This window comes from Galendromus occidentalis, unplaced genomic scaffold, assembly GCF_000255335.2.
Source record: "Galendromus occidentalis unplaced genomic scaffold, Mocc_1.1 scf7180000077527, whole genome shotgun sequence".
NCBI lineage: Eukaryota > Metazoa > Arthropoda > Arachnida > Mesostigmata > Phytoseiidae > Galendromus > Galendromus occidentalis.
In genome coordinates, this window is record NW_003805515.1 from 142,087 (window position 1) to 208,911 (window position 66,825).

General features: G+C 51.7%; 11 protein-coding genes across 11 annotated transcripts; 5 read left to right on the forward strand and 6 right to left on the reverse strand.

The window, feature by feature from the left end:
* Positions 1 to 4,841: 4,841 nt before the first annotated feature.
* Positions 4,842 to 5,784, forward strand: mRpL47 (mitochondrial ribosomal protein L47). Its single transcript, XM_003747988.2, has one exon. It carries the CDS (start codon positions 4,959 to 4,961, stop codon positions 5,745 to 5,747), a length of 789 nt encoding a protein of 262 aa, XP_003748036.1. The 5' UTR covers positions 4,842 to 4,958; the 3' UTR covers positions 5,748 to 5,784.
* A 3,131-nt stretch (positions 5,785 to 8,915) lies between these two features.
* LOC100903006 (extensin-like) lies at positions 8,916 to 10,040 on the forward strand. The gene has a single exon (XM_003748050.2). It carries the CDS (start codon positions 8,916 to 8,918, stop codon positions 10,038 to 10,040), a length of 1,125 nt encoding a protein of 374 aa, XP_003748098.1.
* Positions 10,041 to 10,470: 430 nt separating this feature from the next.
* LOC100903144 (lysosomal Pro-X carboxypeptidase-like) lies at positions 10,471 to 12,599 on the reverse strand. The gene is made up of 8 exons (XM_003748051.1): positions 12,360 to 12,599; positions 12,182 to 12,283; positions 11,865 to 12,046; positions 11,624 to 11,781; positions 11,356 to 11,525; positions 11,114 to 11,269; positions 10,828 to 11,018; positions 10,471 to 10,678 (listed from the first exon to the last, which is right to left on the reverse strand). Exons 1-8 carry the CDS (start codon positions 12,597 to 12,599, stop codon positions 10,471 to 10,473), a joined length of 1,407 nt encoding a protein of 468 aa, XP_003748099.1.
* A 1,958-nt stretch (positions 12,600 to 14,557) lies between these two features.
* Positions 14,558 to 17,493, reverse strand: LOC100903290 (uncharacterized). The gene is made up of 9 exons (XM_003748052.2): positions 17,431 to 17,493; positions 17,166 to 17,316; positions 16,856 to 17,032; positions 16,478 to 16,629; positions 16,133 to 16,385; positions 15,555 to 15,797; positions 15,311 to 15,462; positions 15,121 to 15,212; positions 14,558 to 14,992 (listed from the first exon to the last, which is right to left on the reverse strand). The coding sequence occupies exons 1-9, from the start codon at positions 17,491 to 17,493 to the stop codon at positions 14,920 to 14,922; spliced, it is 1,356 nt and encodes a 451-aa protein (XP_003748100.1). The 3' UTR covers positions 14,558 to 14,919.
* Positions 17,494 to 21,331: 3,838 nt separating this feature from the next.
* LOC100905552 (uncharacterized) lies at positions 21,332 to 23,679 on the forward strand. Its single transcript, XM_003747990.2, has 6 exons — positions 21,332 to 21,452; positions 21,554 to 21,786; positions 21,898 to 22,333; positions 22,443 to 23,076; positions 23,222 to 23,443; positions 23,528 to 23,679. The coding sequence occupies exons 1-6, from the start codon at positions 21,332 to 21,334 to the stop codon at positions 23,595 to 23,597; spliced, it is 1,716 nt and encodes a 571-aa protein (XP_003748038.2). The 3' UTR covers positions 23,598 to 23,679.
* Positions 23,680 to 24,296: 617 nt separating this feature from the next.
* LOC100905697 (uncharacterized) lies at positions 24,297 to 24,952 on the reverse strand. Its single transcript, XM_003747991.1, has 2 exons — positions 24,693 to 24,952; positions 24,297 to 24,489 (listed from the first exon to the last, which is right to left on the reverse strand). Exons 1-2 carry the CDS (start codon positions 24,889 to 24,891, stop codon positions 24,332 to 24,334), a joined length of 357 nt encoding a protein of 118 aa, XP_003748039.1. The 5' UTR covers positions 24,892 to 24,952; the 3' UTR covers positions 24,297 to 24,331.
* Positions 24,953 to 25,959: 1,007 nt separating this feature from the next.
* Positions 25,960 to 26,772, reverse strand: LOC100905842 (uncharacterized). Its single transcript, XM_003747992.2, has 2 exons — positions 26,418 to 26,772; positions 25,960 to 26,167 (listed from the first exon to the last, which is right to left on the reverse strand). The coding sequence occupies exons 1-2, from the start codon at positions 26,722 to 26,724 to the stop codon at positions 26,010 to 26,012; spliced, it is 465 nt and encodes a 154-aa protein (XP_003748040.1). The 5' UTR covers positions 26,725 to 26,772; the 3' UTR covers positions 25,960 to 26,009.
* A 3,475-nt stretch (positions 26,773 to 30,247) lies between these two features.
* LOC108864870 (nuclear pore complex protein Nup153-like) lies at positions 30,248 to 36,530 on the reverse strand. The gene is made up of 8 exons (XM_029112770.1): positions 36,474 to 36,530; positions 34,993 to 35,191; positions 34,849 to 34,857; positions 34,591 to 34,731; positions 31,769 to 34,144; positions 31,228 to 31,677; positions 30,448 to 31,132; positions 30,248 to 30,332 (listed from the first exon to the last, which is right to left on the reverse strand). The coding sequence occupies exons 1-8, from the start codon at positions 36,528 to 36,530 to the stop codon at positions 30,248 to 30,250; spliced, it is 4,002 nt and encodes a 1,333-aa protein (XP_028968603.1).
* Positions 36,531 to 38,643: 2,113 nt separating this feature from the next.
* Srp54k (signal recognition particle 54k) lies at positions 38,644 to 41,606 on the reverse strand. The gene is made up of 7 exons (XM_018641247.1): positions 41,469 to 41,606; positions 40,656 to 40,743; positions 40,412 to 40,535; positions 40,051 to 40,310; positions 39,344 to 39,941; positions 39,107 to 39,260; positions 38,644 to 38,935 (listed from the first exon to the last, which is right to left on the reverse strand). The coding sequence occupies exons 2-7, from the start codon at positions 40,731 to 40,733 to the stop codon at positions 38,644 to 38,646; spliced, it is 1,506 nt and encodes a 501-aa protein (XP_018496763.1). The 5' UTR covers positions 40,734 to 40,743; positions 41,469 to 41,606.
* A 3,863-nt stretch (positions 41,607 to 45,469) lies between these two features.
* LOC100903719 (non-POU domain-containing octamer-binding protein-like) lies at positions 45,470 to 47,761 on the forward strand. The gene is made up of 2 exons (XM_029112771.1): positions 45,470 to 45,649; positions 45,755 to 47,761. Exons 1-2 carry the CDS (start codon positions 45,470 to 45,472, stop codon positions 47,759 to 47,761), a joined length of 2,187 nt encoding a protein of 728 aa, XP_028968604.1.
* Positions 47,762 to 54,216: 6,455 nt separating this feature from the next.
* On the forward strand, positions 54,217 to 65,968 carry Pka-R1 (protein kinase, cAMP-dependent, regulatory subunit type 1). Its single transcript, XM_018641280.1, has 6 exons — positions 54,217 to 54,991; positions 60,101 to 60,265; positions 61,700 to 61,900; positions 62,778 to 62,984; positions 63,186 to 63,402; positions 63,531 to 65,968. Exons 1-6 carry the CDS (start codon positions 54,827 to 54,829, stop codon positions 63,701 to 63,703), a joined length of 1,128 nt encoding a protein of 375 aa, XP_018496796.1. The 5' UTR covers positions 54,217 to 54,826; the 3' UTR covers positions 63,704 to 65,968.
* The last annotated feature ends 857 nt before the right edge of the window (positions 65,969 to 66,825 follow it).

Genomic DNA, 66,825 nt, shown 5'->3' on the forward strand with positions numbered 1-66,825 from the left:
CTTCCTATACTTTATCTGCCCGCTCCAGTGACGTCACGAAAAACCGCCCTGAAGGGAGAGCTCTCACTGAGGCCACGCCTTTGCCCCGCGAGGCGGCAAAGTTCTCACTCGTTCTCCACTCGAATGTAAGCTACTTGGAGATAGATTCCAGGCTCCGATAGTGCAGTTTGTGAGGTGAAACTGCACCTAAAGTTCCTATATCCGATGTATCACTTGAGTCTCTCTTTCACGGGATCGATACGCAGGAGAACCCCAATATCTCCACCGCGACCGGAATGAACTCCCGAGCTCGGGATCTTGCTGTGTCTGGAACTAACTAAAATCTGGGACAGCGATGTCCCTCGAAATCCCGAATCCCGAATCCCGAGACTCCAAATGCTTTAAAGCAGGGGTGTCAGACTTCAATTTTTGGCGAGCCACATTCGAACGCCGCAGGTGCCTGCAGGCCACATTAAAAATTTACTTTCGTATAGAAGGATAATATACCGGGTGGTCCCTCACTCGATTCTTCGCTACTATTCGCGGTATTCTCGGAAGAGCTGAGTTTCGAAGTAAAGGAGGTGGGGACATAATTTTCGAATGTCAAATCGAAAATAAGAATGGGTCCTCCTCCACGTTCTTCTTCTAAACCAAGCCGTTTTCGAGGGAGAGAATCAGGAAAAAAAGGACGCTTCTCCCTTTCCCAGCGAGTTTCCAAAAAATCGAGTTTGAGACTTTTTCTCGTAGGCATCATTCCTGATTTGGTGGGCGAAATGTTTTTTCGATGGGATATCGAAGAGCCAGCGGGAAATCCATCGCATTTTTCCCTCTGAACCTCACTGGTTCCAAGAAAAAATCAAATGACGATTTTGGGACCACCCTGTATGCCTATCGTTCATGGAAGAATGCTTTCCAGCCTACGCGGATCAGGGAAAACTCGTTTGTTCAGTCTTACGGAGGGATTCGTTCCACCGATCTCATTCGATTCCCAAGCACTCATTCGAGATGGTTGACTTCGAGTATGTGGGGGGAATATTTGCGGGCCACGAAGAAATACCTCGTAGGCCACATGTGGCCCGAGGGCCACGGATTTGACACCCCTCGATTACCCCAGCTCAAGTCGGAACAACAGATTTGACGAGCTTTGACATTCAGCAGGAACATCGCTGTCGCCTTCATCTAGGATTCGTATCATTGAGTGGAAAATTTCAACTTGGAGAACCCGCGCGCGAGCACTGCTCAACAAAAAACGAGAAATCAATGATTCTCGATGGCACTTTCAGTTGTGGAATGAATCATCACAATTCAAGCTCCACGGTGGGTCTCCTTGGATCTTTTGCCTAGACGAATTTCTCCTTCTCATCGAACGAAACGTTTATCACGATTCTTTCGACTATCTCTTGACTTCGAGGCGAGTCCAATGCTTTCGCTGGCGTGCTCCGGAAGGTCTTCGAACACTTCAGAACAGTTATGGGTCGTTGCTCGACTTAGAAACGAAATTGACTCAGCCAGGGCCCCTCCAATTCTGGATATCTTTCACCATTAGGTCTCGTTCTTACCCAGTAACAAGATATTATCTCAGCCCGCCGCTCCACTCGAGATGAAGGCCACAGATAAGTCTCGTGTCAGCCGCAGGAACCTTTTCGAAGTACTCTCGAGTATGTAAAACCGCCCAGCTCCAAGTAAATCTAAAGAAAAAATAACGATCGAGTCAACACTCGAGCCAGCGCGGCCAATTCCTCGACAAGTCTTCTACAGCGATTCGGTTCCGCGCTGCAAGATCGTCGTCGACTCCGGAAGGGCCACTCCCAGACCTGTCTGAGAGCACAATCGACTCTGTGGTACAACCTTCGAATAAAATCGCCTCAAGGCCGAAATGAACTCATAACACATGTTCAATGATACGCTCATCTCCGAGGTGATCCGGGTCGAGCCTGAATCGCTTCCGAAAAGAGCTTATGGGGTTCCTCGATGCCAGCGATTCAGCGTCCCATCCAGGTTGGAGATTCAATTTGGACGATCCTTGCCAAAATTCCTATAAGGAGAATCCGTATCCGGAATGACCTCTCATAGAAGCTCTGGATTAGTTATCGGACAGACTATGACAAACCGAGAAACAGACAAATCGAACATCCGCTATTCCTCCGACACAGAGCTCTCGCTTCTTGTTCTGCAAGTGAGATTCTCAGCTTGCGTTCGAGAATGCGAAGCGCCCGCATCTAACTTTATCGTGGGTCAAGCTGGACCTGTCCTCCGACAGCCGGAACGCTCGGGATATTGAAGGCAACTTTCGGTTCGCCGAAGCGGGAGCGTTGAGAATGACCGTCGCTCAGGCGCTGGCCCTTGGGCTCTCATCTCATTTCCTTCATTTGTGTCCATAAAGCGGATGAGGAGGATTATGAAAACTCGAATAAAAACCAGAGGTGTGTTCAATGAAATGGAATGAGTTCCGCAACTTCCCCTTATCAACGAAACTAAGACCGAATTTCATGGGTCTCATCCATCCCTGCTCGTTGAGGCCCTGAGGTGGCGTTTCGAAAGTGAGTCGACAAACGTCGGTCAACCAGAGACTACAGCCTGCCAAGCTGATGACCAGTCCCCTGAATCGCAGACGGAGGCTTCCACAATATGTGGATATGTTTCCACCGATGAAGCGCGGGTTCGAGCTCCAGTTTCCTTGGTATACCACATGACAGTCAGATCCTGGAATCCGGATCACAGGAGAATGACATTCGGGAAGGCGAGATCCTAGCCAGAGCCGTCGGGAGAAGAAATTCCACTCCCGATTCTGTACTCGCCTTCCGTTCTCGATAATGTTTCGTGAAAGTATTTAGTTTATTTTTGGAAGAGAAAATCCCTCAAAAAAGAGAGGAAAGAGCTTGCCTCAATCGTGAAACGTTCGACGATTGGAGTCGTGGGTGAGTCCTCTCATCTAGGCCTTGATTGACCGTGTGACCGATCAGACAGAGGGATTATGACTCGGGGCGAAAGAAATCGAGAACATTTTCGGCAGTCATGCAGTCCGATAGGGCGGCGAAACTAGCTTGGGCGTATATCAGGTACTCGGAAATCAAACTCTGTGACGCTTTGTATGTGGGACAGGAGTGAAATTGAACCGAAAAATCAGTCAATTGTCCAGGTCCGCTGGAGCAATCGAGGCCCATATCGGGTGTGCGACAAAAATCATGCTGCTTTATGAGGGATGCGGATTCCACTGAAGCCGAACTTGAGAACGAATGAAGCAGGGATCTCCCAGAAATCACTCCCTGTCGAGCCAATGCGCCTGAATGATGGCTTCCGAAGCTCTCATCGAGCCAAATGGCTCATTATCCTTCCCACGAGTTCTGGCATTGCGAACTCTTACTTAGAGATACAATTTAATTCTTGCGTTCTGCCAGCTCTTCTGAATAACGCACTCACCCAAAGAGGCATAGCTGGGCTGTAGGTCCTCCTTCCCGAAAGTCTGGAAAGGGAGTCGAAACTCGTTCATCAAGCAACTGGAAGAAGAATCTTTTTTTATTCTTCACGGTGTGACGCCGCGCGATGCTTTCTTCTTTATCGGGAGATTCGCCTGATTATTCAAAGATCTGTGAGGGAGTGCTTATCTGGCTTCCCTCCCGCCCGATACGATAGAGGATTGGCATCAAAGACCGGCTCGCTTCGAGCCGTGCGACTCCCGCCGCAGGGATACGATTCCTCAGATTGAAAGTCATCGAAGAAAACATTCCTGCTTTGGATGTCCGAATATACTGTAAATGCAATCGGAGTCGGCCGTCGTCCCCCAACTTGGTCGACTATCTGAAGGTGGGGATGATTCTAGAAGGATTCGGCGCAACGCTCAGAGTGTCGCGGAGGTTCACGATCAGCACACGGGCGACCGTGACAAACAGTCGCGGGGGAACTTGAAGGACCGGTCGAGCGTGCACGGCGAAGATGGAGAAGGAGTCGAACCGAAGGAGGTAACGTTCTGCCCTGTTAGTAGGCGAGACTGTTGGTCGCTCTTCTGAAAGAAAAAGGATCTCCTCTCGGTCGATACTTCGGAACGATATCGAGCGTGCGGACGCGATCGGAGGAATCCCGGGACCTTGGAAACCACTGCTCCTCGGCGGAGCTTCAAGCGTTATCATCGGAGCAGCGCCCGATTAGCACCGGGCTGCGAGTAGAGATCATCACGATCATTGTCCACGATAGGCGACAGATTTCCTTGAGGCGCCGTGGAACGGGCTTTTCGTATATCGTTCCTTCGTCGCCGCTCTAACGTTGAGGAGAATAACTCCATCCGTCCGGGAACACCGAACTCGAGACGGGGAGGACTCATGCTGTGCTTGGGTTGATGATACCTGTGATTTTCGATAATCACGAATTTCGTGGCTCCTACAGAAGTTTCGCCGCCTGACTGCCTGAGTCTGTAAAACAAAAATGAATGGTTATGCACCGGATAGGCTTGTTTTTCGCGGCCCCGATGCGCTTTCTGTTTTTTTTCCATCTCCAGAGGAGGTTGTGTCCAGTACAGAAGTGATTAGGGTCATTCTAATGACCCCGATGAGTCTCACCTCTTTGCGAGCGCCTGAAGACCGCGCGTATACGGCTCGAGCCTCCTGATCCTCGTCGCACAGGTTCCCACGTCCTAGTAAGTCTCTGCGCCTCTCGAGCGGGAGTCGATGCGCGGGAGGGAGTACTCAGGGCTTTCTTGAGCGTGGAGGGGCGACAAGTGGATAAATCTACTTTGGGAACGGCTTCCGTGAGCTTTGGAACCCCTGCTCCTCGGAGCTCCGAGAGCCATCATCGGAGGAGCGCCCGCCCGAATAGGATTGCGCTGCAAGCAGAGATCATCACGATCATTGTTTTCACTACACACAGGTCTCGAGGTTGTGCGGCGACCGGCCCTCAAGTAATTCGCGCGGAGTGTGAGGACTTTTTTTCGCGGAGAATTCGCGGGAGTTGAGGCGACAGCATCGACTGCGGAAAAGCGAAACGTCATGTCGGCGCTCGTGCGGCGCATGAGTGCCTTGCTCATACAGCCGAAGGGCTCCCTGCTCCGTTTTTCGGCCGTCGCTGAGAAGAGCGACGTGAAGCAAAGTGGCGATGTAGAAAAGAAGAGCGACAAGACGCGGAGAGAGAAACAGAATTTCACTAATGTCGAAGGTCTCAAGCAGTTCTTCGATGAGGATAATTTCTTCGAAGACAGAGTCCGGAGCGGTCGCAGTTGGAATCTCGACGAGCTTCGGATAAAATCGAACTCAGATCTACACAAACTCTGGTATGTTCTTCTGAAGGAGAAAAACATGTTACTGACGCTGCAGGCCGCCGCAAAGGAAGCCGTCGAAGTTATGCCCAACGAGGAACGGATCGATCGCGTGGAGATCTCGATGGAGAATCTGGAGTTGGTCGTTCGAGAAAGAAACAAGGCGTACTTCGACCTGGAGGTCGGGGAGACCGGCGAGCAGCCCGTTTTTGTCCACACCAACTGGATGGGCCTACAGACTTTGCGCGTTGCGACTCCACACTATTTACCGCAGAGATACAACAAGAGTTTCAACGAGAGGCATCCGTTGCCGTTCAACGATCGGAACCAAAGCTGGTTCCTCAATCACTACAGGGAGAAGAGGTCGGCTCTGAAACGCCGAGAATCGAATCGCGCCACGCGTCACGTATGTCGCCTCCTCAGACGAAATCCCAATGCGGACATTGACGCTCTGAGAGAACGCTACCCAACAGTGGATGTCGACGCAGAGAAAGCAAGGTTGCATTACAAGGGGGAAATCTGAACTGTCTACAACATCAAATAAAATAGTTCTCAGTGATCAAGATTCGCTCTGCATCTTCCTTCGTATTTCCAGCTCGGCTCTGCGGAGCGACAGCTCCCACAGCTTCCGCGGCGCTCTGGCGCCGGCTCAAGGGGTTTGAACGTGAGGGAAGGGGGCATCCTCCATGAGGCTGCAAGCTAACCTGAACTAGGGTCATTATGACTTCCACTGCTCCTGCCTGGGTGCGCCGCAGTCCGAGAATACCTGCTCTGTGAAATTAATCCCCCTCGGGGGTGCACGTGTCCCCGAAATCCGTGACGAGCTGAGAGGACTGACTAGAGAAATCGGGAACTATCCTGTGGCTGATATTCGCAGAGGAAGGGTGCCTCTCATATGCCGCACAATAATCGGAACAGATTGCGAGAGATCATGTTTCTGCCGGATGTTTTCGGATGCACGAATTAATTTTCTGGCGTCTGGCGGCGGATGGCGGAGGAATGAAGGAGAACGAGTAACGAAAGCACTCGATCCCAGGCAAGGACCGTCTCTGATAAGGTTAAGGTCGAGCAAGGCTCGATCTCAGACATATGGAATTGGAGTGAACAGAAAGAACAGGACTAGGTGATTGAGGAGGAAGACTCCATTCCGAGGTCTCGCCCTGATTACCGGTAGACAGCGTAGTGGCAGTGAGTTCCCATCTTTCTTAAGACTTCGATGCAGAGTTCCTAATGCGCCCGAAGCATCTCGACACCTCAATGTCTGCAGTGGTACCCGGGAGACCAAATTTTCGATAGAACGCATGGGAGGATTCGGTGTACGGTGTTGTGATTAGTGATAACGGAACCTCAGTCCCTGATTGCGCCTGAAGCATCTAAATCATCACTGGAGAGAGCCTCTCTACTTTCTCATCTTCCGACTCCCGAAAGCGGCTCGGAGGGCACTTTAGGAGTCACTTTCGATTCTCAGAACTCCAGTGCCCTTTCAGCCATGAAGGGAACACAGAATCGAGAGCTCATCTCGAGGTTGTGCATGGCAGCATTTCCTCCATTCACGATTGAATCTGCATTCTCCGTCACTACGCTTCAGAACTGATGGAGCTGAAAATCATTCTGATACATGCTTATTATTCAACTTAACAGTGGAATGCAGGCCGCACTTTATTAAATCTGCATTTAGCTTTCGAGAAGCATCTGCGACCTCTTCCGCGACCCTCCCGGATTCCCGGAGGTGGCCGCCAGTAGGGCAGCTTTGCACCACAAGTTCTGACTCGCCCTCGGGAAGAAAGAAGCTGAACAGCTGCTCAACGCGATCCGCGTAGGGCCATATGATAGCCCGGAAATCCACTGATTGGGCGAACAAGCATTCGAACAGGCAGAAGTCAGCTCGCAAGAGGGTGTAGAAGTCATATTGGAGCGTCAACAGGGGGTGATCGCGTTTTCTCTTATCATTGGTAACTCGAAACGGGCTCTCAACATTGCCTTCTGACCTCTCCCTGACCCATTTCAGAGGATGGAATGGCACAGCAGCAAGCTCGTTGTTCGGTCGTAAGCGTGCTCTGCATATCCGAGTCTCACAGATGAGGTCGATGGACTCTTGTGATAAATTATAAGTCTTCGAAGAAGCCACGCATCACGAACAGAGATTTCGAGCTAAGCCAGAGGAAATGATGCCGCGGCACAATCGCATGTAGACTGAGAGGTACAGAAGATCGTCGATCCAGACCTGTTGCGGATAGGCAGCCTTATATTCTCCCGATTATTCAAGGAGGATTCAAATCCATCCTGGCTAGTACCCCCGGAGCGGCAGAAGCAGACACCAGCAGGGGCGCTTCTATTATATCGCAGAATCCCGACTCATGCCTGCACCCGAGTTCTGAACAAGGAAATCTCCAATTTTCTGATTCTCTGAAGGGGAAGTATCAGGCAGCCTCGGGAATCGAACCTGGGGTCAAAACCTCCCCAACTTCGGCGACGTCCCCATGGCGCACGGCGACATGCGTTGCACGCGCTGACCACTCGGCCTCAACGCGGCTGATTGAGCAGAATTCGGGATGGCAGAAGGAGAGAGTTCTCGCGAGATAATTCGGACGTGCTCACGCCGGGATGGCCGTCCACGAAATCGCCTCGTAATTATCCGTATTGGCGGTCGGAGTTCATAAATTTTCCCAAGTGTTCCGTTCTTGACAGCTGACTATAATTCATCGGCTTGCTGGAAGAGATTCAGAACGCCTGAAAGGTGAAATACATACAACAAGAAAAAGTCTGTATGCGCAACCCATCATGATATCACATCGCAAAGTTATGTACCCGACTGCCCGAGTCGCTCCCTCGATCGTTGTCCGATCGGCTGACTGACTGACTGACTTTTCGAGGGGTCGACCACATCGTCAGTTCACCTGGATCGTCGACCGTAGATGGATCTATGCGTGCGGCGATTGCGGCACGTCTCGCTTCCTTTTTCGTTCGTCTGGTTGGGTACACTTTCGGTCAGCCGCTCATTGTAGTTCAGGTAACAGTGCATCGACCAACAGAGCCCCTCGCTCTGATCGGGATCCGGGGCCCAGAAAAGCTTCCGTACTGTCAGCCGAGCGAGTGAGGATATTCGGACTGGAAAGTCTGGAGTTTGAGTTGCTTAGCATGTCCCATCGATTCCCGCGTTTGAGCGGCGGATTTTTTCGGTAGGACGAAACTGGCAGACTGGTCGAGTCTGCGAAGCGGAGTCATTCTTCACCAGAACTGTTTGGACGTTTTCAAACGATGGCTGCAGGAGAACGCTCTGAGCTGTGTTGGAAGTTCATTGTTTACTCCGAGGAGAAAGCGAGGTCCGGCTATGCGCGATCCGCGGTCTAGTTCTAGTGGTCATGATCTGAAGTCATGATTCAAGTCTCATTCAGGCCACTGATGATGACTCGACCGGCGATCACTTCGGAGCGAGAAAAATCGTGTTTACCCGTTTCTTCCGAGTTTTTCTGGAAGATGGAAAGCGATCGTCGACCACGAAAACAGCAATGTCCAGCGGGGTCGTTGACCGCAACGGGTCTCACCGGAGCACGAGATACAACCCTTTCTTTGTGATTTTTCCCTTCGGATGGTTACAGTTACTCGATGCTGTACGTATGCGCAAGGGACGCCCAAAAGGAGGGAGAGAGGACGCGCAAGGCCAGAAAATAAAAGGCAAGCATGAAGCAAGATGTTTCAGTCCGAAACTTCTACCGCCATGAAAGTGTTGCTTGTTGGAGCGGCCCTGGTCTGCGCTTGTGCTGCGCACAGTCAACTTTATGTCCAGCGCATAAAGAAGAGGAATTCCCACCTCAGTCATCCCCCTGCCGAGCAGAATCCCCCGCTCCCCGATCTCTACGGGGCTGGCTCCCAGACCCAGTACACTCAACTATACGGCGGGGCACCTCAGGATAGTTACAGGCAGCTATACGGAGGATCAGCTCAGCAGCAGCAGCAACAGCGAGGCGGCGGCGGTGGAGGCTACGGTAGGCCGGAGCCCGAAGAAGATGAGTACGAGCCCGGCTACGGCCAGCAAGTCCCTACGCGAGCTCCCCCCTCCAAAAGACCGATTTCCTACCCGAGACCAACCCAGAATCCAGTGAAGACCACTCGACAGCCCTGGAGCCACCAACAGACAATTACGCACCGCCAACCGAATCCTGGCTACCAGCCGCAAAAGCTTTCAACGACCCGCAGACCGATCTCATACCCACGTCCGACTGCTCGCACCACGACCACAACCCGGCGCCCGAGCGGATATCCCGGCGCGGACCCAGAGGATCTGGACACTCCCGGCTATGGACAGCCCCCGAGGCAGCCCGCTTACCCTCAACCCACTTACCCTCAACCCACCTATCCCCAACCCACAGCTCAGAAGAAACCCTCGAACGGCGGTTACGGTAACGATCTCGATGATCTCGAACAACCTGGCTACGGCGGACGTCCGACGACGTCGACCGCAAAGCAGACGTCCGGAGGAGGCTACGGCAATGCCGATCTCGAAGACGTCGAGACCGGTGGTTACGGGGGACCTGCACGCCAGACTCAAGACATCTATGGAAACGGACAATTGTATCCAGCGGAGTCCCAAGTAGTCCCGAGGCGGAAATCTTCGTCCTCGTACAACGTCGCCCAGGAAATTCCCGACCCGGCTGCTTCAACTCAGGCGAATTTCTTCGAGGCCCGATCCAACCCCGATTACTTCCCTCACACCAGATGGAATACCCCAGCAATCGCTACGGCGCCAGCGTTCCAGTTGCAGACCGTCCAGCAGCCATTGGGCTATCTGGTTGTGGATCATGCAGCCCAATGGTGAAGATTGTGAGGAGCAGCAGATGATCTCCAGGCAGATTCTCTCTTGAGCATGCCTGCAACTATTTATTGACGCCATCAAGCTTCCATCGAAGACTAGAGAGATGAATAAACTCGACGCTTCTGACGAGTGCCTGTCTTCCTTCCATTCTATTAATGCAATGATTCGAGATGCCGATCGGGCTTTGTCATTCCATCAAGCTTTATTTTCGACGTTGGTCCTCATCATAAGGGTAATAGTTGGGTGATAATAAGATAATAGATGACTGAAAGGGCTAAAACTAGGTATGTATTGTCACGAAACAGAAACGAGCGAAAGAACTGATTGGGATCGTCACGTAAACTAGAGACGCATAAATAAAGGATGAATATCTACAAGATGCGCGAGAATAAATAGAACGAGGCTTAACGATCTTCTGATACCTCGACTGAAATCATCCGAGAACATAGTTCAACAGAGGTGATATAGTTCTCCGAATGACAGCTCGAACTCGACTCCGAGCCCACGTCACCGAGATGGGATCTTTTTCGTGGGGTGTCCGCATGTCGTGCCCGTGAGCTCCGTTCCGAATCGATATGACGGTTATACCTTCTGTTCCGGTGAGAATTCCTCCGTCGTACCATGGATCTCGCTGGTTGTTTCTGTGTGAAAGAATATTTCTGGCTACTGAACCTGTTACGATATCGGGCGTGGTAAGCCGCTGGGACGAACGACACATGCCCATCGAGCTGGGTAGGTGTTCCTCCTCGGTCGATCAAATTCTAAATCGATTGAAAGTCGGGAGTCTTACGTGACGACGATGTTGTCCACCGTTGCCAGTCCCGTGGCGCCACCGTATATCCTTTTCAGACGCTGGTCGTCAGGCCACACTCCGAACTTATTCAAGCATTTCCTCTGGACTTTTTTCAAGTCCCAGGATTTGGGATTGAACATGTCGTCCATTCCATCCGAGCAGACGGGCATGATGAGTTCCGTGCAGGCCTGTAGAGGGATTAGAGATACCCAGTTTCAAAGTGATTCGCCGACGAGCTCGTCCAATGCTCGGCTGGTTCAACGCTCTTATTCAAAGTTCTGACCTGGAAACCCCAGCCCGCGTTGTTACGCAGCGTATTATCCAACGAGTAACAGACGACTTCACCGGTATGATTGTAGAGGACCGACACGGCTTTGTGCGCGGCTCTCATGAGGTCTCGATCGCTTTGTTGATGGTTCCAAAGCTTGCTGCACGCTTCCTACAAGGGGAAATGAGATTTCAGGCGTCATCAGACCGTCCTGTCGCCGTTAATGAATACGACGATCGCAGGAGCTTCCGACTCACTTTCACCGGATATGCGGGTAATTTTCCGAACAAGTCCGTCTCATACGGAAAGTCGAGCATCGATATCGTTCTAAATGACTCCTTCAGCCATCGGAACAGGTTCGAAATGTTGTCTCCGCGCACCGGCTGACACGTGTTAAACGCGTCGGCCAGATGAGCCATGCCGTCTCCTGGAAGTCCGGAGATTCCTTTCAGAGCTCGGTGAGAACCGCGACAGTGAGCTTGCGAAATTGCGTAAATCGCTCCCAGATCCTCCGATCGAACTCACGTGACGTCGCCATGGTCTGAAGAACATTCCAAATTCGACGGATGCTTTGAACGCATGTTTCAGATTCGCTTCTGAACACCGAGGTTACGGCTTTGAGGAATTTCCCACATGGAACTTCTCCGCTATAGAAGCCGATAGGTGCACTCGATGCATACGCTCTGGAAAAAAGTTCCGTGTCACAAATTGCACAACACTCACCGATCCGGAAGTAGGAGGTTGATGACTGGGGTCGCCTACTCACAGTTTCGCTATATGCGGGTACTTGACCCTCATCCAGACAGCGAGCATTCCCGAATAGCCCGCGCCCCACACAACGATCTCGCTTTTAGTTGCTCCGGTGTGGTTTGCTTTCAAATGTGAAAGTATCGCAGCGTAATCCGCCAATGCCTGCTCGGTCGATAGGTAACCCCGTCGCTCAGACCCCTGCGGAAAATCCCCCCCTTCAGTTGAATTATCCGTTAAATTTCCCTCGCCTCCCAAGCCCCTCGAAACATCTGATGGGAGCCTCGGTGACGGAGCTCAGCACTGAGGCATCGTCCTATTGATATATGTTCTTACGTAAAACGATGCATCCCCATACGGCAGAGATTCTCCGTAATAGCGATGCTCCGCGAAAACCACGAGGGCTCTGAACTCTCTTGCCCAGGTAAACATCAGACCCTGCGGATAGATGGGAATGATCACTGGCAAGTCCTTCGGAGACCTTGAGTGCTTCAAACTCACGACCGGGACTTACTGTTTGTCGAGCGTGTAGTTCTACGTTCATTTCCCCGCCGCAGTAGAAAAAAATCGGACCCCCAGCCTGGAACGTTTTGTCGGACATGAGGTACTTCTGCCGAAACGTATCCCGTTTGTGAAAACCGAAGTGATCGACGCGTTGCTCGAAATACTGCACGGATAGATCAGAAAATTCGTCGCATCCGACACCGGTCGTCAGAACGAAGAGAACGAGAGCACTGGTATGGGCGAGCGTCATTATGGGGCAGTACACTCCGACAGCGCTTGTTTGGTGTCGAAGCTCACCGGGAGAGATGCATTGGCACAGAATTAAACGACTCGACGCGACTTCTGACTGCACTGAAGTTTGCCACTTGGCAAGTCTTCAGTTCTAGAAAAGGGGGCCCGGTAAGAAAGGGAATGTTTTAGGAAGGGGATCGAGGAACAAACGACCAGTCGACAGAGCGTGAAAACGGTATTCGAACATCGTGAACGAACGGAAGCATAAGTAGTTCTGTGTCCACGTGAATCGGATCATCAGATTCAAGATTAGGAACTTCTCAACATTCTGTACGATGGCGGAAAGAGAACAAGAGCAGGGCTCGAGTCGCGTCAGAAACTGTGCTTTCTGTTTCGTTCCGTCTGACTGAGAGAGACTTTCGATTGGTTTCCCACAACGATGCGGAGATGGAAATTGGAAATTCGATTCAAAATTTGATAGGGACGAAGTGTGAGAAATGAACGCTGCCGGAGACAAGGACGGACACAGTCCGTCAAGAGCTCGCTGCACGAGAAGAATGCGTCTCACGCCGCTCCAAGAGATCGAAGACCGAATGGTTCGGGGAAAGAGAGCGAAAAAATATCGGAATTTCACGATCAGCTCGTTTGCCGACGAAAAACCGAGCATCACCTCCCCTGACTGTCACGGCGACTCCAGACTCAACTTTCTTTCGGGTCAACGCATGTTCCTGAGCAGGATTAGTGAATAGATGCCCTCGCAATCTTCAGAATGCGAAAATCGAAGACCGTGCTATTCTTTCAACGTATGTCCGATGGACTCCCCATTGCCACTTTCGAGGGTAGAGGTCAAAATCGCCCAACCTCCCCCCCGAATACGAATCTCTATCCTCAATGAACATTTCAGGCTCGTTGGATCGAGATGGTTTTGTGTCTCACTGCCTCCTATACTCCTCCGTGATCGACTGCTTGAGAAACAGACAGGAACACAAGAAATAACGAATTGACAAGAGCTCTAGCTCCCGATCCCGATGTCACGGCTCCAGGCAACTTCGTCGACTCTGGAGAAGAATCCGTGAATTGTGAGAAATTCCTACGGGAGATCTGAGAGACTCGGGTTATAGTGATAGCCCTCCTCTCCTTCTTATCTCTCGAAATTTGGGACGATCGAACGATACTCAATTGAAGAGCTGGGAGAATACTTCGACTTTTTATTCAGAACTGGACGAGTTCGTCCCCGGCCTTGACTCGGTTCGCCGCCGCGAATCTCATCGCAGCCGCTGATTCGCGGACATGCAAGCGAATTGCGAACACGAAATATCACTCCTCCATTCTCTCGATATGTTCTTACTTCTCCTCCTGAAGGAGCCCCTCTTTAAATGTTTCGACAAAAGCGGCGCCAGCAGGCGGAGAAAATCTCGGATCCAGCGTATAATGCTACTATTTACAGACTAGCTTCCCAATCTTTCTGTCTCCGGCTGCATCATCTGATCGTCTCCTCACGTGGTTAGTTGAAGCGGAAGTGAACACGTCGCGGATTCACAGAATTGTTGACATGTCGAAGAAGAAGAGAACGAAAAAAGCTTTCCGAGAAAATCAAAATGAGGTTATCGCGACTGGAACATCCTTTGTCCGACGGAGCGTGACTCTAGCCGTGGGCAAACAAAACTTCACAACTGGTCATTTGGACGGAGTTCCCGATCTTAGTTTCCGATACCGGCCGCGCTTCCTCGCCCATGGGCTCAAACGGGGAGGATAAAAATACAATCAAATCTCTCAGTGGAGAAACAAAAGCATCACACTTTTCATCCCCTCTCTCTTATGAGAAGATTCCTTACAGAAGCTAATTGTTTGCCTTAAGTATGTCTCGATCCAGAAGCGCTTGGCGGTCGCACTAAGACGGCGCGGCGTTACAGACCCACGCGCGAACTCTTCTCGCTCAACTTGAAGCCTCCGGCAAACCTCTTCCAGAGGCACCGTCTTCACTTCTCCCGACACCAGTCCGAGCAGTAGCGGGATTCCTGGCTGGGATACTTATCTATTACAATTTTTTTCCATCAGATTCAGTTCTCCTCATGTTGCGCTGGTGAATGATGGTTGGCGACGCAGCACACAGAGGGGATCCGAGCGGTTTACCAGGCTACTCAAGTCTCGAACTCGAGTCATCATCATGCACGAATCCTGGTGCCTCGTGCGAGGAAACCCTTCCCGAGCTCATCCTCAATCAATCATTTGGGAACGATTCCTGAGATATCTTAGACCACCAAGTTCAGCATCACGAATACAGGCTACTTGTTGCCGGATCTTAGTTTTCACGGGATATCTAGATTGCCACAAGATTTTTAGAAGACAACCAGAGGCGGGTTGTAAATGTGGGCTGGGTATCCGTAGTCCCGGGTCGTGGACACCATGAACCTGCGGGTTTAGAGGGGGATGTATTATCGAGTAATTGCTCGAAACGGCCCCATATAGCAAAGCCATTACTTCTCAACTGCTCATGAAAGAGATCCTTCGATGGCGTCCCCAGGACCTGGATGACTTACGATGATCCGTAGAACGGGATCATAGTGTAGACAAGCTGACTCACGGAAACTACCACAAAACTTAGGTGTGGGCGATTAAGTACGATGATGAGCTGCGGGGCGTAAGAAATTAGAAGGTATGAACCTGGCACGGAACCGGACCTGGCCCTTTCGAGCTCGGCGTTTTCTCTGACGAGCCGATAGAGCTCACCTTCCACAAACGATTAGCAACAACGTGCGAGATTCTTTCCGAGGCGCATATGAGAGCAAAAATGGGTGCGATCTCGGCTTTTTCGACAAGTTGGCACAGGTGAGAACGAAGAGCCGCCAGTCCCAATATCGGCATTGTCAAGAGTGTCACAGCTGGAAGTTCAAAGTAATCAGTCATCACGGTTTCGGGTTTCCTATACTAAAGGGCATAAGTGTATATCTCCGAATCTAGTCACTCAGAATACCTCCGTAGTAGCATATCACTGTGAATACTGTATTCAGCAGAAATACGAAGCTAAAGGCTAGACAAGCGAAGCCGAAGACGGCCACCGTGGGATCCAACGGTCGGACACATCTCGTCAGCACCGTGCTGACGATCACGCCGAATAGATATGAAAATCCGAGCGCGACCAATGACACTCTCGCAAACTGAGTCGAATCCCAGCCGAAGGAGTCCGACATGAAGGCGGCTCGTACTTCGCTGAAAACTGGACACGTGAATCCCTTATTATTTGATTGGACATGTCAATTGAAGTTGCCCGGCTCAGACTCATGTTATGGGTTTGGATTAATGGTTCAAGATGGCCCGTGGGTTGGGAGGGTTTCGCTGTGACCCTGGGGAACGAGGGCGCAGCCATCCTTTGACTTCCGGTGAACGAGATTCGTGCACGTCAAACTGAGACGTCCGGTCAAATACAAAATCTACTCATGAAAGAAGCCAACGATGGGAAATCCATATGAGCGACTCTGGGAGCAAGTCAAGCATTTCAGACCGAGCCTCCTGGCAGTATCGGGACTTTGAAGCGATTATTCAGGTACTCACAATCGAAATAAAATGGGACCGTGGACAGGAAGCATATAAGTAAGCAGAGCTGAATCCGGCCTCTGCACGGTCGCTTTCTGGTGAAGCACATGATTGTCTCGTTGAGGCTCACGAGACCCATGGAGCATTTGATGCGTTGTTTGACCGAATGGGACTCGAAACCCTCCGCATATACCTCCGAGAAGAAGAAACTCAGGATAACGGCTGCGGAAAGGATGCCCATAGCCCACAGCCCAATATATCGATGGTCCGCCTGGAAGATTCGGAGCTCTCAGGAGTCCCGCTCATATTCCCAGGTCGGATGGATAACGGAACTTCGGTAGAAACTCTGAGAATGATCTTTACGGCGGATAGCAGGTACACATCGAGCGTTTGGGCCACCATTTCGGGAAACAACAAGCAGAACTGGTAGCAGACAAATCTCCAACGGCGAGCGTTTCCAATGGAGGAAGTCCCTATGTGGGTACAGGTGATCGTAGACATCAGGATCTCGCCACCTGCGACGGAATAATTCTCGCTTACGAGCATTCATGAGAATAGTGAGGGAGACATGCACACCGGGGGGCTTGTACGACCGGCTCATAGGAGATCTGCTCAGAGCTTTCCGAAATATTTGAATTATTAGGAAAAGCGAAAAGTTCGTATCGTTGTTTACCTCATCTCCAAGACAAAAAACGCTACGAACTTTTTGATTTACCTAATATTATTTTCCAAGCTCATTACCTGAAACAGCGAGCGGCACTGCGGCCAGGAAAGTGAAGGAGGTATCGACCTCGACGAAATAGATTGTAATATAGATCAACGCGTTTGCCAGCCACGATCCGATGAGACACAATAAGGCTGCGTGCTTCACTCCATATTTCACGAGGTACTGACTCAAGAGGAAAACCAAAATCGTGCCTGGGGAAGATCACATCTCGCGTTATTGGAAGAGCTCCTCGGGAACCCCGATTTCTGTTTCCTGACCCTCTGAGTCAGAGCTAACGATCAAGTTCGTCTCTGAGGGACCGATGCGGACTCATCGAAACCTCACCTGCGGCGTATTCGACTCCCAAGCGGGCATCTATCAGTGCATCCGACGTTTTCTTGAGATCATCCGCTTTGACATCCTCCAATCTGAGCAGCTCTTCGCATTGAGTTTCGTTCAACTTGAGGACGGATAAGCATTGCTTGATACGGAAAGCCTGAAAGACGACGAAGGAAGTAAGAATTATACAGCGACACATTCGATAATCCTGATCCCACAGCAATCTTTTAATTCGTATCTTCCATCTCGTAGATACAATCATCGGCGTTACCTGCTTGAGATTAATTCGGGATAAAGCGGATGCCGACAAGTATAGGAGCAGAATGTGTTCCATGCGCGGGAATTCCCGCCTTCGCGGCTCTCTCGGAACGAGCGTTATGGAATCGGCCTGCAAGGTGTATTCTGCGGAAACTTGTGCCCGAGGAACAGTTCAGTTCTATTGGGAAGAGCAGAGTTCGGGCGGGTCGAGTTTATCTTCCCGACTCAACGTACGGCATCGGGCTCCATTGACTCGTCCTCTGAATCACAGTTTTCATCTGCGTCACCGAATAAATTCGCAAAGGTAATCTGGCTCGCCAAGCTGCTCCGTTTGGATCGGCGGTAGTTTTCCAAGTCGGGTCCTTCCGATGAAGACAGACTCGGCGCTCCAGACGCCTTGGGAACATCATCGAAATTCAGTGCGTCAGGCAGCGCGCTCATGACGTTCTTGCGATGGTTCAGGAAACTTTCTGTAGATGTCTCGAATTCACACCATAGCTGTCAATCGAAGAATTCCGATATGATACCAGATCGGAAACGATTAGTTCCAGCTGAACGGATATCGAAAGCAACGGCGTACGGCATCTACCTCCGAGTCGATGCCTAACCGAACGAAAGCAAAACGAATTCTCGGCGTGACCACTAGGATGCGTCCCTGAACGCAGTACTCACGGAAGTCACTGTAGTGTCCCGGTGAAGGTCCGTGCACTCACATGGGGGCCGGGAGCTCCGTTTCCTTCATTGGATCTCTCTCTCACGGAGACGGTTACAGAAAGACTCGAACAACGACGAGTAAGAGCCGAAACTCCAACGCAGGTCCCAGAGCACCAATATAGGCTGGGATACACGGACAATCGAACTTTCGACGCTTCTTGTGACCATACAGGCGTGCTCAATGGCCGCCGAATCGCCAAAAGCTTTATCGGGATGACAGGTCCTTGTGCGAGAGGTGGGACGATTCCCCTTGGTCAAGATCCGGTCACGTATATTTTCTCGAGGATCGCGGATTCAAAGAAGGTACCGTCACTCCAATCGAATCGCGGACTCCGAAGTAGACCGCAGGCGGGGAACCTCTTATGGGAGCTCGGAAGTTGTTGATAGCTGAGGATCGGATTCCGTCTGAAATTCGAACACGCAATCACAATGGAAGTGTTGCCATCACATCTGTCTCATCGAAACGATTCAATCACCCACGTATCGCCGTCTAAGCTGATCGTGAGTAACTCCGCCGGCAGTTATTTTTGTAATCTCTAGCTCACTCGCTTCCTCTCTCGACCCTGAATGACTGTTTCGAGATCCTTTCCAGATTCTCAGAACAAAATATCGACCAGAGGTCCTGCCTCCGAGAGCGGAGCCTTGTTCCATTCTCGGATCGCCTTCCGCCTGTACGTCGTCGTTTGTCGGACTCCCCGGGTGCTTGAGCGAGCTCCAGCGCACGCGTAGAGAGCAGGAGAGCGGCTGGTTTGTATGATCGATGTGAATAAAGTAAGCAGAAGACGAATCGTGAGAACAGGAATTCCGCTCGCCTGATTGTGGGCTCGTAATACGTAAACAAGTTTGACGGCGAGCGCCCTGACGACCGAACCGCGCACGGAGCTCTCTTGCTTTCGGCCGATCTCACTCAACTGCGCGTCAGGCATAAGGCACTCGAGGCACGCATAAGTTCGGCTCTATTCCCGCGCAGGGAGAACTTAAGAACTCTCCTTGTTGATCGCTCATTTCGGCAGTATTCGATATCTTGTGGGATAGGACCGATATACATGGATACGCCCTATTCAGTCAATGGTCGAGGAGAACAGCCGTTTATCTCCTTCGTCACTTGGAGAGAATCAAAGACCATGACTTTCAGCTTCAGATACTGACTTCAACAGATCTCGATTGTCTGACAGCCTTGAGGGCTGTCGTGCCGATGGGTCTCAACGGTTGCGTCACGATTCTCGAAAATCGATGTCGGCCGCGATCCCCCGAATCGCATATCGGAGAATGAAGCTGTGCGAAGCGAGCTGCTCTCGCGGAGCCTGGGCTGGGGATTCGACTTCGATGTCAAGTGGGGAACAAGCCTCGGCGGGATTCCAGAATAAATTCTTGGTCCCGAGAGTGACGTTCGTGACAGTGGGTCCTGCTGACCCCTGGGAGCGCGCTATCCCTGCACGACGTCTCCGAATCCTTAAGAAACGGATTCGTGATCTGCCTGAGACACAGGATCCTCGTCCGAGCTCGGAGCCCAACCAGTCGATTTTCACGGCTAAGGCTCACCTCATGAAATGAAGGCATCTAGCATTTTCGTCCTTCGAGGCGAGTCATTTCGATTCATCGAACGAAGGAGTAGAGTTCAGCTTTCAGCTTCGAGTCATCAGAATTTTTTCGAATCAACAACGCCACTAAGATCCGTCTTCTGGAAGTCGAATGTCAGGTGTTGTGATCAATCTTTGAGAGGAAGCCCGATTGCGGTTCTCTGGCGCTTATCCGCGACCATTTAAGAGCTACAGTCGGCAGACGAGCTCCGAGAAAAAAGTTGAGAATTTTTGGAATGATATGGCATCTAAATCGATAGTGATAGGTGGTGATGAAAAGGCTTCTTCAGGCAGATCTGACGATGGGAAATTCTCCGAATCAGGCGGCGCGCCCCGCTCTACGCCTAGTCGTATCGTTCATCATTGGCGAGCTTTCATTCTAAACTTCGATCAGCTGTCGTTGAAGAAGCAAGCGTCTGTTTGGAGAAACACAAAGAAAATCCTCGAGTTCTCGCACAAGTTTCCGCTGCCTCCGACTGTGAGTGTCTATCCACAACTCAAATGGTCAGTTAATATTGGATTCTCCTTTTTCAATACTGCGACTGCTGAGTTCCTCGGCAAACTCGACTCCCGCGTTCAATCGAAACGATCCTCTGACTTTTGAGCTCACCACATCATCTGCGAATTTCTGATAAGAGTCTCTTACGCGAGGAATCCGATGAGCTCGAACTCATATAGACGATGGCCGCGTCAAAATGACGCTGACAGATGGCAGGGACTTATAGCGGGTCTGCTCGGGCAGAGCTTCCTTGCGTTTTCACCGTCCGGGCGACGCTGAGTACTGCTGCCAAAACATGTTCATCTCCTCCTCCCTGAGGCTCACGGCACTCACGATATAAAGTGTGTTCCAGGTCGAAACCGGTTCAAAGGATCCTTCCATGCTCGCCGGTAGGTCTCAAGAACCCATCCACTTCATTGTTTTAGTCTTCTCTGTCTCAGACTGTTCCAAATATTCAAGCTCGTGTCATTCGTTGCCTAATAAGTCTACCTCCTATATCAAAATCGAGTATTGCGTGTGCTCAGTGCTCATCGCTAGAATTCGAGAATCCGTCTTCGGGCTCCTCGGAGTGGTGATATCTCTCTGGAAGTCAAACCTGACAGAGTTTCCCGGTGTTTCAGCTGGTCAAACCGCTACAACTTCGGACAACGTAAATGATGCTCAGATAAAACGTCGCCATCCCCCCGGAAGCTTGCCTCCCTCACAGACTCTCACCCAGAGTCCTAGAACGCTATCAGGAAGCACTAGACCTTACCGCAGACATGATCGGCCACGTCAGATCCCCGGCACAAACAATCGGGGCCGATCGCATCGGCACGACGCGCCAAAACCAGATGGAGATTCCCCCCGAAGTAACGTGAACGAAACTCTCCGCAATAATCGGACATCGTTTCCCGAAAATCAAGCTGCACCATGTGGTAACGAAGATATCACCGAATCTCGGAGGAGGGGATTTGGCCGCGGCTCCCGAGGCGGTCGGGGTTCTCGATCATCAGACGACCGGGCAGCCGTGGCGGGCAGTTCCACATCGGAAAATGGAACGCGAGAGGTGAAACAGAACTTCCAACCTGGAGGTGCGCGAAACTGGAGCCGTTTCCCGCGGAGATCGAACGAAGCGGGTAATGAATGTTATCCTGCCGAAGCGCGTCCAGACGCGCGATTGGGCAACGAAACCCGACCAATCACTGAGTCGGGTGCGGATGGAGCCCGAGCGTCCAATTCGAATCGTGGAAGGCCCTACAGGTATTATAGAGGCAGAGGTCGCGCTTCCGGTAATAGACGAAGTGCCCCAAGGAGTGCTGAAGTAGCCCCGGCAGAGATTCGGAGCGAACAAACTGTGATAGGAGCGCCGGAGGAGCGCCGGCCGGTCCCGCCGCCAGAAGACGTACTCAATTCGGCCGAACTGCCGAAAAATCAACTGAGCCCAGAGGAGATCGCACAGTTGAGACTTCGGGAAATTCAACAGTTCAAGACGCGCTTCCCCAAATCGGTGTCGGAGGCAGAGGGTACATATTCGTTCACCTTCTCGTCCACCGATCCGGATTGGGCGTTCGACGTTCGGAGTCTACGTTTGAAAGTGAGTGCGAGACTGGAGAGCGGCGAATATCCGGAAGCATCTCCGAATATAGCCTCCTGAACGATTACGCTCTCAAGCGTTGAGTTCTCTAAACTTTTTTCCGTACTGCAGGTGAATTTCCCCCCGGAATACCCAACGGTTCCACTGTCGATCGTGGTGGTAAATGACGATGACGTTTTACCTCCCCTGTTGGTTCAAGATGTGGACGAAGCCATCCTCGAGTGGATAAAGTTCTTCCATAAGCCCGACCAGCTTTCATTCAGACCATTTTTGCGTTGGATCGATAGGAATCTTCAGGAAATCTTCGTTGAAAGCTTGAGAAAAATCAAGAAGCTGCAGGAACGTCCATTGGTTGTCTTCGTTGATCAGGAGAACTTGAGTCCATCTGCTGGTGGTGGCTGCTCAGCGAATGAATCGTCAGGTGTAGTCGAAGATCAGGAGAATCAAGAAGCAGTGGCGTGGCCAACGAAGGCTCTACCGAAGAAGCAGAAGCGACTCGAAGAGCTGGACGATCTCTTCGATGCTTCCGTAAAACCGAAGCCTGAAGGTGATCAGTCGTTTCCACCACGTCTAAACCTCATGTCGATCCCCAAGCCTGAACGATGCCTCCGTGTGCTTCCGGATTGATGGTAATCGGGGAACTTTCATTTTTTCAGTACAAAAAGTCGCGGGTCATGGACCGCTGGGATCGTCACAGCTGTCGAAGATCTTCCACAACTACGACCCTCATACCCCTCCTCGTCGAGGCATTGAAGTCAAATTCCGTCACGTGGATTTCTCCGAGTCGGTGTCTTTCGTCGTGTGCGACCGATTACTCGTATCCGTGCAATGCAAAAAGTGCAAGAAAATCGCCGACTTCCAGTTGGTGCCCGGCAAACGCTCGGTTTCCCCGTGTGCGAAGTGTCAGACGAAACTGGAAGCGTGCTTCGGACCCGCGATCCTCTTCCAATTCAATCCTCTTCTTGGCTACCTCGAGTTGAAGGAATGCACAATACGAGACGTCGCGCTGTCGAGATGCCATTTCTACGCGGACTGTCTGAACTGTACGAAATTGAGTCCCTTGGAGGGAGTTCACTTAGGACAACGCGGATCGTCGCACTGCCTCAGCTGCAATGTCAAGATGACCTTCGTCATGGATTCATTCAAATACATGGACATGTGCGCGATCGAAGCCAACATAAGAGCGACCAATCTCAAGAAAGCCAACAAGGACAGTGCGATCCAATCCGGGAAACCGCTGCCTTCGAATGGTGCCTGCAAACACTACAAAAAAAGTTTCCGTTGGTTTAGGTGAGGGATTCAAGCTCCGATACGAAATCACAGCCCGCTTCAATCTTGATTTCGGGCAATGCATAAATTAGCTCTCAAATCGAAAGGAACCCGGATATTCTCATTGCCCCGCCGAGATTTCAAAACCAATCTGTTCATCCTTTAGATTCCCATGCTGCGGCAAGGCATACCCCTGCGATGATTGTCACGATGTCGCCGAGGACCATGAAGCTGAATTCGCTTCCCGCATGATCTGCGGCTTCTGTGCAAAAGAACAACCATTCTCCAACGATAAGCCCTGCTCCCAGTGTTCCAATATGATAACGGGACGCAGGACCGCTCACTGGGAAGGAGGAAAGGGCTGTCGCAGCCAACTGAAAATGAGCTCGTGAGTGTTGCTGGCCGGGGAGTCTCTCATTTGTCGTGATCATCTGGAAGAGAGGATGTGACTAATCATCCCTCCTATTCACAGGAATGATTCGAAGAAATTCGCCGGTTTGAGCAAGACCGTTTCCCGCAAGTCCACCGTCAAATCGAAATGAGGAGGAATGCTATAGGGGTCAAAAGCTAGGAAGATATCTGATGGAAAATCGAATAAACTAAATTGGTGTCCTGGGCTTCGATGTATAATGTCTGTGAACTCCCTCGCATAGCCATCTCCCTTGAGGGATAACATAAGTAAGTAATGCGCGCGGGAGTGCCCCATACCTCTTGACGCAAAGATTGAGACGATTCTCGGTCGACCTCGGATGGCGAGAGAATAGGACCACAGAACTAGACCTCGCGGCCAAAGTTCCCGATACCCGGATGTTGTTCTCTGAAAGGAACGCCAGATCCCAGTTCGACGTCACTCCTCCTGTTTGGTCTCTCGTTGGCCCGGCTCGGATCGAGAAAACGCGGCTAATTAGGATCCCGCGAGTTTTTCTCTAGGTTATCTCATTGATACCGCGCAGCTCCAATTGAGACGCCGATCGGGCTTCTTGAGGATATGGCGTTCATAGAAAACGTTGCTGGCTGAGTTCTCCCACGTTGATGATCTGCGTAGTGAAAGAAGCTCCGCAACATTCACCCATGCCCCTTGACGAGTTATGTGTGTATAAACTTGTCGTCCATCGTGACATCAGGGCTTAAGCTCATCATTCCTACGAGTGGAGAGGACCGACTCGATCCGCTGGGGGATTCTTTGTCACTCAGGTACTCCTAGCCAAAGCTGGACACGCCTCAGAGAACGGAGGACAGTCACTATCAAAATTTATTCCGAAACGTCTATGAACATCTAGACTGGGATATAGCCGTCCGAAATGAAGCAGGCGAAACAAAAACCACAGCACACGGTGAGAGAGAAAAGGAATATGTTCAATATGACGACGAGAAGCGACATGAACCCGAGGAAGATGCCGATCGCGAGCGGGATCTGTATCCATATAGAGAGTTCTGGAGAGTACGGAAAAATCATATTAGTGTATCATAAACCGCTTTACGGTGGATGGAATCTCGGTCGGAAGCCGTGCTTTCTTTGAGGACGATGCTCCCTCGAGATGGAAGCATTCGGGCCTCCATAGCACACCGTGGAATCGAGGGATTTCGACACGAAGGTATAAATAGAGAAATTGTCCATTATAGAACGCTCAACTCACGCGAGAACCAGTCGTTGAAGGTGCAGCTCTCTTTGTTCGTCAAGACGGAAAGCGAAGCGGCGCTTGCGATAGCATGATCTCCAGAGGCAAATCCTGTCGGCGTCCCACCCGAGGACTCGAGAGTTACGTCCAGTGGATGCAGTGAAGCCGCCGCCGAATGCGCTACCAGCAAGCTCAAACATACCAGTCCGTACTCCATGATTGAGACACAACAGCCGAGCGGTCCGAGCGCGTGGTAGTGGGACAGCGAACGTTTCGCTGTGATATCAGCGGAGGATTTAGTCCTTTGATCGACCCTATCAATTGTTTACTCTCCATTTCGAGCCATACCTTGGGCTGATAGCTTCGCATCTTGAGGAATTCCGCCCGCGATAGCCGCGCTGAGGAGATGAATCTCACATTGTCCGCGCGGAGGATCTAAAATCTCGTGTAGGTCGCTTCATCGCGCGGAAATGCTCAAGATCCGATGAGCTGCCTGATCGAACTAAAAACGCACGCAGCACTCAACTTGAATTTTCCTGAGTCAATCTCGAAATCCACCACGAAATCTTGTTCCGACATTCTTAAATCAGCTGCCTCTTCGTGTAGGAGCGTTCAAGGACGTATGCGTCTCTCCGGCGACTTTTGGAGCCCCTAGATTAGTCTGATCAGTTCCCATGTAGCGAGGGGTGCGATCGATTCCCGTCGATCTTGTCAGGCTACGACTCGCCCCTTCGCAGTATAATCTCCGTTCTTCGGAAACTGTGGATCTGAGCGTGCCCCTGGATCAGATACGCGGGATCCTCCTGTCCTGTCGCGCTGGTTTATCTCGAAAGACTCACAAGTTTTCCGAATCGCCGCCTCCTCCCCCGAAAATGCAGAGAATCCGACCAGAATTCGCGGGGATTCACGGAATAATAATCGTCCTGAGTGAAAGTCCCGCCCTGAGAGGCTCGTCGAGGACTTCGCTACGGGCTCGTTCTCTTTCTCCTAAGAAAGGGTAAGTCCAGATAGAGGAGAAGGAAATCGCATAAGCTGGTTCACGGTGGGGGAACTGATCATCCGAGGTCGGAAAGCTTCTCCAGGGTCAACGCACACCGAGGAAGAGGCGCCTGAAGCACGGCAGCGAGACCTCAGTCGGCTCTCGTCACAGAGAAGTGCAGAAGGGAAGGGAAGAGTCGACAGGGTCTCATATGGAACGAGCATTCCCGCAAGGAATATAAGTTTTTATGGGAGCATGAAGTACATTTCACATGGATCGCCTGGTCGAGGAGGATGCAGAGAATGGAAGATCATACCTCCACATTTATTCTTATAAGCCATGGGAGCCCTAGATTTCTAGATGGCGATATATTCGTTCGGGATGAAACAGGCGAGACAGCAAGCACAGCAGAAGGTACACCAGAAGAAGATGATGTTCAATAGGATGACGAGAAGTATCATCAGCGCGAAGAAAATGACGATGGCGAGCGGGATCTGGATCCATATCGAGAGCTCTGTTGGATGGGGAAAGTCTCAGTCAGTAGAGCGAGATGTCAAGCGTAGCACATCCTCGAATCTTTCCGATTCAAGTCTGACTCTCCCAGAAGCTCTGCAAACTCTTTGGACTCGAAAATCGTCAGAGTGAGGTTGACTTTCGCGCACAGTCCTATCCGAAGCATTGCATCTCAACATGCGTATAAGGTTCATTCATCACGCTGGAGGAACTTGTGCATAGGCTGCTCGTGCTCGAAATTTTATACTCACGCGAAAACCAATCGTTGAAGGTGACTCTATCTTTCGAAGGCTGAATCACGATCACGGGCCTCCTCGGGCGCGTAGGTCTCGATGTGGTGACTGCGGGAAGTGCAACAGGTGGGGTAGTAGTTGACGATGGTTTTCTAGTGGTCGATTCCGCTGTTCTTCCTGACGACGGAGTCGTCGCAAGCGGTTCGCGGCTCGAAGGTTCGACCGCGTCGACGGACAGGGTTTCGGTCGAAAAACTCAGCGGGGGCAAGGAAGCCGCTGAGCAACACGCTATCAGGAGGCCCAGAAACAGGATTCCGTGCTCCATGATCAAGCTTCGCCAGGCGCTCTTCCGAGCGAATGCAGAGCAGCCAGCTACCTCAGCATTCTGTTGTGATGTCAGCCTAGGCCTTTGATCCCTCGAGAGCGTATTTCTGCTTGATGACTTTCAAGTTTGCATCAAATCTCGAGCTGATAATCGAGCCAGTGAATTTAGCCAGTTGAGATCGCTCAATCGAGTAGAGTCTGTACTGGAAGTATAAGGGGAGAGGAATTCGGCGTGAAATTTCTTCCGTGGTAGCTTCATAGATACTGATTGTCGAATCAGCACCGTGAGAGTAGGAGAATATTCGGAGAGGCTTTCTTTATCGGACGACGAATAACTTGCGACTCCATAACCAGGTGACGCGGGATGGAGAGTCATCAGAGATCGGGAGAAATTGGGTGTGAGAGAGGTCGCCGATTTGAGTAAGGAACGTACGGGAGCAGCCTGAACATTTTTCAATGCCAACTTCCATCGATGCGTCAGGTAGGGAGTCTTCGGTGAGATGTTGTGAGTGCAGACATGACGATATATTCCATGAAAGGCATTTCCCGAGCAAATGAAGCATATCCCCCCATGTGGGACCACGAACAGACTCTTCGGAGGGAGCTGTTGCACCCACCGGCTCATCGGATGTCAATCAATAGTATTTATTCACTCGATCTGAGTAGACTTCTACCTAATTTAATATATGTCATCGGATGTATCGAGCCTACAAAGTATACTGGAACCTCCCTTTCTGTACGCGGTAACCAGCGAAAGCTCCCTCTTCTCCTAGTATTTCCACGCAAGCCCTAGGATCTCAGAGGAAGACCACGCTCTGAAATTGTACAACATCAAAACAATTGTTTTATTCTAATATAATAGTGGACAGAGCAGTTTGAATCGAATTGCCCACCACTGGCTCGGACAAAGGTTTTTTTCTCATCCAACCATCAGACGTATCTGTTCTCGGTACAAACATCTATCTAGACAATAGCAAAAAACTCGGATTGAGAACATCTGCACGCTGGAAATCAGAATTGAGCACGCATCACCTCATCTCAACACAGATGCGTGTCGTGCGTATCGCATGTTTCACGTTCACTCTTTTTTATGCATTCCGTCCGCTATCTACAGTAATTTCTGTATTTCGTCCAGAGCTCCAATCCAAGTATTCGTTACTCAAGTATCGCTACCGTCCCCCTTGGAGCAATGAGGATATTGGACACCTCGTTTCGGATCGATCGGATAATTCATACGCTCGGTTCAATACCGGAGACGATTGGGCAGCTGAATCTTGATTCGAGGAGACGCATTGCTTTCTCGCTAGAGCAATGCGTGAAGCTCGAGAACGTGCATCCCCAACATCAACTGATTGATACTGCTGTCCGTTTTCAATAAATTGAATGTTGCTCCCGCTCGTGCTTCCATTCAAATCTATGTTTCCTACATGGAAATACACCAAACAACGGGTGACCGTCTCTTCCGAAGAACATGTTTTCCGTCCCCAGTTCGGTCATGATTGTGTTTCAATGGGAGGCGCATTCGTCATTCCAGCAGAAACAAATGATTGAGAATATCCACGGAAGCCAAATCAAAGTCGATGGGCCGAGCTTGGGCCCTCATCCCGCATCAATGGTTCGACGGTATCATTATCACCGGATTATTATTGGCCAAGCTTCATTATAATTCAGCTTTGGAAACTAAGGAGCCCCTCGAGTCTGCAAGAGGCGATATCAGTATCCCTCCCAGATTCACGAAGCTTGCTGTCTCGAAGGCTCGCGTTTGGAGAAATGCACGTTCCAGACACAATGAGCGTCCTCGTTTCCGCTTAGACTTCGGCCTGCAGCGATGTTGCGACAACAGCGGCGTCGTCGAGTCGTCAGTGCTGGATGGGGGCTCGGGCTGAAGCTGGCGTCGCTCTAGCAAAATAGATTCGTCTCGTTTCACGCACATGTCCATTCATCATAAAAGAATATGATGATAATTTGAGAATAGTCAGATTAACTCCCACTGAGTGAGATAGCATAGAAAAGTTACTTCGTCGTCGCTTCTCCACTTCTCTCCGACAGAGAATCTCTGGGGTACAGGCGAGGGATCTAGAGAGAGAGACGTGATTTTGTGTCGCGCGAGGAGCATTCCCAGGCCAGTTCTCCGATCGTTCCTCCGTCGCATAAACGGGGAGCGTAAATGAAGTGCCCGATATAATCGATCGATTCACTCCACGCTCATACACTCCGTAATTTCTACCTCAGAGGGATATTCCCCGCAAGGCTGGCTCTGTTTCCCCTTCAGGTTGTACCCTGCAATAATTATGAGGTTCTCCGTGTGCTACTCTCGTGGTTGAACTCGCGAAATTCGGAGATATCCCACTTCTTCAGATGCCTCACGGCGGAATGAAAGGGGGAAGTGCGTTCAATCGAGGGTACGAGATATGTGTTCATTTTTTACAAAGTCTTTGTATGTATGCATGCATGTATGTATGTATGTATGTATGTGTGCCAGTCGCTCACTCTGTTCGTATCGGCAAGTCGTAGGAGGGACAAACGACGAGCTAATTACAACAATATCACTGAAAAGTCATCTGTCTCTTTCTTTTGATCAATATCCAGTATTAAATGGTGTCCTGAGAATCAACAACATTTTATTCTTTGTTGTATATACATGTACGATGCACGGTGTCCCCAACCGCGAAGATTCAGTGATTCGCACAGAAACTTCTATTCATATATCTTTTCCTATATCAAGAGAGAGAGAGAGTGAAATACATATCGAACACATTCAATTTAAAAAAACGGTGGCTGAGCGCTACATTGGAAAAATTAATGCTCTGTAGACTTTCCAATCGAGGAAGTGGGGAAACCGTGCGCTCGATCAATCGCATCGACTGACTGTTGTATGCAGCTTCACATGGCTATTCACTGATCCTTCAGAAGATAGTATCGACGGGTTCAAGGCTTCGCAGAGGATTCAAACCACCATTCGGATGCGGGATCGACAATACAGCGGTCGTGGTCAGTTCGAAGCGGAGACGAGTCGTATCTCACATAACGAACTACTTGGCTTTTTCTTCTGAGGATATATTTATATACTGAGACCCTCTCGCTATCTTTCCACGACCGCTTCGGTCATTGATGAGTCAACGCCACTGGGCTCTTCTCTCACAATCGACTCGCAGACCGCTGGCTTGTGGTAAGTTTTTTCTTCCGAGGAGAGGATGTTTAATTATGGATGGCCCGTTCTTCTGTCTGTTTTTTCCTCTGTACGTTTCGCTTGAGTTTTGGTGATATTTTTCTTCTCATCGTGCATTCGGAGAACGAAGATAAAAGATTGATTGATTGATCTCCTTGTGTGAGGGAGCTGAATTGATTGATATTTTTTCTGCCGTCAGAACTCTTCAAGTCGCTCACAAACTTCGAAGCGATGAATGCATGGGTTCATCGATTTGTTTCGAGAGGTGACAATATCCGTCGGTTTCCGCATAAGGTAGGAGGTATCCGCTTTTTGTTTTTCAATCTGTCAGAGGGAATAAATGATCAAGCTACGGCTACCTGGGGCCTCGTCTCCTCACGGCACGACGCATCTTCCTGCCTTGCGTCACAGCATTGAAAGGATTCTCGGCGTTCGGAGCACTGAAACGGAGTGAGGATTGTAATCGCGAAAGTCGCTCGGAGAGCATCGATGCTAAAGTCTGAGAGAAGTCTCGACGACGTGATCGGGGACCATTGAGCTCAAACTTTTACTTACGGGAAATTCATGCCTTGACCGACGCTGGGCGCGGCACCACCGAACTGGAAGGGAGCTTGAGTTTGTCCGGCGGGTTGGGCTCCGAATTGGAACGATGACGCAGGCGTCGTCGCTTGGCCGAAACTGAAGCTGAGCTCGCCGGGCGCGGGAGTCGCACCTGGGGCAGGAACTGCCGCAGGAGCAGCCGCCCCAAACTGGAATGGTGCTGCGCCGGGGACCGGATTGGCGGAGGTCGATGGGGCCGGAGAGTTTGTCATTCCGGCGTTGGGAGCACCGAAGGTGAACAACGGCCCGGGGGACGGCGTCGCGGCTCTAGGTGTTCCACCTGCGTTGAATGCGAATGGGGTCGATGGAGCTGGCGCGGCCGGGCTCGCATTGGGCTTGAACTGGAAAGCATTGGTCGTGGCTGGTGCAGTTGTCGAGTTCGCAGCGCCGAACGCCGGGGTCGAAGTCAGGAGCGAACCGCTTCCGAAAACGCTCGGTCCGTTCGAGGCAGTCGGCAGGGCAGCTGTCGAGGCTGGAACATTTCCGAATGTGAACGTTGGTGCTATGCTGGCACTCGTGGTCGTCGGGGGTGTCGCGGCGCCGAAACTGAAGCCCGATAGGCGAGGAGCGGTGCCGAAAACAAATGCTGATCCAGAATTTTGAGGTTCTGCCTTGGTTGCGGCCGAGGATGCTGGATTGCCTGCGAGAGCGAAAGATTCATAAAATGAGGGAAAAACTCCACGAGCATGAGCTCCCAGGGCCGGCTGCCGGTTTCCTATAATCCAGTACACTCACCGAAAGTGAACATCGTGTTGGATGTCGATGGGACGGTAGAGGTCGCGGTCACCGCTGGCGTCGAGGCGGGGCCGGTCGGGGCAGGGCTCGTGAACGAAAAACCTGAGGATGCAGCGGGCTGGGTCGAAGCTGCTGTCGTCACGGTGGTGCTAGCCCCGAACACGGGCGTCGCAGTGCTCGAACCGAAGAGACCACCGCTGGCCGCCGGGCTCTTGGCCGTCGTGGAGAATCCCCCGAAGGTGAATGTCGACGTCGTGGCACTTGTCGTAGCGGTAGCGCTCGAGCCCGCGGTCGCCGCCGCGAAGTTGAACGTAGCTGTCGACGGTTGTGCGGCAGGAACATCGGAGGCTGATGTACTCGCGGTTCCGAAGGTGAAACCTTTCGAAACTGTGGCGCTCGCCGCGGCTGGAGCGTTGCCCGACGAGGACGGGGTCAGAGACGCTCCGAAAGCTGAAATGAAAATCAGAAGATGAGATCCCAACTTCCGAGCGAGGGAATGAATCCATGGAGAGGTGCTGGTTCCCCAAAGGGAGATACTCACAGAACAATCCTGTCGTCGCGGGTTCGGTTTTGGTCGTCGAGCTAGCGGACCAAGCGGCACCGAAGCCGGAGAAACCCGACGAGGTGGTCGTGGCGGGCGTTGCGTTCGTATCGATACTCGCGGTCGACGCCGCCGGAGCTACAGGAGCTGGAGTCGCAGATAGCGTCGACGTCACAGGCGGAACCGCGAGCACTGGCGTCCCGAAAGAGAAACCCGTGCTACTCGAGGCTTTAGACGCATTGTTGGCTTGCTCGAACGGACTCTTCCTCTCAGCTTCGCCGCTTTTCGGGGAGCTGACGCCGAACTTGAAACCATTAGGAACAGGATTACCGCCGCTTCCGCTTCCGTCGTCTGTGCCCTTCATTCCGAACACGAGTGTCACGGGCTCGCTCGTGATGTTTTTGTTCTCATCAGACTCAGGAACTCCGAACTTGAATGCAGAACTTATCGCCGAAGGCGTGCCGGACGCGAAGCCGACAGGTCCAGCAGCCGCCGCCGCCGTCGTCTTCGCTGCCTCAGATCCGGGTTTTGGGGTTTCACAGGCAACACATTTGCTCTTGTCCAAGTCGTTTCGGACCAGGCAAGTATCACAACTCCATCCCGGTGACATTTTAATCATGGCGCTAAGAGGTGATTTCACAGTTGATACGGGAAAAGAACTAGTCGACGCGGCCGATGGCGCTGCTTTCGAATCGGGGTTCGGACTCTCGCACGCCACGCATTTCGAGGCCTCGGCCTTGTTCGATACCATACAAGTGCCGCATGACCACTGGCCTGCGGGTTTCTTGAAAAGGTCTCCCCATTGATTAGCGACGGTCGTTCCTAAAGGTTTTTCGGCAGTTTTGCTGGAGGGTGCTGTCGAGGGTTTCGCAGTTCCGCAAGCTACACAACTTGAGCTATCCGCCTGGTTATTCACACAACAGGTTGAGCAGTCCCAACTCGACGCAGGCTTCTTGAACTGGTCACCCCAACTGTTGGTGACCGGAGACGACGTCGAAGCCGCGACGGACGTCGGAGGTTTCGTGGTCTCGGACTTCTGCGTTTCCGCTCCCCGCTCGAACATACTGGCGCCAGGACCGTCCGTCGAGAGGCTCGTTTCGGGGGCGTCTTTGCGCTTGTCACTTGTTCCGATAACATCCATTACGCTACCGGGGCTCAGGACGTCCGGAACGGCCACTCTTGCGGGCTCGGGCGTTTTCGTCTTGAGACTGAAGGCTCCGCCGCTTACCATCGACTGTCCCGCTGCGGCGAAGACTCCGGGTCGACTCACGGTATCTCTTTTGAGGTACAGCGGATCCTTGAAGTCGAACTGCTCTTTGCAGAGCAGGGTTTTAGTCGGCTTATCCAGGTCGACCGGGGCGGCGAATGTGAAAGCTTCCGACACGTCGTTCGCCGAACATACTAGCGACGAGGACATCTGCTGTTTTTCGAAAGGTTTATTGCTGAAGTCAGCTAGGGAAGTCAACGGTGAGCGAATCGATGAGCTCTTGCCACAATCTGGAGTCGATGCCGCGACGGCGATCGTCGCAATCGTCGGGGGCTTTGGGGCGAACGAGAAACTCGGAAGATCTTTGATCGGCAACGGCGCCGACGGCAGATCCGGTGCCGCCACCGGGGGTTCTTCCTCGACGGGAATTTTCCGACTTAAATGCTGCTGGATAGTTTTAGCGGATTTCATTTTTCCGCCGGCCGCGCTCGCTCTGTCCGAGTCGCCGTAGTGGTCCAAAAGAGCGTTCATTGGGCGAGGGGTCGGAGTTATGACAGGAACGTTCGAAGCGTGTGAAGGAGACGCAGCGTCTCCCTCGTCGATATCGATCGGGTACTCTGGCGTCGATGAGAGCACGGGCTTCACGTTGCTCCCAATGCGGGCGGGTTGCACGCTGGACCGACACGAACTGAGCGGCGGAGGCGCCGAACTTTGCCGCAGGGACGCGATCGATTCGAGAAGCCCCTGACGATGAGCTTCGTTTCTCGAAAACGATGAGTTGTCCGGACGGCCCAGAGGGATCTTCTTGGCATTCTGTATGGGTGTATTCATTCGCTCTAAAGCTTCGATGAGACGTTTCGCGGCAGAACTACAATCAGGCACGTTCACGTTGGCGGCAGGTTTACTTCTTTTCGCAGCCATCTGATAGGGGCTTGGCGAGAAGAGGTTGAGCTTCCTATGAGCGGCTGCGCCTCCGTATGTCGTTTTTCCGTCGTAGAAAATACTTCTGTTCAAGCTTCGTTCGGGCCGATGCAACGATGACGACAAGCTCCTCGACGTAGAAGCATTCTGCGTACCCGTGAGCGGCAGACTCGCGTTCAAAGTCGACGACAGAGCTCGGGATGGCCTCGAAAACAGCGAGAAGTTCAGGGACGGCGACGCCGTCACAGCTGAAAGGGATAATTGGACTTAGTCGCCTCAGGAGAGATAATTCTGGAAATGGTTCCGATTACGACTCTCGGGGGGATCGGCCAATTCCAATGGCGTAATCGGGGCCGGGGGAGGGGCGGGGAACCAAAATTGAAGATGCTGCACTCTCTGGGCGAGAGGGGGTGATTTTTTTCCCACCTCGGTCAATACGGATTACGATCAAAGTACTGAGCCCGAAGACTCCAGCAAAAAGCCATCAGGAGGCCGTCGAATCTTCGACGGATGGGTGGAGGGCGAAGAGACCGTCTTGGCGCGACGACCCGACTCCGACCCATACGCCATAATGCTCGTTTGAGCGAATGATGTCACATTGGATAACCAAATGTCTTTTTCCTTGGAAATGTCTTCTTCCTTGGAAAATCATAACTCGAGAGCACAGAGAGGTTGTTGAGAGAGTTGAACTCACAGGTCTCTGCTGCAATGGAAGTCTGGTCTACGCTTATGCTAACGTCGCGGGTTTTCGACTCTTTGGTATTCTGTAGAGGTCGATTTCTTCTCTGATTGTTCTTCGTCTCCACAGCCAAAGATACTTCTGCAGCTGCCGGAGCTGTGATTGACAAAGACGAGCATCCTGAAGTGGACGAATCTGAGCCATCATCGAAATCAGCGTCTACGCCTGCGGATGTCGTCGGCGGGACAACTGACGCCACTGGCGACAACCTACCCATGGGTTCTGCGACGAGAAATGAAATCCACCGATTAAACTTTGGTCATAATATGGAGAAACCCTTTTGCTTGAGAGATATACAGTCAATACCAGATTTCTGGTTGAGTTTTTCTATAGCTATTGTCCAGGAATGAGTCCTACCTCGACGTGTGATTTCATTCGGACGAGCCCGCTTAGGATTACGCTCTCCGTTGCTCAAACCGGATGCCGCGGTCGAGTGACGGCCAGAAGTTGTCTGCTGGTGAGAATCCGGAGATGTTTCCGAGTTTCCTTCGCTCGCCCATGACGGCAGGAGCCATCGAGCGACATCACTGACCGAATCCATCATGGTTCGGCGTCGCTGAAAATCCATTGATAATAAATTTATAATTCCTGATCACTACCTGGGAGAGGCTCTGCGGAGTCGGATTCGAGACATTTCGTACGGGATGGTGACATCGCACTTCGCGAAAGCATTTCACGGATGTTCTTCCGAAAAGTGACGATGCCATGAAGGGATCAGGTATCACTGATGATATTCTCCCAACAGTTCGGATCACCTCGGAGACGGCGCTTGACCTCCATGCCGGGCGAAACCGACCGAAACAGCCATCTCAAAATTTCCCCGAGGAGCACAATTCTTCTGTTACGGTTTTCGACGTAATTTCGCATGTCGAGCACAGGGAGAAGAGGAGCAGGTTTTTCCCCCGGACGTTATTACCGAACGGGTCTCTCAGCGGGATCGTGAAGGCTCCGCTCAGCGACCGAGAGCGCGGCAATCGGTCCGCGCGCCTCGTTCGCAGTCGAGGACCCCTCTATGGGTATGGCCAAAATCGTTGACCACATCACGAGCGTGAACAACTTCGCTCGAGCAGCGTCGCATAACGTTCGACGGATACCGAACATGAAAAAGCTCGAAAGTCGCAGAAGGCGCGTAGCGAGCCGCTGAGCTCACCAAGACAGTCTCTCAAGCAGTAAGTCAGACAGAGGTTCACTACTAAGCTGCTCCACAATTCGAGGGGGATGGAAGGCACCGATAAACGAGACCACTTCTAAATCGTGTTCGGTAATGTATAACGAAGGGTATCGAGGAGGTGCAAGCTCCTGCGTAACTCTTGCGGAGTTGCAAGCAGGTGCTGGCCGCAGCAACGACGGATGCGTCTCTGGGCGCTTGGGCTGAGCATCGACGTAAACATCAGTCAGGATGAGATCATCGCGGGAACGTGCCGGAGACTTCGAGAATCGCTCCCGACCACTCGAGATCAGCTGTTTCGACCCTTCCGATCGTGGGAAGCGGATTGGAGAACCTTCGAGCCCACCGCAACCACCGGTTCGAGACGAGAACAACGTGGGTGAAGGTAATCGCGGTGCACACAACGATATGACTCAGAGATTTCACGCGGATCAGTTTCCTCTGAGGGCATCCGATATGCCGGAGCTCCGAAACCGAATCCTGGCCTCTCGGAAGAGCAGATCGTCGAGCTCACGTCTTCTGAATCCTATCGAAACGCTTCCTGAGCACAATGAGCCAGCACGGAAAGCCACGATCCTCACGTCTTGAAGCAAGCACCCGGGACGACCTCGGGAGCAATCTTCAGTCAGGGTCGTGGCTCGGGGATCTATAGAGGATTTCGCAGGCTTACCTTATTGTTCCGGGGAGCTGCCGGCTCCGGCTGGAGGGAATTGCGCCTCTCGGCCATGCTTTAGTCAACCCTAGTTACAACAAGGCGGGACCATGCCCGGGAAATTTTGCACTGTGGCCTTGAAGTCGACTCAGGGACCTCGTTATCGACACTACTGATCTCACAATCGACACTTCGGGCAGATTGCCACACGCCGAAGACGATCGCTGTTTTCCAAGTTTTAATCAACAGCACGATAATATAGTAGCCTCCTCACACATGCATGCAAACACGACAATGGCGGTCAAAAAGCGGGATCACTATAACGTACCACTATCGTACCAAAATACTACCAAGAGTGAGCTTGTGGATGCTTTCGAACGAGATAAAGCGTTTGATCGGTGCAATCGAATGCGACAGATTAGTGGGAGAAGATGTCCCGGCTCGGAATACTCTCCTTGGGCGTACATATGTTTTTTTTCCGGGGATCTTATTCAGATTCAGGCTCTGGAATTTGGTGCGAACCTAATCTGCCGATTGATAATAGAATGTGATGATGTCGATGATCTTTGCTGAGCCGAGGGTCCGGCTCGCGCTATCATGACTTCCTCTTCGAAATGAGCCGCTTACAGCGATGGGAAGTCTCACTCCGCCGGTCGAAGGTGTTCCAGGGGGCCTCGGAAACTCCGGACGGAATTAGGGAACTTCTAGACCGTGGAAACGACGCAATTCAAGACGGACTACTGCGTCGGACCGAGAGTTCTGCTGTGGGTCATACGCACGGTTGGATCCTCTAACAATCGATGATATCGGGAGTCGCCTGCGGAGCGGTAACGAAATCTTTCGAAGGAACATCAGGACGGTGCGAACAGAATCTACCGTTCAGCAAAGATCATCCTGCTCAGTATCTCCCATTAATCGTTGGCAGATATAGTTTCCGGCGAAACTTAGCCCCGATGTTCTTCGCGACTCCCACTTCAGTGCACATCTGTACTGTCCACCGTAATTCATGTCGCCCGCCATGGCACCCTATGGGAGAGGATGTTGTTGAGCAACAAGTGATCCATCGAGCGGCGGAAAAACCGAATTTTCCGACTCCCGAGTAGCCTATGAAATTTTATCGACTCTTCGATCTCAGCAGCGCAATATACCGCTTCGAATTCAGGTCCATTTCATGGATGACCACGGACTATGGTCGACGAAAATCTTGCCTGCAGAGCACGCCTGTGAGCGCAGACTCAGAAAGCTGCGCTCGACACCAGCCGAGGGATAACCAAGCCGCTCATTTGAAAGAAGTTTGATAGAGCACTATACCCAGCCTCGCTGACGTCGGCTGCGATGAATCATCGCGGTGGGCGCTGACTTCAAAATCGGCTCTGAATCGCCGTCGACAAGCCCGCCTCTTCTCGGGATCCTCCCGGTTCGAATGTAGGGAGGATGGAGCAGCGAGAGTTCTCCTAGATGATGGTTCTCCGATCTCATTTATGAGCCAAACCAGTAACGGGTCCAGACGTCCGCGACGGTTCTCGGTATTACTATGGAGAAGCGAGGGAGGCTCTCTTCAAGAAATGCTGCCATAATCAAGATTCTCATATCATATCATGTCGAGAAGAGCCTGTGTAATCAGATGAGCTCTCAAGCTGGTTCTCACGGACTGCTCATGGAGCAACGGGGAGCCGATCTGGTGGGCCCCCCTGACCTTATGTTCTAGTTCATACGATGCGATCTCTTGGAAACTGGATGCGTTACGAACGGTGAATTTATTCCAGCCATGGAGCGTTTCCCTTATACATATAAATCCCGTCTTCTTGTCCTCCCATGTCTGAGGTGTACGTCGCAGGCGTCGGCACAGCTTATCCGCGGAGCCACATGCACCATGGTTCATATGCATTGGAATTATCCAGCGTCAAACTTACTGCGGTGGATGCGGAGAGTCAAAGCCCGATGGGATTGAATCACAGGGATGATGACGCGCTTTTGCGCGTCGTAATCTCTGGGAATGCGGCCAAAGATCTGGGAGGCGAAGCTGGGGCGCTCCCCGCCGCTTGTGCATCATGAGAAACGTGAGAGGAAAAACGCTCCACTTACTCAGAGAATGGAGGGAGTGTCTTCATCGAACTTTTATTAGGTAAGGTACCCCCACAAACATGCGGAACATCTCCTATTTACACCCCGATCGAGACTCGCAGAATTACATCGGGAAGCCTCCTCCGCCTCTTCTTCCCATTCCGCCATTCATCTGCCTCATCATGTTCTGGATTCCCGAGAAGCCACCCATCTGTTGTAGCACTCGCGGGTCTATCATCTTGGCCATCTCGGCGCTGAGTTTGTTCATATGAGCCGGGTTGACATTTTTCGCGAGGTCGTTACCTTTGAAGAGACCTTTCATGCCTCCCATCTTCTTGACCATTCCTGCGAACTTCGTGTATTGATTCAGCAGCTCGTGGACCTCAAACGTGGTACATCCAGCTCCACGAGCAACCCTGTTGGAGAGCATGCTTTAGAACACGACTTTCTCGGCTGATAAAGAAGGCTTGGGGTCCCCGCGGCTGGGGGAGATAGTTTCCGCTGCCGCGTTAGGGATGTTAAGAGCGGACTGGTAAGATTTCGGGGCCCGAGAATCTTGCGAGCTCGTCGGCCCCTGGATCACTAACCTTGTGATTCTGGTCTGCTGCTTCGCGAACATTCTGGCGCCCTCCCGGTTATCCAACTCATCGTCAGTCATTGAATCCATAATTGTCATGAGACGCTTCAATCGGCTCATCGACTCTTGCTCGTTGCCCTTCGTCATGAAATCGGCACTGAAACCTGGGAGAGAACGCCGAATATTCTGATAGATTCCACCGAGCGCAGTCGATAATTTTTCGAGACAGTATAAGTGTTCCACCAACCTGGAATCATTCCCATCAGTTGGTTGAAGGGACCCATCTTCATGATGTTCTGGAACTGTTCATACATGTCCCTCAGCGTGAACTCTCCATGTTTGAGCTTCTCTATCAGCTCGTGATTTTCATCGAGTTTGAGCTCATTGACTTTGTCGATCAAACCCTCGATGTCTCCGAGGCCGAGGAGTTTCTGGATGAAAGGCTTCACCCGGAATGGCTCGAAATCGTCTATGTGTTCCCCGGTACCGATGAAAATGACTGGGGATTTCGTCGCAGCTACCGCACTGAGGGCACCACCTCCCTTCGCGTGACCGTCCAGCTTGGTGATGATGACAGAAGCGACATCGACTTTTTCCTTGAAGGCTCTTGCCTGGAGCTCACAAGCTTGACCGATCGAAGCATCCATGACGAAAATTACGTTGTCTGGTGACACCGCATTCGACACTTCGAGCATTTCTTCGAATAGCGAATCTTCTTGCTTATGTCGTCCCGAAGTATCGACAATGATGATCTCGAAGTGCTCAGCTTTGAACTTGGCTACACCTTCAGCGGCTATGACCACCGGGTCGACTTCTGTGTAGCTACCATAGAACGGAATGCGAGCCTGGAGCGCAATCCCATTTTTAGCACATATACGATCCCGTTCTCAGCTGGCCCCCAAATAAGCCCGTCGTCATCATCGCAGAAAAGTGACGCATCGAGAGAGTACTGACCTTTGTTGCGTTCTGTTTAAGTTGATCGAAAGCACCGGCACGGAACGTATCCGCGCACACGAGGGCTGTTTTCCAACCTTTTTTCATGTAATGATACGCCAATTTTGTACACGTTGTAGTTTTACCGGAACCTTGAAGACCGACGAACATTATGGTGTTGCTGCGCCCCTTCTGGGGCGTCCAGGCTTTCACTCCGGGATCCACGAGCTTCACCAACTCCTTGAATACTGCTGATTGCACAACTTTGCGCCGATTCAGACCTGTGAATGGGGAATCGATGAGCGGATTTCGTCCGAATGCAAGATAGAGTTTCCAATGTATTGGCACGTCCCTGATGGCGGTTCACATCAGAGGAACTCACCGACGGCCATTTCTTCGATGTCTATGGCAGCTCTGACGTTGTCGCGAAGTTGCTTCACCAAGCGAACGTTTATGTCCGACTCTAATAAGGCAGCACATATTTCCTTGAGCATAGAATCAAGAACCTGGAAGTTCTCATACTAGTTAGAAACATGGCCAGCAAGACGCTCCTTCCGTTCGATGATCGAACATGCTCGAAGACAATCAGGGAGGGAACAGATTGAACGAATGGAGAGTGAATTCACCTCTTGGTTTATGACCGTCGCAGTCGACAGGTTCCGGAGAGCGCCGGTGATGCGCCGTCCGAGATCCGCCAACACCATCTTGTTTTATCTAGGAAGAATTTCAATGCGTTAGTTCCAATCATCACTACCGCGATCTTAGAACGGATCGAGAGGAAGGACTCCAGGCATGGATCGACAATTAGGCAGGGCTGACAGAACGTCTGGTCCCGGTTCCAGGACTGATCTCGTGCATCCTTGCCGATCGCAAGTTCATCTCCCCGTCACGACGCTTTGATCATGTTGGTCATCATGAGCGTCCCCCTGCTCTTACGAGCTCAACCATAAGACTATCTAGCTTCTTATGAGTTTGATTGTGCTTATGAAAGTCACGATCTGGAACCTGCGCAGCATGGATTTTGGGTTTGTGACTTCGGAAACTAAATGTATGTGGGCTTCGATAGAGTCTGCAACCCGACGTGCGGGATGCTGGATTCCCCTCCCGCAGCTATACCTCTCTGTTTTTTTGGGACTGCTAAGGGAAACGCTTCCGATCGAGAATCGTTCGACAGTATGAGCTCGCGGCGAGCCCCCGAAGCGACGACGCCGAGAATTTCTGTTCCCCATCCCAGACGACATCCACAGATACGCCATCGTCTTGTCACGCTGTCCAGGCAGCTCGTCTCGAGACCGCTGATTATTTCGGGAAGCCAAGTTAGTCCGCAGCTACATAATCTGAACAGCTGTTTCCGAATTGCGGAAAACTCGTTTGGTGGGAACGGAGCGACCACGCGGCCCCACACAACACGAGCTACATATAGACAAGCCGGTACGCACTTGCGCTTCTCTCCTTCACAAGCGATAACTCTGATTTCGATCCTTCGAGAGTACAACGTGAGAATAAACTTCAAAACACAACGCCGCAGCTCATCATCACATCCACACACACACGGATGCAGAACGTTTCTCGAGAGTGATGATTTGGAAGGTTTGGATGAATGCATTGAGAATCGGGTATGTTCTGTCAGGCAGGCGCGCGAAGAGTCTTCTAACTACCGTGTTCCTGGGACTTTTATTCGTAGTCGCGGTCTCGAACCATCTCCCGTCATACGCTTATGCTTCCTGGGAGATCAGAGAGCACCATTGTGGATAACGCGGCGGAATGGAAGTTTGCATTAATTCGATTCTCGCGCGCGAATAGGCACCTGCTATGAGGTTAATGCCCTGGAGCTTCGATCCCGAAAACTATTCGTGTCGATCCGGCTCCGATGATCGACATTCAACTGCACCCTTGTATATTCGCCCTTGTGCTACATGCCCGCCTCGCGACGGAGTTCTGAACTTCGCAGACTGATTTCGGACGATCTACACAGCTCACTGCAATCAAAGTGCTCCTTCCGTGGGCGGTCCAGATCACCTCAATGTGCGACTTTAGAATATTCTCCATAAGATATCCTATTCACCGGGGGAGCCTCATTCGTCATCAGCAACGCAGAGTTCGAAGCCAAGGTCTGGAAGAAATCGCAATGATCGTCATTCCATGGGTTCCTCCGTCCCCGAATCGATCATTGACTACAAGCCCACATCTGAATTCGAGGAGTGCTTTTCAAAAAGTATTAATGTGCTCGACCGGACCAGAGGAGACATTCATCTAATCCAACCTAGTCGCCGTCGAGCCCGAGCGGAGAACGAGGTCATCATCAACGTGGAAATTACGTCTTGATTGGAAGCCTGAACTCACCACCAAAAAGTATCGGCCCACCTCGAGGATGGAGCGCGGGACCTCCGCGACGATGACGGCGTAACCGTAGCGCACGTCTGCACGCGGCGCACGTTGGTCTTGATATCCCGGATGGCCGAATTAATCGTTCACATAAGAGACTTCCCTCGGAATACGGCGATCCTCCGCACCCACAATCCGGTATTGCGGTTCTCCGCTGCTAAGAGTCTTGAACATATAAGGGATCCCGGAAGCCCGCGACCGTGCTTTCCCGGCATCTCGGGCTCACATATTGTAGCCCCTGGAGCCCGTTCCATCAGGATCGGGAATGATGGGTCCCGATTCCCGATGGATCCCGAATCGCGGGTGCCCGGCTCGTGTGCGCTGGAGAGGCGCTGCGGTCGCACCGCTCATTTAACGGAGAACAGGCCGTCCGCCATCTTGCCTCACGGAGACGAGGAGAGCGGCCAACAACAAGAGAGTACTGTTTCCACCGCATCAACTGTTACCGAAGATAGTGGCAGAACGATTTCATCGGAGTCGATCGCTTCTGGATTTACGGAAGCTGCTTACGATCGGTGAGTTCATCTGAAGGGCGATCTCTTCGCTGATCGAGCCCCTGAATCACGACGCGTACAACGGGTTTGACCGCTTGAAGCGTTCATGCTTCCGTGTTTGCGGCTACAAGCTTCAGTTACCGATTCTGATTCATTCTTCCGCCGCGAGAGAAATCCACGGCCGACGGCCCGCAGAGTAGAGCCGAGGGGGGTTCGTCTGGGATGACACATGACGCTCTCACGAAAACTCGATAGTTCACTAACCTGGACGCGGCAGACGAAATGTTCGGACCCTATCAGGAGCTCTCCCTTCTTGCTGTTCCGCAGTGTTTGACACCCAGAGAAGCGACGCGTGACGGCGTCGACAGGCGTCGGTGATTCGCAAGGCTCTCTAAAAGATTTGATTTTTCTGACATTGGATTCGCCGGTCTTCGTCCGGTTGACAGGGATCTTCGGGAGCATTCTCCCTTCCCCGTGTCCGACAGAAAAGAAAGGGAAAATCTCATTGCATCTGGAGACGATTCTCCGAAAGCAGGAACATGGGTCTTCAGCGTCGATTATATGGTGCCCTAGCAGCGTACGGAGTTACATGCGACCGCGATATGTTCGTAATTGTTGCGAGTTCTCATTGCCCATGAATTTACTTCTCTTCGGCCGAAAATCCTTTTGGAGCGTGAATCGAGCTCTAGCGGCCGGGGGAAATCGACGAGAATCGATTTTTAGTTTCGTGGGCTCAACTCGAGCATGTGAGCGCGACAACTCGAAGGAATATTCTCATATGATGATACCGTATGACCGAAGTCGTAACCATCACCTTATGCGTGGAATTGTACCCTATCCACCGGTTGGAGACCCCCGTTATTCCTCTAAATCTATATCTAACTTGGAATATTTATTGCAGACATCGTACTCATCATTTCATTTTTTTTCTGGAAGGCTGACGATAGTTGATGTAATTCAATACCCGTGATGAGAATCCTTAAGAAAGCTCTTTCCGTTGATCGGGACTGCCGCCTTTCCTCTTGATAGCAGCGGCGGTGGCCATATTCAGAGCCGCAGTCCCGCCTTTGCCGAGACGTATCTCATCTCATTCAGAACGAGAGATCCTGTGACATCCATCTCGACAGGTCTCGATTCGTTTACTCGCGATTGCATAAAAAAATGCTCCCCCTGTCTCCCTGTAAGAGCTGCCTCTTTAAATCAATGGACGACAAGTCCTCGAGAAATTCCCTCGTTTGAGGGTCTCACGTGAAAAAGCTTCGTGGGAAACACCGGAAGCACCTTTTCCGGATTCCCGATTTTTCCCATGTATCCGAGACATTAGCCAGAGAATCTAGGACCCATCTGCGCCCGGTGGGACCAAGAAAAGAGTCTAAAATGTGGTTACAGCAGTCTGCGATGTCGCGATCGCGGGATCACGACTGCTCGACATCTTGCATACCGTGAAGTCCCCGAATCTCGATAGGCAACACGGGATTCCGGAATCAATTTATCATGAACTGAGTCGGGATGAGTTCTAGGAGCATGACAGTGTCTCGGGGTCGCAGCCCTACCTCCCGTTCAATATGTTCCATGTCATGGCTTGAGCTGAGGACTGATCTTCAATCAGTTTTGATTGAAGTCGGAAGATATCCTGGACTTAATCCAAGCCCGAAGCCCCTGAGCTCCTGGGAAGACGAGTCCCTACAGCAGAGCGTCCTTATTCCTGGCGGTCCATTGGTTCGACTTGGCTTGGTCTGTGTAGCTTTGCACTTCCCAGCTGATTGTCCGCATCGACTTCGGCGCCATCGTCGAGAGCTCTCTGTGAGAACCCTCGGGAATGGCATCGAGAACCATCGATATCGGGGAGCATCGGCGGTGAAGTCGATTTCCTCTCCTTAATTCACTTATTTTCATCGTCTTCATCATAGTCAATGAGTCGGTCGGAAGTCGAATCGACTTCGGATTCTTGATATCGGCTTTCTCGAGAGCCCGACGAAGGCCAACCCTTAACTTCTGTTCTAGCTGAATGGGATTCGCTGCCCCGCGTCGTTTTTCAATCGATTATGCAGCTCAAATCGAGGATCCCCGCCTAGAGGAATATTGCCTACCCCTCCCGAATTATTCCTTATGACTCTATTCATTTTATCGCCAAAGTTTCTGCATCCAGGTACACTGACAGGGTTGTCGTGGTCAGGAAGGCTCGGTCGATACAGCTGGTCCCCTGTCCGTTCTTCTCGCGGTGATCGAGTGATTCGCAGGCGGACGCTCTGAATCACCTGGGAGTTCCCGACTCTTGGTGGAGTGACTTGTTTTCTGAGCCGAGGCTCAAGCCCCCGGGCCTCTCTGGCAATATCTGAGAATGCATCAATGGACGGTGATCATCGGCGACGGGGTCGAGCTAATAATCTTCGACGAGCCAAACCTTCAGACTTGTATTTTCGATCTCCGCGAAGACCCAAATTTCGCTTTCTGTCTTTTTAGGTCTCCGGGCTACTGTACGGCACCGGTCGGTCGATGTTTGTGACCAGTTGATCGACGATCAATCTGTTATTGAGTCGGTCTCGCTTTGAATATATGAAATGTTCCGCGGAAGAGGCAGAGGTGGCCAGTGGTCGGGTGGGAACCGGGGTCGAGGGGGTCAGAACAATAAACAACGTCCACAGAACAACACGCAGATTATCAGTAACGTCAACAACACAAACAAGCCAAACCCAATGAAAAGAGCATCCATGCCGTCGCCACAGAAGACACAGCCCCAGGTCACACCACAGCCTGCACAGCAGAAACCTGCTCAGCAGCAGCAGGCGCAGCAGCAGAAGACACCGCAACAGCAGCAGCAGCAGCAGCAGAAACCTCCTCAACAGCAGCAGCTACAAAAGACCCCACAGCAGCAGAAGCCTCAGACCCCTCAACAACAACCTCAGCAACAGAAATTGCAACAACAGAAAACTCCACAACAACAACAAATACAGAAAACCCCACAGCAACAACAAAACACACCCCAACAGCAACAACAGAGAAAAACATCGTTGCCGAACAAAGACAACAACGAAAAACAACAAACGCCTGCTGGTGCTCCAGGAGAACTCAAAACAGAAACACTGGCACCTGCGAAGTCCTCTCCCCAGATCGGAAAGCAAAATAGCAGTCAACAACAAAAGTTCCCGCCGCAACAACAAATGCGGCCAACTGCACAACAGCAGCAGCAACAACACCAGATGAGCACTCCGTTGAAACCGATGTCGCAACAGCAGCAGAGCAATGCTGCCGAAGACGACAACTTGAGCAAAACAAAGCTTTTCATCGCCACTGTGAAACAAGGCATCAGCGATCAGGAATTCCGGGAACTTTTCACGAAGTTCGGCAATGTCACAGATCTGTTTCTGCATAAACAGAAGTGGTTCGGTCTCGTTACGTTCGAGAAACACGAGGAAGCTGAAGCGGCGCGGAAGCATTACATTAATTCAAACATCCTCAAATTGAAATGGGCTCAAGACAGTAACAAGGAAACGCCGCTCATTCTCAACCAAACACCGGATCAGATTCCCGTGAAGAAAGACTCCAGCTCAAAATGCCGGTTGTTTATTGGGAACCTGATTCCCGACATCACTGAAGACGGTATGCGGAACCTCCTGGAACCGTTCGGCAATCTTGTCGAGTTGTTCGTACCCCCGGGTAAAGGTTTCGCCTTCGCACGGTACGAGACCCGGGCAAACGCCGAAGCTGCCAAAAGTGCCTTGGATGGCGAGCTATTCTCAAACCGCCAGTTGCAGGTCCGCTTTGCCAGTCAAGGAGCAGTTTTGAAGGTTCGGAACCTGAGCCCGTTCGTTAGCAACGAACTGCTCCACCAGGCGTTTGAACCGTTTGGTGAGCTCGAGAGAGCGACGGTATTCGTCGACGAGCGAGGCAAATCACTAGGAGAAGGCATCTTGGAGTTCTCCCGGAAACCGGTCGCTCTAGCTGTCATGCGTAAGGCTCAACTAGAATGCTTGCTCTTGACAACGTCACCTCTGCCGGTCATCATAGAGCCCATGGAGCTGAAGGATGATGAAGACGGATATTCGGAGAGGACTATAAATAAACAATCGACTGGATATTTGAAAGAGCGCGAGAAAGGACCTCGATTCGCCGAACGCGGAAGCTTCGAATCCGAGTTCGCCATGAAGTGGAAAGAACTTCTCGCCTTAGAAAAACTCAAAAAAGAGCAGCTCGATAGGGAGATTCAATTGGAAAAGCAACGGCTCATGGAAGAGATGGATATCATGAAGTACGACTACGACGTCGAAGCGTTGAAACGACGTTTGAAAGCGCTCGAGGCGCGCCACGACGAGTTCGAGAATAGGAAAATGGCTGCGGAGAAGAACAACAAGGCACGAGAAGATGAGCTCCGTCTTCTCCGCAAGAACATCGCGAAGCGACAAGCTGAGATTCTCGGCTACACGTACGAGGACGAAGACGCGAATCAGCCGCCGCCGCCGCAAGCCGTGGATCAGAAGTGCGCGCCCGCTCCCGATGCCCACGGTGTTCCCCAACAACTGCTAAGCGGTCACCCCGTCGCGGATGCGGTACTCGGGGCGGCGCTCCTGCCCCCTCCGGGACCCCCCGGAGAACAACAGCCCTCCGCAATGGCCGAAAATTTCCTGAAGAACTGGAACTCGATCACGAAAGGCGTTCCCGTAGGGCAAGACGACCAGAATAAGAACGCTCAGCAGCCGCAGCAACCTCAGACGTCGCCGCAGGCAGCGGCGGCAGCCGCGCATAAGATGCAAAATACCAACATGCCCGCGTATATGTCTTATATGGGACAAGCGACTAACGGTAAACGTGTCAGCGACATGATGCCGCCCGGTCAGAAACGGAGGCGTTTCTAATTCGTTTTTAGTCTAAGAACTTCGTATACGCCGATGCGTCCGTTTCACTCCATCCTAACCTTACTCGAAATTCTTGTGCCACTTGTCAAATGTGTACATATTTGAGATGCTCTTCATTATTCTGAAGTAGGTCACTTCCGCATTATCATCGAGGTTGACTCCGATGGTCTCATGGCAAACAGCAGAGGTATATTCTGACGATCAGTAGTTTAGCTGTCACGATACAACAGCGATTCCGATAGGCCCTATTGAACTTGCTTATGAATTCCCTCTCCGTTGAGACGAGTGTTTCTCTGACCGCAGCATATTGGATGAAGAAGTGGCCGATCGAGATCGATCGAACTGTCTATTTATGAAGTGAAAACTATATAATGATCAAAATATATGAACAATTTTCCGTGCTACGAGCAAGAGACTTTTCGTTCGTACGTATGTATATTATCATTCGGAAGGATGCCGGATGATCTCTCGTGCTGCGCTATCGCCGATGGTATTTCGAAATGGACCTGTCTCTTCCGCTCATCCAGGAGCGTCAATCAAAATTATGAGAGTGAAAAAAAAGAATCAATCAGACCTGAATCTTCGAAGCTTCACCCAGAAACTTCCGTCACTGTTCGCTTGATTAACTCAGATATCATCATCCTCAATCATTTGAAGTGGATGCTGGAGACGGATTCCTCGCGTAGCCAATGATCGAGATTTCATCGAGAAATCGGGCGCTGAGGTACTACTCTTCAGATGCAGATATCAGTAAGCATTCGAGCGAGGAGAATGTTTTCGAGAAGAACTCGGCTTGCGAACGCTTCATGTAGACATCATTCTCTATAATAATGAATTATCATCGATCAAGAACCTGTTTCATTGAAAGGAGCTTTATCCTTCAGGTAAGAACAAGTTTGAGGACATTTTCACTCTTCCGGTGACTGTGATCACAGCTCATTATGACCACGATTGAATATATACATATGTATCCGGAGAAGTTCCGATGGAGAAGGGTCGAGCCCACACGGAACTAGAGGGGACCGCGAACTCTGAAATTTGAAACTTGAAAGCTTTTTCCCCCGGGGTTCTTATCATAATTCCTGACGCAAGGATCAACTCGATTAATTTCGGAAATCCCCCGTCGTCGAAAAGAACTACTCCCGTTTGTCGGGAATTTCGAGTGAAGGGAGTGCGGTCTCGCCATCAGAGATGGCAATGCAAGACCCTTCTGGGAGGTGGAGTCACATGCTCGCGCCTCAATGGGGGAACGAGCGAATTTACGGTATTTCCCGTGGACATGAAAAAACATATCCCCGTACATTCAGCTGCATCGGCGAAGTATACTCATGTCCCCAAAGGATTTTGTTATTTGCTGTCTCATGCTGGACCCGTCCGCGCTTCTATCGGCGACTGCCCACCGTAGTCTCCCTCTGATTTCCCTAATGATTATTATAATACTGATGACTCTCGGATCCTGTTCGGACTGTCTAGAAGTCATCGAACGGAATTGTGAATGGAAAAAATATCAACAATATCAAAATGTCAATGATACTGACAGAACGAGGTGTATCTTGGATTGGGCATTGTCGGCCCGCGCTGAGCAGACCCAAGGAGCTAGCATGAATTGAGATCGTGGAACCATTCATCGAGTTACCGTCCGCCGAGCCATTCGGCATTCTCCGATTCCGAGTTCATTACTCATCGGCGTTTGCTTCGACTACCACGATCGACGATCTGTTGCTCAACTTGCTGAGAGTTATCAGCGGATCGTCCGGAGTCCACAACACCAGCGCTCGTGCACCAGAGCCCCATGAAGATGTGGAGGTTCGAGGCTCTCCGCCAACATGAGGATCGAGCTCGACCGGCTCGCCGTCGATGAGGCGCTCTAGCAGTGATCGCTCGCAGATGAGATCACTGGAACGACGGACCTCAGATCTTGCGTCGATATACGAGGGATTGACTTCTTTGGAGCAGGAAGGAGTCAACACTTCGAAAGTTGCCTTCCCAGCGCGAGTCGTGAGGCAGTATAATGTTCAGGAATCTCCAGGCGGCAGTCCCGCGAACCTGATGAACCGCAATCCGTTATCGCTCCACCGAACTCGGGAGCGGAACGTCATGAGTCGCGTCTTGTTTTTCTTTTTTGAGAGTCGAGTCCGTCTGCGAACCGGCTCCGGACGATTTCGACGGTGCGTCTACTCAAGCTCCATATGAGCACTTCTATATCACCCCAGGGAACCCGGTCAATACATTGTAAAAGAGTTAATTCCTATCCGGAGAACTCTGTGAAAACCTTTTTTCATGTCCCTCTACGTACGTCTCAAATCTCTGCGGCAACGGACGAGCCAGGAGCAGATCTGGGTGGAAACTGTCGAATCCCCGTGGGTGACCGATCTCGAATGAATTGTTTCATGGAACGCTGGAAACTTTTCACCCTGGCTCCCATTACTGCTAGAAGAGGGGTTGATGATTCAGAAACGCTCTCCTCTGTGAGCTGGATTGAAGACGACGCTTCTGTCCAAATTGGTGATTAAATTATTCGTTGAATCGATGTCTCTTGTGACGATCCACTTCCGCCGGTCGGTCGCCGCCGACTTTTGGAGACCTGCTCGAGGACTTCACAAGAACCCGAGCGGTCTTCGACTGAGCACGCGCCCGGAGCCCACCGCTCGGGACCGTACAATCAGTCGCTTCCGATCGTTAGTCAATCGATTATCACCGGTTAGTGTAGCGGGTCTTGCGCTCAATCGCAAATCTTAGTTTCTGAATGAGCGGGTCTGAGCTCTAGGTCACGTTGATATAATCGAGGCCCGAATGACGAAAATGCCCGTGCCCGATTGTCCTGCTAGGCTCATCGATCAGCTCAGATCCGAGAGTGGAGTCACTTCCAGAGCTAGGCGAGGACCAATCAGCATGCAGAGCCTTCTCGGATATCGAGCAAGACTCGTCGGCCCTTGGGTTAGCTCGTTCCGCAGGCTCGGACCTGTTCCGATGCCTCGGAGACCAGAGATAGATATTTATCTCTTGTGAGGACCCAAAGATCTTGAGTTGTTGAGCCTCTGAACTCACTACATCTCCGTCTGACCTGGGACAACAGTGCGCTGCAGGATGCGCATGCAAAAGTATCGAGAGAACAAATCCTCGCTCACGTGAAGATATTCGCGGCGAAAATATTTATTCAAGCCTCCCTCGTCCAGACCCTGACGACTCCGCGCTGGAGGAGTTCATCTTGCTCACTATACTTACGGGAACAGAAATTGCCGATGGGACGCAATCGGGAGAAATCGCGCCTCTCCATCACCAGGAACGATCGAGAATCCCTCGCGATCGAGATCGAGCATTTCCCTTTTCACCCGGAAGAAGTTCTGAGCTCCAGCAGAGCTTTCGCTCTTGCTGCTTGCTGGATGGCGCCGGGAGTCCGAAACCTCTCCGAGTTGCAGGACCGAGACTGAAGGGCTCGGTTCGAGCCTGCGACGGATCAGGGTTGAGGAGGAACGCTGTTTCGAGCCTGCTTTGATGGGAGCTTGTGAAGAGAACCTCCGAGATCCGATTGATGCCACAGCCGCCATTACTAATTATTGTTAGGTAATTAATCTGAGGAGGGCGTCACTTATGAGAGGTTCTCACGGCTGGGGTGGGAGAATCGTCCGATAAAGAGAATCAAGTTCCGCTTAACGTATGCTTATCCGGGACCGCTTCGCCCCCGATGCAGAGCATCCCACGAAGTACAGGACCTACATGAATTTCATTTGCTTCTGTGGTAGATAACTTTGACGGTGTCGACTCCGTGCCTTGACACTGAAGCTGCTATTTACAAGACTGCTGAATAAATCGAAAGCGATGGCTTGCTACAATACGCTGAATAATTCCGAAGATTTCGACTCCATCGACTTATTGCGTCCTCCTGATGTCTGCGGCGTCCTCTGAAAATCGAGAGGGTCGCACCATGGAACGGCGGAAGATGCCTCGAGGATTAGGACTCGATGCGCTCAAGACATCACGCTCGGGAGTTCAAGCAACTCTATCGCGCCGGTTCGGTATAATATTCCATCAGACCCACGCGAGAGGAGAGATCCGAGATCTGGCGGCGGAGCATTCGCTTAAAAACGCATTTCGACCCCTTCCCCAAATCTGGATCTTCCTGTGCATGTTTGTCGAGGGATTCGATTGACATATAGTTCTGTCGAGTCGCAGTGACCCGAGGAGCTCTGAGCTTCTAGGGGTACATCAGCGGCCTTGACGAACATCAATGGACCGGATCCAAGCAAGCGGTCGATACATCGCTCGGTCTCTCGGTGGAATCTCGCTTGTTCCGATCATTGAGAATCCCATGTTCGTCATGCCGAAGGCGAGCTCGTCAAGGGGGAGGGGCTTAGTTCTCGCCCTTTATCCGTGTCCGAATGATGATTTACTAATTAAGATTACCGAGCCGAAAACGTATCAGCATCAACCAGAGTCAAGCATCCTGTTTTCGCGGAATCCGGTATCGGAATCCGGTATCGGACTCCGGTCGGCCGTGACTCGGGAGATGATAAAGATCTCCTCCAATGCTTGTCTTACCACAACGGGACTCGGAAGACTTCTGAGGAAGATACAGCCCTCGGTTACCTCAGGCTCCGCTGAGGGATTCCCCGTCGATTCGAGCCGAACCCGAGTTCCTCCGACGAGAAATTCGCCGCCCGGCTTGGTATCTGCCCCTCAACGAGACGCCCAGTCGTTTGGAACCATGCATTCGCTCCGCACGTGTGGATCCCTCGCCGATGGCAGGATTTTTCCGGGACTTTTTCCGCACTGACCCCCGGAGATTCATGGCTCGCGTGTACTGATGAGCGTCATTCTGATTGTGCGCATTCTTTGGCTATTCACCTTCGACAACTCGGAGTTGGTCTTCTCGAATTCCGTTCGAGCGTAGATGCGAGTCAGGTCCTCTCCAATCAAGAGAAATACGTCTCATCAGAAAGCCGGAATTAGCGCGATAGTATCGGGCGGTCCGAAGCTTGTAGATCGTTGATGAGACAGCTTCTGAGCCGTTTCACTTTAATGTCGCAGGAGATTTACTCTGCCGCGACCTTCGAAATCGTTCAAGCCGGACACAACGAGAATAATTGCAGAGCACTATTATCCTGCTATAACGGCACTACACATCGGGGACTCAAATCACTCGCTCTTTGTATTGTGTATCGAGACTGATTGGTAATCGAAGGGGACAGAAGCATCATCAATTCCGGTTTCGAAGCTCGGATAGTATTTGGATGAAAGGAGCCATCTAGCTTCACTCGAGAAGGGAGCGAGACTCTCAACTCAAATTGAGTCACGAGAAGCGTAGAGGTACTGTTCACGGGAACTTTCCTCCGACAGTCTTCGAGCTTGAACCGGTCGAGCACCGAGCACGCCGCCCCGGCGCCGCTCGCCGGTGATTCTCGTGATATTCCATCGGATCTTTCTGCGGCGGGTTCCGTTTCCGGATAGCGATACTGAGAGTGAGATTTCTGGATCTGAACCGTACTGGCGTAGGCTCGTCGATAATTTGCCTCAGATGGGCGCCCAGAAACAGCTCCCGGGAAGTCTTTGATTCACTTGCATGAATCTTCTCGGATGAAACTGATTTGCAGAAGATTTTTCCGCCTCTCAGAACATCGCCGAATTTCGGCCTAGAGGCGATAACGTTGCGAGAAGATTTCTGTGATTTTTGACTTCGCTTTGATTCTCTGCCTTAAATCTTATTTCCGGTTTCAGGTAGGTCGACATCGACGGAAAAAAGACCAGGTTTGAGAGGGCTATCCGGAACGGAGATCGTCATTCCGATCTTATTTGATTCGCCTGAGTTCGGACTGCCTTATATACGGATGCTACAATAAAGCGAATATCAAAAAAGAAAACTCAGAGTGCTCTTTACTGACTGTGCACCCACACACCTAGGAGTACAAATCTAGGAATCGAACGGTTGAGCTCGGCAAATGTTACCCTCTCCCGAACGCAGCGACGCTCTATTCCCATTAACCTTCTGATTAGGTTGCAAGGCGGGTCCAAACGAACGCAGGGAGGTAGCGGAAAAGGACTCGCATGCCCGGGGGAATCCCCTGCTGACAGGATGAAAGGTCACGGAATTCCCGCGAACGCCCCCGCCTCTGGACCAGGAGCCCGGAAGATAGGTGCTTTCGGCAACGAAGCTCGTGTGTGGGTTAAGGAGTCACAGGAGGAGAAAGGAAAGGAGGATGGCGATTGGAGGACGGGCCAGGAATGGCTCTCCGCATGCCTCCTCTGGTGATTCGAGCGAAGCGGCGTTGCATGGTTGGCTTGCATGGGTCTCATCGAATTCTAGCACAACCTCAGCGTGAGCCGTTCTCAGGATGCCGGCGTGTTCTCCTGCGAGACCGCTCCTGTTGTTGGCCGTGGCAATAAAGTGTGGCTGCAGAACTCTCTCCTGCTGTCGCTCCTCAACGCATGCGTGACCCTCTCGCACACTCGAGCCACACTCCAACGAACGTAGACGGTCGCTTGCCTGCCTGCCTTCCTGCCCCATCGTCTGTTGTTCGTTGTTGGATATTCGCGGTGAAGCCCGCGGACCGATGAATGACGTTCGTGTGCGTGGACAGCCGGAACATAACAGGAAAAGTTCCCCGAACCTCTGAAGAAGCTCGGTCTGCTTCGCAAGCGACCATCGGATAAGTGGTTCCATCCTCGGAGCCCGGCTCTCCTCGTTGACCATCCGAGAGTGGATCTAGAGACACCGTGATCCCTAGTGCGTTCGAATCATTTGGAACAAGCCGTTGATCTTTCATCAGCCGACTGAGTCGAGGGAGCAACCGATTGACTGTCAATCTCTTTGATCGACTAATCGACAGATTGACGAACGGACGCGCAGGCTGTCGATCTCACTAAGTGGAAACATTGATACAAAACCAGACATCGAACGCAGTGCTGCTCCATAGTTTCGAGATCAGTGATATTCTTCTCGCGCTTCCCTTGGATCGCATTTAAGGAACGATGTCTCCGATCCTCTTCTGTGTGTGATGATTGACGGGCAGAGTTTCGAAGTCTTTATCGTAGTTGAAATAGTTGCCGGAAAATCGCCCCTTTGTGAACATGAAGATGGCCGGATCTGAGGAAGACACAATCAGGGTGTGTGAGGCATACTGCGAAAAGCACGAGGTGCAGCGCCTTCTTAAAGAGTGCATTGTTCAACTGTGCATGCAAAAACCCAACAATCCGGTGGCTTTCCTCAGGGATTATTTCACGAGACTCGAAAAAGTAAGTCGGTCTCCCCATCCTTCGAATTCCCCTCCCTGCCCTAGAGTACGAGATTAGATAGAGAGCAACAAACATTCAGTGTGCGGGGACTACAGAACACTTTTTGTCCAGCCGATCGCCACTTCTGGAAGTTGTGAGCGCTCCGAGTAATCATTCGAGCGCAGAACGACGATGGCAACGAAATAAATATCTCGTATCGGTTTCGGATGGCGTACTTCCAGAGAAGAAGGGATTCGAGAAGACAACAAGCTCGAATTCAGCAGCTGCGCGTTGAGGAAATCCGAACAGAAAACACGTCGTTCAAGAGGGTTCGGTCTTGTCTTCGAGATCGGTTACCGAGCGAAAGTGAATTCAAGCCGATCGAGGAGCTGATTCTCACGAGACTGCTGGAATGTTTCGTCGCGTGTCGATTGTAGCTCGGCCGCGTGAACTCACGACTCGTTCTCATGACAAAGCGTCGGTCGTTTTGCGCCACTGACAAAATACAACGTTACGCGCAGACTGCTGCCACGGCCGGCTATGGCAACCGACAACACACGGACGGCGAGAACGACAGGAGGAATATTTTCTCTAACTCGTCTGAGTGAATCGAACTCATCGGACGACGACCGTTCCCATTGTCAGGCTGACTACGGTTGAGCGCATATTTCATGAGTGCGTGGACCTTTTCAATTGATCACTGTTCATAGGCGCTTGACATTGTCGCCTTGTCGCCGCCGCCGCCGCCGCCGCCACAGGAGACCGTGCGGGTAACTACCGGGCGGCGCGGCGGTAGCAGCACTCGTAGCGACGGAACTTGCAGAGCAACGTAAAGCGTAGCAATGCAGTTTGCCCGCCGCTTTCTGACTGAGGACGAGCTGGCTGGCTGGCTGGCACGGGGCCCTTTCTCCCCTTTCCCGCTCCGCTCTGTCTGACCTACAAGGCGATACCAGCGGGGCCGACGGCGGCGGCGGTAGCAGCAGCAGCAGCTCCAACCAAGATGGCGGCGTAGTTCCTTCGACGACAACGGAGACGAAAACGAAAGACGTACAAGAAAACGTTGTCGAGATCGAAGACGGCGTCCGAACAGCGGATGGCTGGGCCTGTCCACTCGGTCTGTGCTGCCCATCAGTTCTCCGAACACGAGCAGCCTCGGGACCACGCCAGAGCGAGCTAGCTGCTGACTGGATGCACTGCTCATGATCCACGGCAGTACCAGCAGCCGCCGCAGGATTGATTGTAGGAGCCGCAAACTCAACAGCAGTTGCAGCAGCATCAGCAGAGACCAAGTGCAAAGGAATTCACGTTTGGAACGACGGCTCTGATATCACAGGCGCCGTCGCAACCGCCGACCGACGCTGCAGCTCCAGTGGCAGCTCGCGTAGTTTGATGCAAACGAGGAGGAGAAGGAGGAGATGTGTTTGCAAGTAAGTTATTCAATTGTCTCGATCGGTGGAGAGCGATGCCGTTTGTGTGGGAGACCTGTGGGGATTCGTAGCTTTCCTGAAGGGCCGCGAGAGCGGATCTCCGATAGTTCGATTACTGCGGTTCGGAGGTCTCAGTGACAGTATTCTCGATTTCCACGGAGTTCCGAACGTATCGTTCAGTTTTGGTGAGCTGAATGTGAACATACGCGCAGTGATATCCCCTTGTCCGCAATCTTTGACTCCCGTGAGAACCCGGAACGATCAACGATCCGCACTCCTAGGACTGAATAGAATTAGTATTTGTCAGCTCAATTCATCCTCGAGAAAGTACCAAAGAACCACAAGCTCGGTCAAGTCCGGGAGCCGAGCGAGCTGTCATGGAGCGGCTCAATTCATTCGATTCCATCCGAGCATATCGAGCATACTCGGTGCAGCTCATGATCAGCAGGTGTTCCGATAGTTTCCCTATCCCCGGGCTTGTTTACAACGGTGTAACCTCGAGCTTGGACTTCCTGAAAGCATTTCGATCGAGGATTCGATCGCGGCTTTGTTCGACATAAACAATGTCCTGAGAACCTTGTGAGCGGACGGGAAGGATCCAAATCGGCTCCTTAGCGTGGAATGACCGAGCACCGAGACACTGGTCGGACCGCACCACTCTGGGAAGTTTCGCGAGATTAGATGCTGAGCGAGACTATTCGAATGCGTTCCCCGTTGATCGCAGCGAATCATCGGGTTGTTTCGCGCCGGAAACTTCTGCACTGAGCCATCGTTGGTGGTGTTTGTTGTTGTCGCCGTCGTCTCCGTGTCCATGGTGGTGCCCGGTTCCCTCGGCGGAGATCGGCGAGTAGTCATGCTCTGATCGCTGTTGGCCACTCCAAGCTCTAACTCGATGCTTGTTGATGGTGTCAGTGGCAGCAACAGTAGAGGTGGTGGCGGCGAAGACGACGACGATGATGATGATGCGGTTGATGATGATGCTGGTGGTGGTGGTGGCGACGACGACGACGACGACGAAGACGATGATGGGGAGATGAAGGAGGAGGAGGAGGAGGAGGAAGAGGTAGACCCAGTGAGCAAGCAAACCAGTCAACGAGTGAGCCAGGTTATTTTGAGCTCTAACGGCTGCTGCAGCCAGTCGCGGCAGTGAGCCAGGGAGCTCTCGGAGAAGGCCCTGCTGCTACCAGTGAGTGAATCAAGCAGCTAAGCAGCCAGCCTCCTAAACATTCAGTCAGTCAGGACGAGCCACCGAACGACCGAACGCGCAAGCCAGCTCTCGGCTAGGCCACACAGCCCGCGAGCAAGAGAAGAATCCTCCCTCAATGTGCAGGCCATGGGCGAGTGAAGAAGCAGCAAGCGAACGGACGAGCGAGCGAACGAACGAGCGGACAGACGAGAAGCCAGGCGGCCGGATAGACATCCCGCCAGCTAGTCCGACAGCCAGGCAACCAGTCTTTCAGACAGACCGTCCGTCAGTCAGTCAGTCACTTACTCAAGTTAATCTGCTCGGGAGGAAGCGACCAAACTTCCGTTTGTGATCCGCCGTAGACTCTCGGACGTTCGAGACAGTTACGCTCTAGCGGCGGTGTTCTGCAGTGTTCGTGATCGCCGTTGTGCTCCAATACCCAAGGAGAAAGGACCTTTTCTCCGGAGCGTTTTCGTCGGCAGCTCTCCTTGTGTCGTTCGATCGGTGCTGCGGTCGGTCTGACGGTAACTTGGTCGATAAATAATCGTCGGGAGCTCTTCTGCTATCAAGTTCTCCCCTTCACTTCGGACTGACAGCCGGACCACCGAGCTGCTCCGACAGACGTTTGAATAGGCTACTCTTCTAGTTTACGGAACTAGAGCTCTCGGTCGATCGTCGGTCGTCCCTCCTGAGAGCCCATGGCTGTACGTAAGACTCTGTGCTGCTTTAGTCGCTCATGTAGCCTGGAAATTCTCCTCGATTCTGCCCGAATTCTGATCCTCTGACACCTCACTGCACACTCTGAACACTCTAGAAATCGCTCTCGATCGATCCTGGCGATTACATTGCCGCGACGTTGAAAGATGGCCCCCTAGGTGTTCTTGGCCACTTCAACTCGATGCTAACGGACTGCTATAGCTCCGGGTTCTGGTCTGGGAGGGAAATCACTTCGCCGTGATTCCATTGTACGCTGTACGCAGTCCACAGGCGAAAAGAACGCGTTCAGGCACCAACAAATAACCCACAGCGGCCATCTATGCTACGAATTGTGTAGAAAAATTGTTGTTATTCAACAGGCAGCTCGAAACGTTATTTTGGGCCGAGAGCCCGAGAGTTCGCTGAGAGCAACCGGATGCTTGGCTGGCCGCATACATGAATGAGGCTTCGGTGGCCAACGGCTCAGCCGGCTAGCCTAGCTTATGCCCAGCGCAGGCTAGAAGCCAATTTGCCAGCCAGCCGGCCGGCCGGTCAGTCAGTCAACCTGTCGGCCGTTTTGACCCGCGCGCCCTCACGCCCGCCCGTCTGCCTGCCTGCCACCCGAAAGCCATCAGGCTAAGTTAAGTTTTTCTCGCCGAACCTCTTCCTGGAAGAAAGCAGCTCAGGACAACCCGGTCAGCTGGAGGCCCTCAATGTCAATTCGGTAATTAACCGCTCCCTCCGCGCTGGGCGTCGCGTCTCCGGTGCTCAAGAGAGGCGTTCGAGATCCCCGGGGGAGTCGCTCCTCCCAGGGGTTAGACGAGTAACAGCTCGTGGTATGTTGGGACCTGGAACGATACGCGCTGAACGTCTGAATTACCGAAAACACTCTCCCGATATCGGCTTGGATGCCGTCGCGGCCTGCGCGCTTTATTACGCGCGCTCAACTCGCGTTCCTCTGGAAATGTGTCGGGATTAATCCGACCCAGGAGAAGCTCTGACTTCGTTCTCGAATGTTCGTCACGTAATTCATCGAAGCGATTCGGACGAATCATTGCCCCGTAATCGGTCGATAGCGCCAACACTCGAGTTCTACCCAGCTCGGAATGTGGTGTCTGTTGATGCAAAGATGGAATGTGCAGCACGTTCCCGTGCAAAAAGCCAGTCATACGTTCATGTGTCACATTTGACAGCGAAAAATTTCCGAAAGAGAGGCCCTTGTTTGGAAAGTTGATTTCGATCTGAGAGGACAATACCGAGACAGGCATCTAGCTCAGCGTCATTTCCGCCTACATCATAGTATTCTGTGAAGTGAAACCCCGCGGAGAAGTTTATGGAAGATAAATACGCCGCTGACGTCGACGTAAGTTCCAGCTCGGTGGCCTAAAGGCTTTCTGACTGCTCCGCTGGCTCTCGGTCGATGTTGTCTTGTTGCTTCGCTGACGGTTGTAAGTGTCCGTCCAGACGTGACCGCACACCTCGCGCCGGCGTCTTGTCCTGTCACTCAGCGGCGGCGGGGCACAGCTAGGCTCCTATTCAGAGAGCGGACTAGTATGCGCCCGTTCGTTCATTCTTTTTTCGGTGGTGGTACGTCAGCTATTTCCGCTGCCAACCGAAGGCTCAGCCTTGCCACCAACCAGCCTCCCATGCTCGCGATACGTGCGAGCAGCGGGACTCGGTAGCTTTAACGTGGATCAGACACCGTGACTCACCGTGTTTCTCTGCGACATATATAGTGGCTGTAAGACACTGTCAACAGCTGGCTTTCATTTATCGGGGTTACCTGGTGGTCCTGGTACTAAGCAAACTTTCACGTTACAGGAGACCGCAATGAAGAGCAAGGGCTGCCTGACCACCTCGGGGTCAGGTGACCAGTCCGGGGAGGAAGCTTTGTCGCCGCTGCCGCAACCCCCGGCAAGAAGTCGCCGCGGTGCCGTTTCCGCCGAGACTTACAATGAGGAAGACGCTGCGAACTACGTCAAAAAGGTGGGTCCCGTTGTTTACCCGATTTTCCATCTCGCATGCCGATCAAACCTTCTCTGATCCAAAGGATTCCATAACGTAGATCTGAGAGAGTTTCCACGTCGAGCCAGTCGGTCATCACCGAGTATTCCCGCGGGAAATCCATCGCTCATGTGTTCCTACTCGCCTCGTCTGGCTTGTCAGCATTTGGGAAAATCGAGAGGATCGGCTGCGGAAATGGGCGTCATGGATTCCGAGGGAATCGGAGTCTCTTGTCACGCGATTTCCCGAGTGCCGAAGTCTCCTTGAGCTTCACGCTCGGAAATGAGTAATTTCCTCGAGCCTCCTCGATTTTTTTTCCTCAATCGATACGCTCCGAGAAAATCTCCTTGGAGTCCTCTTCCACATACTTGACGACGGCATCTTGTACCTCCATTAGGGTTCGTATTCGAAGCTCGGATTCGCGCTCATGATCGAGTTGACGTCGACACAGTAATGTAATTTCTGTTGCCCGGATTCCTCCCGAGCGTAGTCTGAACAGCTACGGGGAATTCAACTGGCGAACGCACGGGCGAAGAGAAGATTAGAGCTCGGTATCTCGTCCGGGACGAAAGTGTGGACTGGGGGAGAGAGAGCTATCTCTGGCGTCTTCTAATTCAATTACCCAGCCGAGGCAGCACGGAGTAGGAGGGCATGACAGCGCAGCGAGACATTTCGCCTGCGTGCCGAGCAGGCGCTCGGAAACCATGTTCCTAGATGAATATCCAACGAAGACGACGCTGAAGAAGACGAAAGTGGAATATAGTATGCTGGCTCAAATTGAATTCCGTCGTTGATTTCCCTAGTTTGTTGCCGCCTTCCTGTGACTGACGACGGCGCAGCGGTGTCTCGACGAACGACTACATTTATGATGAACTCAGCCGCTGCGGTGCCGCAGTCGGAGCACGTCGATTTCAATTCCGAATTTAACGTCGCGACTTATTATCGTTCCTGTTTCTGAAGCAGCTGCCTCCATCGACCGGTGATCGGTTATCTCGCGTTCAGTTGGTCTTGTGTTGTTCACTCTTCCATCGTCTGACTAGCGTTTCCGTCATCGGATCGTCGCGAACGCCTATTCCGAATCCATGTCTGTTGAAGCGCTTGTGGCTAGACACAAGTGTAACTGATTGTAAATCCAATGAGCGTCGATGAGCAGCTCATCTATATGTGCCGCAATACCATGGCTATTCGAAAACAGCTGGCGCGGTAGCGACCGAAACAGATTCCGGCTTTGACTTCCCTGAGTCGAGATCAAATTTAAATTCCGGAGACGTCACGTTCCACGTTTCCGCTTCCGCGGGGAATGCCGGAGCCATGCGAACTTCCTCAGCTCTTCGGGAGGCATCTCGACAGTTTGCCGAAGACTGCTAGGCTTAAGGTCCACAATTTAAAAGTTTTCGAATTTTTCTCTCTCCACAGAATGTTCCAAAGGACGAGAAAACTCGAGCTGCGTTGTCTAAAGCAATCGAGAAGAACGTTCTATTCAGCCATTTGGATGAATCTGAGAAGAAGGACATATTCGATGCCATGTTCCCGGTGGAGGCGAAGCCAAACGAGACCATCATCAAACAGGGTGACGACGGGGATAACTTCTACATTCTCGACTCCGGCACAGTTGACGTAAGTTCGCTATCATTGAATAAGCCGAAAATCAGCGGAGCTCATCATCGCATGCGAGTGCACCGAATCGATTTCTGTACCTCAATCGCGTGAAGTGATTTCACGGGGCTCGGCTCGAACAAGCGAGCGACGGTCTCAGATTATTATTATCATCAGTGATCCCGGCGACATTAGCTCCGGCATGGGTGTCTGTCTCTAGAGTATTTTCGACGCCAAGGTTTAGTCAGTCACACGACCGACGCTGCCGCGGATCAAGGTGCGCGTGATGTTCCCAAGCGCGTTCATCGCTGCATGACCGCATGTTCGCGCGGATGAGCAGCAATCACTCGATGGCTTCGCCGACTAAGGTAGCCTGAGACCATGGAGCCGAAGTTGACATCGATTTGGGAACTTGCGCGCTACCTCGCAAACAGGCCGCTTAGCAAGCAGGCAGGTTGGTGGCCAGGCGAACGGCTTGCTCGACTGACTGGGTAATTGTTCCGCCGCACCGATGGCTGCCAGCTCGCCTGCGACGCTTCTCGCTGCGAGTATCGCGACCATATCCTGGGTATCGGACACGGTAGAGATGACGCGAATCGTCAGCGATTCTCGTTTCGAGCGCAGAGCTTTCTCTTGACCTTTCGATCCCTCGAAGGGAGGATGCGCTCTTTCTCAGCGCAAGCCAGGACATCGCTCCGATCGAATCATATCCCGAATCAGTTTATTGGCGAAAGACTCGTGAGGGCACGAGAGAAAAAAATTCAACCAAAGCGGCTGACGAAATGATTTTCCCATTGCGGAAACTCGCTCTTCTCAGACTTTGGGGATGAGTTATGTAACTAGACAGATGGAGGCATCACCCTTGGAGATCACAGGAATTCTGTCGTCCTTCGAACAGATATTCGTCAACGACCGACTGGTGACATCCCTGGTCGACGTTGGAAGCTTTGGAGAACTGGCCCTTATTTACGGCACGCCGCGTGCAGCCACTGTCAAGGCGAAAACAGACGTCAAGCTATGGGCCATCGATCGAGACACCTACCGAAGGATCCTCATGGGCTCGACGATTCGTAAACGGAAGATGTACGAAGCATTCCTTTCCAAAGTGAGTACTCGCCACCACGGTCCTGTGGTCGCTGACCTGGAATCTCCCTGATGTTGAGTAATGACTAGAAGAAGGTATTTGAGTAAAAATAGTGGTCGTTCTCGCTGCTCCCGCCAAGCGAACGAACACCCGTGAAACCTAAATTGATGGCGAATAACGAACACCGTAATGTTTGTGTATAACTCTTGTTTCCGATGTCAGGTTTCTATTTTGGAATCACTCGATCAGTGGGAGCGGCTCACCGTGGCCGACGCTCTCGAACCTGTCACCTTCCAAGACGGTGATGTTATTATCGAGCAAGGCACTGCCGGTGACGATTTTTTCATCATCGAAGAAGGTCAGGCCGAGGTTTTGCAGCGCAGAGGACCCTCGGAACCTCAAGAGAAAGTCTCGGAGCTCGGGCCGTCCAACTACTTCGGTGAGCGGTGAAATGAATAATTATTGGTGAAAATCATCTCGAGTCAAACTCCGACGGTCTCTCTCCTGAACTCCTCACCGATTCTCGTATTTTCGAAACGAGTCATGAAGTCAATCGTGTCTCCACAGGTGAAATCGCTCTGCTCTACGACCGACCGCGAGCAGCTACTGTCAAGGCCCGTGGTCCCTTGAAATGCGTCAAGTTGGACAGGTCTCGATTCGAGCGCGTTCTGGGCCCTTGTGGGGACATCCTCAAGAGGAATATGACCCACTACAACTCGCTGATATCGTTGTCCCTCTAGGAGAGCCACAGATTCACAAACGGCAGACGGCAAACGTGAAGGAAAGCATGCGACGGAAGGGGGAACAAATCAGCTACCTAATCTGAACGTCACGGCAAAAGTAACGGAGTGGAACAGTTTTTTTTCGGAAGGAGAACCATAGCACATCAGACCAAATCCAAAGGGGGAACGTCGAAAAACAAGGATAGATACCAAGGATCATAAAGAGAACGTCGTAGGAATACTGGAGTTCAAGATCAACATGCAAAATCTGAGACGGTCTGTGAGTCAACAAAGCAACCAACCAATCAACCAGCCTGCCCTTATGCCACCCTGGTAGAAGCCAAACCTTTTACTGCGATGCAGATATCACACACCAGGGCTCGACAGTACGCCAGCTGCCGATCATTCGAAGCTCACGTTCAACTCGCGCGATGCAGGAGAGAGGGAACGACCCACAATTAACTTTAAGGCATTTTTACGAGACGTTCCGATACAAGCGAAGCGTTTGCGTGTCGATCGGTAGCTAGCGCGAATCGACTCTGCACTTTGAGAGAGATGTTCACTGTGACCAAATTCCGGCGGCGTCATCCACAATTATTGGTAATCCGAAGCCTTTATCCGAAAGAACGTCTCTCGTTTAATAGAACTTATCATGCCGACGTAGCTAGCTGCATAGTTGTCCTTGCAGATGGCGACATCTGTTTACTGCAAAACCCCAACGTACTCCGTGTCGTCTGCTCCTTTGAACCGAATGCCGTCAAACGACTGTCGAGCAATCGCTGTTCAGAAACGTGACCGCCGAGTACGGAAGACGGGGACAGAAAGCAGATCGCGGTGAAATGTTGGAGAAAAAACGCTCGTGCGCAAAACACAATTATCAAACAACCAAAAACCAGTGAATAATGAAACCTTACGATAATAAACGGATTGCGCTGGAAGCAACTCGAATGTTCGCATCAGCTCCTCCTGATTGCGGCATCGGGTGTACGTACGCGGAGATTCGGACGCCTCGGTCGATTGAAGTCAAGTCAGGCATATGATATTCATAAGGATGACGTCACGCGATTCCATTCATGATGATGAAGGTTGATGATTGACGAATGAAGCTCGAAGGATGCTGGGATGTGCGCTGAACAGATTCCGGCCGATCATGCCGTATTTATTTCTAGTGGTCTAGATTGGTCCTCCGCTCGCTTTTTCTCTGGGAGCGATCTAACGCGAATTTCCATCTGCTGATCGGAGATTACCGCTTGATATGATGATGGTGAGAGTGATTGAGCCGAGCTGACAGCCTGTTCGTGAGTTGGTTCATCGATGACCGATATTTCCCCAAAACGAGTCATAAGCCCCTTGCGCGAGAACAAGAGAACATTAGTTGAGGATAAGACGAACACACCCCCACACACACACAAACAATTCTTAGAATACACGTTCACTCATCGTGACACACCGACCATTTGGTGAGCTCTCTCATTGCACATGGAAATATCGGATTTGAGTTGTTTTCAAAATTCAAGCCACCAATCCCCTCTCGTTCCTCCCATGCATCCCACAGCAGGGATTTCTCATCTCATAAGTCAAGTTCCGGAGGTGATCACGGAGAGCGGAAAATTCACGTCGGGATCGAATGAAGCCCCTGTAGCGCGAATCGAGTTCCGCGACTGGCGAGACGTGCGGTCGCGGCATATGCCATCGTTCTCGGTCCCTTGCACGATTGCTACCGGGAATCCTTGTGGAGAAGTCTCATTTCGAAACCCCGGTGAAAAGTCGTGTGTTCACCTGGACTCTCGCACCTCATTGGTCCTCAGCGACACGATTAGCGCATCGAGCGCACTCGCGTCGGAATTTCGGATTCCGGTTTGCTGCTGGGACATTCATCGCGTACGTTTCGGTTTCCCCTTTTCGCTCCCCCGGAATCACACTCGCGTATTCTTTACGGCTGCGAAGCTCCTCGCGGCTCAGCGCCGAACCAGGTTATGATGAATGGACGAATAGTGTTCACGGTTTCTTGCAAACAGGTTCAGTTGTTGCTTCGAATGAAGTGAGGAAGAGACCCCAATGCTGAAGCAGGTGAAGTCGAACACAGCCGAAGCACCCTGAGTGACTGTCTCCATCTGTCTGTATATACCTACCCAATGAGAAGACACAAACAAACAGGAAAAATTAGGAGAGGATACAGAAAATCGAAACAAATCAAATCGTCGATATGGATTTAGTCAGGTTGAACTTTCCCTGATTGAAGATTGGCAGAATGCGAAATAAACCGAACCTGTTAAGCTAAAGATTTAAATGCCTCGTGTTCTTTTCATCATCTTCGGCGGTCGATGGTGCCAGGCTGCGGGACTGTTTTTTCATTTTTAGATTGGCATTCACTCTGTGGGACATATCGAATTGGCGGGAAAATTCCGGTGAAAAATGCTGGTTTGGGAAGTTTTGAGTGTATCGTCTCTGGGGACTTAGACGATAAATGATCAGAGACCGATTGGAGGATCTTCACCCGGGTGGGAGTCGGCAAGAAAATAGGTTCAATCTCGACCGATGCGCGAGCATGTCGACAGCTCTACCTCGCGACCTCCCCGCTCGTGGGCTCGTCGGAGACAGCTTCGGGGAGGTGGGCCCGACTCTCGCCCCGAATCACGACAGCCTTGGTAAGTCATTCGACATTCATCAGGTGTTGCCGTCCTTTTCCCCCTACCCCCCGATTTAATCCAAGTTCTCCAAAATACGAAATATATGGAATCGGATCGGTGGATTCCATTGAGCATTTCGTCATCCGTCGAGATTCATGCTGACCAGTCTGGAGCGGTCTCCGATGTTCCGCTTGATTGACGTGGACACCAATTGCGTGTATGAGGGGGGTCGAGGAGGGCATGCTCCCTTCGATTGTCCGCATCCGTACATCTAGCTCTATGGGAATAAACATCATCGTTGTGCCCCCCCCCCCCGGGAAACCTTGCTGCCCCCTCGAAGAAAATTCCTGTATACGCCCCTTCTCGGCACTGCAACGGTGACTGACCGAGCGAACGAACGCCTGCGACTGGTTGCGAACCTCACCGAAGGACCCCAACGGCCCGCCGCTGTTGCTCCCGGAGCACGGGAGAATAGTATCCCCGACCTTTCAGGGGTATACACTGGGCGAC

Bases quoted from the DNA above. Each gene is read 5' to 3' on its own strand.
- Pka-R1 (XM_018641280.1), top strand. From the start codon at position 54,827: ATGAAGATGGCCGGATCTGAGGAAGACACAATCAGGGTGTGTGAGGCA. The intron at 60,266-61,699 runs GTGGGTCCCGTT...CTCTCTCCACAG, and splicing joins CTGCGAACTACGTCAAAAAG to AATGTTCCAAAGGACGAGAA. The intron at 62,985-63,185 runs GTGAGTACTCGC...TTCCGATGTCAG, and splicing joins ACGAAGCATTCCTTTCCAAA to GTTTCTATTTTGGAATCACT.
- Srp54k (XM_018641247.1), bottom strand. From the start codon at position 40,733: ATGGTGTTGGCGGATCTCGGACGGCGCATCACCGGCGCTCTCCGGAAC. The intron at 40,536-40,655 runs GTGAATTCACTC...GAGAACTTCCAG, and splicing joins CGACGGTCATAAACCAAGAG to GTTCTTGATTCTATGCTCAA. The intron at 38,936-39,106 runs GTTAGTGATCCA...GCTCTCCAACAG, and splicing joins CAGCAGACCAGAATCACAAG to GGTTGCTCGTGGAGCTGGAT.
- LOC100905552 (XM_003747990.2), top strand. From the start codon at position 21,332: ATGAATGTTATCCTGCCGAAGCGCGTCCAGACGCGCGATTGGGCAACG. The intron at 21,787-21,897 runs GTGAGTGCGAGA...TCCGTACTGCAG, and splicing joins TTCGGAGTCTACGTTTGAAA to GTGAATTTCCCCCCGGAATA. The intron at 23,444-23,527 runs GTGAGTGTTGCT...TCCTATTCACAG, and splicing joins AGCCAACTGAAAATGAGCTC to GAATGATTCGAAGAAATTCG.
- mRpL47 (XM_003747988.2), top strand. From the start codon at position 4,959: ATGTCGGCGCTCGTGCGGCGCATGAGTGCCTTGCTCATACAGCCGAAG.
- LOC100903290 (XM_003748052.2), bottom strand. From the start codon at position 17,493: ATGGAACACATTCTGCTCCTATACTTGTCGGCATCCGCTTTATCCCGA. The intron at 17,033-17,165 runs GTGAGGTTTCGA...GATCTTCCCCAG, and splicing joins GGGAGTCGAATACGCCGCAG to GCACGATTTTGGTTTTCCTC. The intron at 15,798-16,132 runs GTGAGTACCTGA...TCACGTGTCCAG, and splicing joins GGTCCCATTTTATTTCGATT to TTTTCAGCGAAGTACGAGCC.
- LOC100905842 (XM_003747992.2), bottom strand. From the start codon at position 26,724: ATGGAGCACGGAATCCTGTTTCTGGGCCTCCTGATAGCGTGTTGCTCA. The intron at 26,168-26,417 runs GTGAGTATAAAA...CCCATCCAACAG, and splicing joins CTTCAACGATTGGTTTTCGC to AGCTCTCGATATGGATCCAG.
- LOC100903144 (XM_003748051.1), bottom strand. From the start codon at position 12,599: ATGACGCTCGCCCATACCAGTGCTCTCGTTCTCTTCGTTCTGACGACC. The intron at 12,284-12,359 runs GTAAGTCCCGGT...ATCTATCCGCAG, and splicing joins AACTACACGCTCGACAAACA to GGTCTGATGTTTACCTGGGC. The intron at 10,679-10,827 runs GTAAGACTCCCG...TCTTTCACACAG, and splicing joins GTGGACAACATCGTCGTCAC to AAACAACCAGCGAGATCCAT.
- LOC100905697 (XM_003747991.1), bottom strand. From the start codon at position 24,891: ATGGAGTACGGACTGGTATGTTTGAGCTTGCTGGTAGCGCATTCGGCG. The intron at 24,490-24,692 runs GTGAGTTGAGCG...CGTACTCTCCAG, and splicing joins CTTCAACGACTGGTTCTCGC to AACTCTCTATATGGATACAG.
- LOC100903006 (XM_003748050.2), top strand. From the start codon at position 8,916: ATGTTTCAGTCCGAAACTTCTACCGCCATGAAAGTGTTGCTTGTTGGA.
- LOC108864870 (XM_029112770.1), bottom strand. From the start codon at position 36,530: ATGGCCGAGAGGCGCAATTCCCTCCAGCCGGAGCCGGCAGCTCCCCGG. The intron at 31,678-31,768 runs GTGAGTATCTCC...TTTTCATTTCAG, and splicing joins CGCGACGACAGGATTGTTCT to CTTTCGGAGCGTCTCTGACC. The intron at 30,333-30,447 runs GTAAGTAAAAGT...ACTCCGTTTCAG, and splicing joins GGTCAAGGCATGAATTTCCC to TGCTCCGAACGCCGAGAATC.
- LOC100903719 (XM_029112771.1), top strand. From the start codon at position 45,470: ATGTTCCGCGGAAGAGGCAGAGGTGGCCAGTGGTCGGGTGGGAACCGG. The intron at 45,650-45,754 runs GTCACACCACAG...CCTCCTCAACAG, and splicing joins CACAGAAGACACAGCCCCAG to CAGCAGCTACAAAAGACCCC.